Here is a 59,384-nt window from a genome sequence, read left to right on the forward strand (position 1 = left end):
ATGCTCAAAACTTTGAGCATTGAAAATGAGTAGATCTGGTAAAGGGAAGGGCGTCTCCCATTTAAAAACTATGGCATGCCACAATTGCGTGACATTTGATTCTAACATATGGTAAGAAAAATATTATCAAATTTTATTTGTTATGGAAATATTAGTATTCATCTTGAATTTTGTCATCTATAATAATACCATTCGATATTTTGCATTTTCAATGGCTTTTATATGAAGTGATTGATTTATAAAGCCACTTAAAATATAATTATTATTTTTAAAAATTAACTTTTTAAATATGTATAATTAAAACATTATGGACAATTCAAAAAGAACAGAAAAATAAAGACGTGGATTAAACAATGAAAACATAAAAAGGACGACTAAAACAACAAAAGAAAGATGAAAAACAATCATAAAATTAAAAAACTTAAATGAAAAAGAAAAAGAATAAAAGATCCAGGATCATAAGTCATTGGTCAGTGTGATAACTGATAAGGGATAAAATCCAGGATAAAAAGTAACATTATTCTTCCTTACAAGTCTATAACATGAACATAAAATACCACAAAATACCACCTGGTCTAAAATCTTTGGAATGATGATGAACAAACTACAAGAATCTCCAATTAAACTTTGAAAGTTTAATGAATTTGGTAATAAGGAACAAACTCCATTCAAATCAATTCAAGAAAATCCAAAAGTTCTCCCCAAAAATTACAAACTAGGAACTGAAACCGAAAAGGCTATAAATTACAAAGTCATGGGGCAAACCCACCCAATCAGGTATTATTGCAGCTGCTTAAATAACAGATACAAACAATTTACTGTGTGAGAAACTACTGTAAACGGGGGAGCAATATTGATGGTGAAGGCAGAAACTAACTAAAATGCAAATCCCTGCGTCTCCATCTTGTCCCCACCATGCAATGATGTTGAAACTCGTATTCTTAGAACAATTACATACGGTACAATCCTACAGCTAGAAGTGACCCTTTTTTTGTTTCTGAAAAATACAAGGTTGAAGCTGAATGTTAAAGCAGCAAGGAGCCTGCAGAACAAATAAAAAAAAAAAAAAAAAAAAAGCTTACAGACAAGCAATTGAAGCCAGAGGACATCTAATTGAAGTTCATAACATGACATGACAAGTGGAAGTTGGAGACAGAAAAAAAATAAACAGCATCAACTATTAAAGACAAACACTCCTTTTCTAATGTGGACAAGTTGCATTTTTTCAATGTGGATAAGAAATCCACCATCAGTTCAGAAAATATTTTTTTGATAAGTTAAATATAGAGACAATACAATGAAAAGTGTTTTTAGTATATAAAGGATTGGGATAGGTCAATAAAATAAAATGAAATGATGAGAGAACTCGATAGAATGCAAAGAAGATGCTTCAAAAATTATATAGACAATAGATGCATTTGACCACCACCCTTCTCAGTTTTTCAATCCTGGAATTTGCTTCCCTAAGAGAACCTTATGTAGAAGTAGGGCCAACCCTTGAGGCAGGCAACATAGGCGGTTGCCTAATGCCCCCACCCCATAAAACAGATTTTGAAATATTTATATTTAATGTAATTTGTTATTCATTGAAATAAAAATAGAAAGGCCTCGTTTTAAACTTTTGTCTGAGGCCTCAATTTATAGTGGGCCACCTGTGTTGAACCATTAAACAAAGAACAAGAAAGGACTAAAACCCTGAATTTTACAGGTACAACATTTGATTGTGATAAAGCAGATGCTGTGAGGAAAACTACAGATTACAGTCAGTGCTTTAAGAACTTTGAGCATGACATAACTCTGGGTTCTAGAGCTACATAATGGTATATTCATATAGTGGGCAGACATCTCATAATATATTCAGCATTATAATTTTAGTTAAAACATGCAAGTAAGAGCATTACGCACCTCAGTATGATATTCTATATATTCCAGGCAAAGGAGCAGTTGAAGCTCCTATTGAACAAATGAAACTCATGCATGCACTAAGGCATGATAAATTTTTGAAACTCGCCGTCGGAATAATGGTTCCAGCCGAAATGAAGGAATTTCATTCTGCCACTGTTTAGCTTCGTACATCTCATTCCATGCCTGCACTATCTCATCAATTTTGAACCCTAGACCTGTAAAGAGCAGATTATTTCCAATATACTTATAATAATTAATTTCTAGAGCAGAATTTCAAATCAGTACAACATTCTACCTTCTAGTGCATTATCATTTGAACAGTGGTTCTTCACCATGACAGCTACATCTATTGGAGAAGCTCCAGCAAGCTCAAACTTCTCCATAGCAACTTCCAAACACTCATGCCATACTGGCAGTCCTAATTTGAATTCCACAATTGATCGCTCGTAGAGCATGGTGCCCCATAAGACATTTATCTGAGACCTTATATTTGCAGCCTGCTCCACAGCTTCCTGTGGTGATATATCTTTAAGTAATCCATCCAACCCCATTTTCTGGAACTGAGTTTTTGCACCCTTAGGCTCTGAAAGTTCACTTTGGCGTCGCTCTTCCAATTCTTCCCAGATCTGTATACCTTTCTCCATGTTGTCCTCAGCATTGTTATACAGCTGTAGAATTTCTGTAGAAGGGCATGTTTCCAGATCAACATTGCAACTAATTGCATAATACCAATGAAGTTTTGCCAGCTCAAACTGCTGCTGCCCAAGAGCTAGAAAGCCTTCATAGAAATCTGGTTTGATTTTCAGTGCTTCTTCATATCTCTTTCCTGCTTTTATATATTCTTTTTGTGCCCAATCATATGCAGCTTTGATCTGTGCAAGTATATGTTCTTTTGAAGCATCTTCTGTGACATGCACCCTCTTCCTTGCCCTTGACATGTGTACATTTCCCCAGTTGAACAATGCTAAAGCCGCCATCTCTTGGAACCTTGCTCCTGCCATGTCGAAAAGGTGTTGTGCTTCTTCACTTGTAACTGCCTCCTCCATGGCCTCAGAATAGAGCTTCAGCCCAACTACGTGAAGATCCAAGTATGTGTCAGATTCAAATCCAACATGGTTCTTGAACAGCTGTGCAAATTGGATTATCCAGTCTTCAATGCAAGATGACACCTTTAATTCCTTGCTTTTCACCGCGTCACCATTTTCAGCTATATTACTATGTGTTATGCTAGGCTTCTGCACCTCCTCATGCAGTCTCTCAAAGAATGGGTCTTGCTCAGGGTTAACGTCTACCAAGTACAGCCTGAAAAAACCCTGTGATTCTGCTGATGTTTCAGCCCACTGCAGTTCTTCATTACTAGTAATTGTAATCAAATCACCTTCTTGGTCCCTGTATTTGATAAGAACTGCTCTCGAGCTTGGAAACCGATCATGGACAACCTCCCTCAGTTGCAGAAGGCTACAATTAACTGGCAACTGAGCCCACCTTATGTCCTCCCCAAACACTAATTTCACAGTTTTCGTAGGCACTTCTTCCTTTACACTACGAATTTTCTCCTCTACAACCACCTTAACTTCAGCCTTCTTCTCCTCAACCTTTTCCTCAGCCACCTTCTTTTCACTCACAACCTTAGCCTTCTTCTCCTCTACTTTGTTGCTCTTCTTCTTCCGCATCTTTGCTTTAGCTACTTTTGGCTCTGGCAAGGCAAATGAAGGTTCAACATAATCTGGAGGCAACTCAATTACGGTATCATTTACCTTTAATCCTCTCTTCTCAAGTGCCTGCTTAACCCTTTCTGCAATCTCAAATGCCATGAGATTATTTGGCTCTACGTTCAACACAGTACTAACATCTCTCAGAGCCAAATCCAGCCTGTTCAAGGCCTCATAACACCTTGCCCTCTTCAACAGTGCCTTACTGTACCTAGGCGTAACTTCAAGTGCCAAGTTGCACTCATGGATTGCCCTAGGGTACTCACTCAGTCCCATCTGCATATAGCAAGCAGCCATGTTACTACGAAGATAGGAAACGTCTATATGATTTCTCGGAAGCAATTTGAGAGCTTTTTCATATTTCAACATAGCTCCTTCATGGTCCCTCTTCTGAAACAACTTGTTCCCCTCCTCCTTCAATTCTTGAGACATTGAAATAAAAATGGCTGTATCCTTATCATAGCCTTTTGAACTGCTCTCCCCAATTTTGTTTTGCTTTGGACTAGTATCAGATGACGTTTCTCCTAGCTGTTTCTTTTTCTTTCCACTATGCTTCCCCATTGCAAAACCCAAGAATCTGCAGAGTATAACAACCCCAACCTTTCGCAAGGTGGGGAGAGGGGGGTTAATTGTAGGACTTTACTCCCAAAAGGAACACCAAGAGTTCAATCCAATCCAACACACGGAAATTGAAGAATACCTACTTATTGAAACCAAGTTCTTATAAAAGATAAGCAAAAGGCATAGTTTCCATAAATTGTAACTAGGGAAGTCCCCAAAACCGAAAATAGTTCATTCTCATGAGATAATTACAGAATATCGAGGAAGACAGTTCTCCTATGCATTTCGTTTAGCATATTTGAAAGATTTTGATCTATAAAGGATCTGGAAAAACTTGTATTAGGTTTCTAAGTCAAGTTCCTTAATTCGGCAGAAAAAGAACTACTCTAGTAAAGGAAAAACATAAGAGCCATATAGTTAATGGGCTTTGCCTCGTAAAGGTAAAACATATAGGCATAGTTTCTTTTCTAAGTCAAATTCATCTGATTTTTATATATTTTGTTTACGAGAAAATAAAACCATTTCAATGGGCTTTGCCTTCCAATTTCCGTTTCCCTGCATACCAAACAGATTGTTGATCTAAACTCTCACTTTTATTGGAACACATTTCAATCAACTGGGGAACGTCCGAAAAATCCAACAAAATGTAGAAAACACATACCGTAGCAGAGAGGTTTCCCAATCAAAACAATTTATCAACGAGAGCCAAACCAAGTTTCGTTCCCATTAATCACTAAAAAATCCTGGCAATAACAGAAAACAGGAAACCAAAATTTAGAAAGGAAAAAAAAAAAACTTTCCACGAGAATGCTCGAAGATCCTTTCAGTATTAATTCGATAACATCGCAAAAAGAAATTTAGAGATTACCTATTCGCCATAAGCATGCTCCCAGGTAAAATCGTTGCTCAAGGATAATCGAGATCCCTAGACGCAAACGAGGAATCTATTCGTCTTGCCCTAATTCTAGTCGTAGGAAACTCGTGAGTGCTTAGCAGAGCACCATATCTCTAGATTTCACATGCCAAGTACCATATCTCTCAAGGCACCGCCGTACCAATTTGCTTGTCTCTTCGTGGAGAAGTAATCCTGACTCCTGATTGTGCACGCTTCTGTCCAAATTATTAAACAAATGACACGTGTACAACATATATTCCTATCATTTCATTTTTACTAACTAGAAAATAAATCTTATTAATGAAAAATATTTTAAACACAAAAAATTATATAAAAATAAATTAAATTTGACTTATTATAATATGTAAGTAAAATTATTTTTATTATAAAATAAATCTAATAGATTTTATAAAATTATATGAATTTATAGATTTATTTTTATATAATTTATTTATATATATATATCAATTTTTATCAATAATATGGTACAATTAAATTTAAATATATATATTGATGACGTGGGACCATCTCATGGCAGAATCGTTAAGAACTCACCGGACCGAAATTCCCAAAGAACTCATCCGACTGGACGTCACCTCCTTTTTCTTCCATAAGCTATTAATAACTTCTGATTGTCTGGGGATATTGGAACATCCTTGTCCAGTCTCAACTCACGAGATAAGCTATTGATTAATGAAAATTAATTTGTACTTACGTTAACTTTTTATAAAAAAGTGTACTCTTATCTGTAAATAAATTATTATTTTTTAATATAATCTACTTTTTTATAAATATCGGTGTCTATTTTAACTTGTAGTACGTATCATTACTTTTTGATTAATTTCTTATTGTTTGGAACATCCTCGTACGTCCAAATTGCCAAGATACGGCTTCAGCTCCAACGAGTTCAAGTTCAAAACAACAGACCCATGTACGTGTGAAAGTCAAGATCGACATGCAGAACGATTAGATGATAAAGTTGATACTGACAATGATTGTATTTGCTTTGCTTTGAAATAATCCTATTGCTATTGATTTGAAGGACCTTACCTTACTTGTGTTTTAAGAGAATGATGCCTTTACAGGTCCAAGGTGTCTGCAATATTGCTTAATTAGTACTATTGAAGTGTCTACTAAAAAGGGTCAAGTATTACTACTGATTCCTAATGCATTCCTATCAGCTTGGTACGAATTGGGCATTGATCAATAGCTGCTTGATCGCAGGCTGATGGTTGGCATTAATGCCCCCCAAATGTCTAGACAAGGCTGGCTCTAGTTGTGCTTATTAACTAGATGGCTTTTGAAATTATAGAAAGGGCAGCTAGCTTGACAAGGGTGTTATTGAGTAGAATAAACTATCTAGGATCAAAACATAGGTACCGGCAAAAGAAAATCTAGGAACTTCATGGAGTAGTTCTGCTTTAGCCATTGTAGATGCCAACTATGCCAATATCTTCAAGGGCCTAGTAATTCATGTGGGGTAGGTTTGTTGGTTATATCTGTTTTATATTTTCAATGTAACTTTTGGTGAAGATTGTTGGTTAAGCACTCCACTACCCCAAACTTGTTCTAGATGGCTAGGAAAAAAGAAAAAGAAAAAGCCGTGCAGGGTCCGTGTGTTCTCCTCGTCTCAAGTATAATGCCAAGATGCGAATACAAGACAAGGCCCACCGATCACATGCAAACCTTAAAAAGCTAGGCTACGCAATTGTGAAATTGCAAGCACAACTTTCGATAATTGATCACACCCGACACCAGTAGGCATTTATATCTGACAAATTTCAGTGCAAGGGTTGTCTAACGGAGGTTAGGTTCCAACTTGAGCTTTTCTTTCGGGCGTTCTATCTGACAAGTTATTGTATGCCACACTAAAGACAACTAGATAGTTCAGCTCTGTTAGCTAAGGGGGGATAATACTATTCAAGCTATTATGGGATAGATCCAAACAATCTATCTATGTGAGAATATCAAATGTTGAGGGTAGTACTGTTCATACAGGCCGGATATTTTTCTGACCCGATCTAAAATCTGGAAAATTGGATTCCGATTCCAGCCTTCCAGGTTTCGGTCTGGGTAAACCCGGTACCCAAGTCCTTTAAAAAAAACCCGTTGATTAAACCCACCCCTCGGGGCTCACTTCGACTCACTTCTCTCTCTCTCTCTCTCTCTCTCTAGTCTCTCACTCTCTCTCTCGTTGCGCTGCTGAGCAAAAACCCTAGGTCCCTAGCCACTGCCATCGTGACCCCGTCGCCTCATCTCTGTCACCGTCACCTCATCTTTGTCACCGTCGACCTTAGATTGTTATTCCGGTAAATCCCCCCCGACTCACTTCTCTCTCTCTCTCTAGTCTCTCGCTCTCTCTCTCGTTGCGCTGCGATAGAAGCAGAAACCCTAGGTCCCTAGCCGTCGCCATCGTGACCCTGTCGCCGCAGCTCCTTCGCCATCGCCACACCTATTTGTTGTTGAGATGGGTCGTGCAGTGGTGGATAGATGCTTTGACCATCTGTTTTCTGGTGGCCGTGTATTTTTGGAATATTTGGAAGCTTGTTTATTTTTTTAATCTGTATTGGGTATCGACTTATTTATGGATTCATTGATTCTCTATTTTATCTGTTTGGTTGTTGGGAAAGTTGAAGGAAAAAAAAGCCCAAATTTATTTACTTCGTCCTTTTCACTCCATATGTATAAATAATGTACTCATCCATGCTCTATTTGAGTCAAAGAGAAAGTTTCATAAACACCACAGTTTGAGTCCAATGTATCTGGAATTCTTGATGATCAAGTCAATGGCTTTTTGAGCTTAAAAAGCCTTCTTTAATCTTCGTGTTGATCTTTACTAAAGGTTTTTATTAAAAAAAAAAATCCGGATACAATCCAGAACCCAGATCCACCCAGATTTGAAACCCGGGTTCCGGTCCGAGTATACCCGAGTTCCTGAGTAGGAACCCGAATAAACACCCCTAATTTAGGGGATTGATCCGAATTGACTGTTGTACGATAGGTTCAGCATATGAATCGATGTTACTTAATTGGCTATTTAGCTTGCATAACTCAATTGGAATGAGACCTTTAAGCTGACTTTTGGCCAAAGAAATTTCTATCAAAGATGTTACATCTTTGGAAGCATATCTGACAAATAGTTATTACAAAAATCAAATGTTAAGATTCGAATTTTAGATAAACTATATGGGATTTTTCCATTGATATGATTATCAGAGAAATATAAAGTAGTTAAATAGACCAAGTTACCACAAGAATTCTTTATAATAAAAGTAATTTTATAATATGACGTACTATATAGGTCTGCAACCTGATCATGCCAAGTCAAATTTGGACCCAAATCGACCCCATCCGATGAATAGGAAAGTGTCAATCCAACTCAACCCGGCTCGGACCATTCGGGGTCAGTTCAGACCTTATTTATTTATTTAATTTATTTGTTTTTTTAAAAAAAAACAATCAATATTCGAGCTAGTGGTAAACTCAGGTTAGTATGCTGCTGTCTCCGTCATTGGCGAAGAAGAAGAAGTAGACGCTGTCTGGGTTCAAGGCGAGTAGCCAATGAACCCAACTGGTAAACTCAGGTCTGGGATTGGATTTGTCCCTTGGTCCATAACTCAAACAAGGATCCACTAAGGAGTGTTGGAAATCCATATTCGTAGGGGAATTTAGCGTTGTAATTCCGTTGAGAGAGAGAAAGAATGGTAATAAGTGAGGGGAGGTGGAGAAGCAAAGGAACTAGCTAGGGTTTCGCTGTTCGTTGGGGGTCAGAACGGACGCATAGTTTTTGAACTTTTAGAAAGCCTTGAAAGCAGTTATCAACATCCAAACGCAATCTTAGTCTTATCATTGCACAATTACAGAGAGAGAGAGAGGAATAGAAAAGAGATAAGTTAGAAAAATTGTTGTCAAGCTCTAGAATAGTACAGGGGAGGCTAACGGCCTGACATTCATCGGGTTCGATAGAGTCAAAACCGACTTTTGATGTCAATCCGACTTTTTCGGATTAGGTGTAATCAGGTCGCACCTTCGAGCTTCTTGCACAGGTTAGTACTACATCAAGTTACGTTAATTTATAAATTTAGTTTTATAAAATTTTTATGTAACTAAAACATTACATATATATATGTATATATATAAAGTGGAAGAATTCATTCAGTTATTTATTTGAAGTATCTTAGAAGACGTGGATTTAAAGATAAGCCAAAAACTTGGTCAATGGTGAGGACTTTAATGGGCCCTTTCTTCACTAGCATTTGAATGCTTGACTTCCAACTTTGTGTGACCGACTCTTTCTTAATCTATATATGTGGATTTTTTGCACGATTCATTTAGCTTGTCGTGCACAACAAGCATTTTCGGTACTTCCTTTCTTGATAAACAAATATTTTCAGAAACTCTTTCATGGTAATGGGAATACGAAGGGGGGGAAAAAGGCAACTTAACGTGGCAGCAAGCAATGCAAGTTCCCTTTGCACTGAAGGATTGTTCGAAAAAGTTTTAGTATTGGAATGTATTTTAATCTTGCCAATATGGGCCTTCGGCCTGCACAAACTTTCCTCAGTCCCTTGGATAGGGTAGGCCCGGCCTGATCTGAGTTCAATCAATCCTCGACAGCCAGCCAGGGCTATTAAAAATATTAGGTTTATTTATCATTGCCAATGGGCCTTTGGCCTACTTCCACTTTTCTCCCCACTCAGGCATGACCTATTATGTATCTACATATGCATTTACATATTTGTATAATATGACCTTAAATTAAATTGTATTAAATTATATATATTTAAAAATTTACATAGTTATGAATAGTATTTCTACAAATTTAAAGATATACTGTTCACTCTCTAAATATTATTTTATTACTTTTTTCTCTCTCCTCCCCCTCTCTCTCTCCACCAATAGATAGAATTTTAGGAAAAAAATTTTAGTGGGTGCTAAATGATAGAATTTACAGTGGTGCTAATTGTAAAATATATAAAAACTAATAATTTTGGAAAAAAAATAATAATATAATAATATTTTATTATTATTTGGCTCAAATATGCATAATCCAATGTGAGATTTTTTTTTTATATGCAAAATTAATTTCTAAAAAATGTGATTTTACATATACAAATAGAGAAACAAATGCTAAGCTCCTACGAGATCAAATTCTTTTGGTACTACAATTAACATATTGGCAACTCATGAATTTGTCTCTTCCATGTTCCAAGCATCGAACGAATGGACATAATTTTACCTCTTTACCATTTTTTCTAAAATAATATTAACCTCGAAACCCATTGAATCCCTAATACAAGATTAAATTTCGGAAAAACATCTTCTCCATCTCACACTAAATATAAAATATTAGATATTTTAAGTAGTTTACATTATATTACATTAAGGGTAATGTTCATCTATTTCCAAAAGAGAAGCGCTACAATCACAAAGAGATCTCATAAAAGTAAACTCACAAACTGATATAATTTCGTATGGAACATTAACTTACATTAATTTATAAATTTATTTTTATAAAATCTTTTTATCACTTAAGCATTTCTACCCCCATAAGCAAATTAGCACCTTCCATTGATTTTCTTTTTCAAGTTGCTGTTATACTTAAAAGTGGCAGCTGAGATTATTAAATAATTTCCCTAATTTTTATTATTATATGGGGGCAGGTAGATACGAATCAATAGGGGCTTAAAGGCAAAAGGTACCACTTAATTGGACTTCGATTTGAAGATTGTGATTATTTGGTAGAAGTTATTGAATTTTTTGCCTCTCGGATTATTAAATTTAATATCCTTTACCTACTCCTCTTTTCATTTCTTTTTTTTTTTTTCCCCTTTTCTTGTCTCCCTAGACTTCTAATGCTTACAAAATGATTTTACCTGCCCACTGTCCCATTGTAAAAGAAGATAATGGATTCATTTGGAGCAGCAACAATGTCAATCAAAGGGTATTTGGGTTTTGATTCTACACCATATTGATGATAGCATTTATATTTTTTTGGAGTTGTTTTTTATAAAGTTTCATTATTGCATTACTCTCTATATATGTCTATATTGTATTTACTTCTCCCAACTGTCTATAGATTGAATTTGGGGCCACCAAGCCTGACTTTACTTAAATATGCCCGTGATATTGACCTTACTATGATATAACACAAAGGGCTAGTTTGATTACATAAAATTAAACTATCTCATATAATTATTATAATTTTTTTAAACTTTCATATAAAATATAATAAATAATTTAATTTTTTTTAAATTTAAAACAAATATAATATTAAATTTTTAATAATTTTCAATAAAATATTTCTTCTGAAGTGAGTAACCAAACTATGTACGAGAGAAGAGTCGGGTCGTAGATCAATGCAGAGCACAATTTAGCAGTGTAGGCTACACCAACCACCATTATCGTAGTGGCAGCACAAGTTAGCCCACACCACACCATACTTCCATTATTGCCTTAAAAGCATCTCTCTTTGGGTATTATTATTATTTTGCTTGACACCATTTCTCTCATAGTTGTGCAGGATGTTTTGATGGGATTCTTTGTGTGTCTCGCATTTCTAGATATTTTATAATTATCGGATCATGAAGATAATCTCAAGCTTTTACTCAAATTTATGACCCTCAAGTGAGAGAGAAATCTACGCGGACAGCAATAAATATTACATAACTCACTTCGATCGTCGTCAGTGTCTCTCGCTATGTATACAAGAACTTAAAAAGGAGATTTGTTTTGCTTACCCACTTTGCTGTCAATTTCTAATACATGTACCCTTTCTGTCGAGTACTGCTGTTATTTTCACGTGAGCCATTAACTTCATTGCCATTGATCCCAAGAACTTTAACCGAGCCTGATGGCTGATGGCATATAGTTCCGTTCTTCAAATGGAAAACTTAGATTCAAACCTCCAACTCCCTTATTAAAAAACAAAAAAAAAAAAAAAACAAAGAAGAGGAAGAAGAAGAAGAAAGAAAGAAGAAAAAAAACAGAACTTAAACGGAGCAAGTATAGACACACAACACATTTTAGTATTTTAGTAGTGAATCCTTTCATGTGAACGTACAAGCATAGTAAATTTCAGAGAAAAATATATAAGTGGTCAATAAAAAAAAGTGATACACATGGTTGGATCTAAATCTACAAGTTTTAGGCTTTAGATCAACATAAATGGCTCAATGTAATCGTATTTATGGTGGGCAGGTCACCTATATAAAACGCTTTCTAGATCATGCATGCATGTTCACTGCCCCAATAGGACAGAAGTGATAATCTTTCATAGATTGCTCTATATTTATGGGGCCACGAGGTGGGTAGGTTCTAAATCTCATGCTCTGACTTCCACGTACATTTTTTGCTATCGCTCTCAAGTCTGAACAACCATCCAAGTTTCATAAAAGAAACGAAACAACGGGCCATCTAAAAAGCCAACAATTTAACCAATACATTTACTTCCTCTTCACCTCCTCCTTATCTATTTATATATCCCAAACTGCACCTCACATGTGAGCAGCTGAGCATCAACCAACCATGGACTGGTTCTCCTGGCTATCCAAGAGCGGCCTGGAGCCCTCCCTAATCTACGAATATGGCGTCGCTTTTGCTCGCAATGAGCTCCAACTAGAGGATGTAAATGACTTCAACCATGAGTTTCTTCAGAGCATGGGCATTTCAGTGGCCAAACACAGGCTGGAGATTCTCAAGCTTGCTAGGAAGGAGAATAGAGTAGGCCCAGGAACGCTTTCCGGGCTCATTCTGGCAATCAACAAAACCAAGAAGTGCTTGAACAAGTGTATAAACAAGTTGGTTTTCCGGGAAGACGTGTCGTTTAAGGCGGGGCCGGAGATGATACAGTATCGAGAGCATTGGAGAGGACGGTTGTTAAGGAGGCACAAGAGTGAGGATGTCAAGGAAGATGATTATAAGCCAGCACTGAAAAAGAGGAGCATAACGCTATCAGGACCTCTGGATGGAAGGGTGCAAGAGAAGGTTATGGTTAATACCAGAAGCTTGAAATTATCAGGGCCTTTGGATGGGAGGCAGCAAGAGAGAATCATGTACACAGCTAGGAGCCCAAGATTATCAGGGCCTTTGGACAGAAGGGTGCAAGAGAAAATGGTGTATACTGCTAAGAGCCCAAGATTACCAGGGCCTATAGATGGATGGGTCCCAGAGAGATCAATAATTACAACTAAAAGTCCAATGCTATCTGGGAATGTAATGGAGGGAAGAATGCAGGAGAGGCTGATGGTCAGGAGTCCTGGTCCTCTGGATGGAAAGGCTTCAAGTCCAATGGTTTCCAGCCAATATAACCAAGAAAAGGTGGATGTTGATTATGATGATCATTCACTGTGGGCTGCATTGTTTCATGATATGAAACCCACTTGAATTTTCTGCTTTCTTCTGCTTCTTCTTCTTTTTTTGGCATCAGAGGGATATTATTTGTATGGCTTTGAAGGCTTGTTTGCCTGTATGTGATATATATCTGGAGTGAATAAATATTGGGATTTTTGTTTTTTGAGTATTGACTTTAGTAGCTTATCTCATCTTGATCAGGTCATCCATTCACAAACTAAAAACGTTGCAAGGATTCTTAATTTCTAGCAGTCAATATCTATGCATGGATTTCTGGTGTGTGCTTGAATTTTGGGTTTGTCAATCTTTTCTTAATTTCTAATATGTTTATGCACAATTGTGTTTGATGAAAAAACACAACAAAGCCCTTTGTTTACAAGGCTAATTAATGGCTAAATCCCAGCTGCTGAGAGTAACATAATACAAACCTTTGGTTAAAAGTTAAAAGTGGATTGCTCATGCTGTGAATAATTCCTGCCCAAGACATGGTACGGATCTGAAAGACAAGCACATACTGGGAGAGAGATATCTCTAACATCGAACTTATTTTCTAAAACAGATGCTATACTTCATATGATACATTAAGTTGACTCTGTTCACATGCCAAAAATGTTAAGTTCGATGCTATATCGTCCGATCACCGAAGAGATTTCATGCTTATAAATTGCTGGCTTAATGCCATATGGCATGCATGCCCATTGTATGCATCTAATTAAGTTGACTGTGTTCACATGCCAATAATGTTAAGCCTCCAGTCCCTCCTTCCCCAGTTCAATTTATCAAGGAGAAATAAGTTCCAATCGTGGTCATACACAGAAACCCCAGCATTTTATTCATATATAAGAATGAAAAAGTAGATTCATATTACAACAAGAATACGTATACAATAGACTGTTACGGCCTAGAAAAAAGTCGGATTGATGATTCGTGCACAAACATCCACTGCACTACTGACGCCAGTATTATTCAAAACGTGCTCCAGTATTATGTCTAGTGAAAGATATATGCCCCACCATGTTAATCTCAATGATTTGTACTCTGAGGCAGCCTGAAGGATCCCCCTGAATATAGCATTTGGTAAACAGGCTTTATCCTGGTAGTTAGAATAATGCTCAAGATGGTACCCACACCACAGACACCAGCCAGAACCAGAAAGGTGAGTCTAAAGCAATTTGGACCCAAGCAAGAGAGACCCGAACCAATCCGATCGATTCCATGCTGTTTTGCTGCCTCGTGATCATATATATACCCTGCTAGGAGACCAGAGAAAAGGAATGCGCCAATTGGATTCCCTAACGCCATAAAATTGCTGAATAAACCGAAGTTCTTCAGGCCAAATAGCTCAGAGACAGTGGGAATCATGACAGAAAATTGCACTCCAAAGCAAATACCAATCAATGCAGTTGCAATATAAAGTGTGCCGTCCATCGCGGAAGCAAACAGAAGGTATGTAACAATCATGATTATTTGAGTCAATGACATCCAGACTGTCCGAGGAGTTGTCCTAGACCTGCAAAGAATGAAACCCCGCTCCAAATTATGATAACAGCCAATGGAAATAACAAAATATATGGAGGCAACACAGTATTTACGACAACGTGGTAATGCTTTTTTTTTTTTTTATCAGTGACATGGTAATGCTAATTAATAACAGCAAATTATTGGAGAAAATTAGCTGAATCTCCAATCCTATTTGCTTGCATATACCGTTGAAATAATATTATGTACAAAGTATATGCTTTTGCCAGGAGTTGGCAAGGTTCAATTGAGAGTTTGAAGATAAGTTTGTTGCTTATATTCAATAACCACTCTATAACTTATATGTTCAAACTATGCATCTCATAAAAGGAGATCAATTTAGCAGTCAATAAAATGCCATATTTTCTAGAGATGATACACCCTTATGTTTGAAACATCTTTAATCTTCAAAATTCATCTCAGATTAACAACTAACTAAGATCAGAACCATGCAAAGTGGTTGGCAGAAACAATTATAGGAAGCACCCCGCTTCATTTCAACTGCCTGTGGTGAAGAAATGAGAATAGATGGTACTAACCTGACAAAATGTTCAGAAACAACTCCACCTCCAAGACGACCCACAAAATTGCAAAAACTGAAGAGCGACAGCAAGATTTTTGTATCATGCACACCTTGTGCAATCCCAATCTGGGCTAGATTATTAAGAACCGTCACCCCAGAACCAACCCCAACAAAATAAACCAAGAACAGAAGCCAGAAGTCTGCCTTCATTACAACTTCACTAAAGGTAAAATCATCCCCCTTTTGGGCCGCCTCTTCTTCTTCACTGCTCCCTCACCCTCAGCCAGAAGCATAGCCACCTCAGATGCATCATCATTTTCACGAAAGCTTCCAAGGTTTGTTGTTGATGAAGATGGTGTCAGCAGTGGTTCAGTTTTGTCTACATTGCCTTCTTCTTGAGTCAGACGGCCTGAAGACCCAATTGATGGTTCTAATGTCCCCAGCTTACTTGGTTTCATGGGGTACAACGTCATTTTCACAGGGATTGCAAGTGGAGCCATGAGAAGGAGAATCATTATTAAAACAAAAGTATAGGAAATAGAAGTACTTAAAGAAAGCGCATCACTCATTATTGTGGTTGTAAGAAGATATACGCCAAGCACAATACTTGCCACTTGGATGAAAAGAAAGTGGCCCTGTTCAACAGAATCTTCACCAGAAGCCGGAGTACATGGCCTAACAAAATACATCATAATAAAACATAGCATAGGAATCCCAAGTGCGAGGAACAACAGAAGATTAGAGGAGGAACTATGAAGCAGTACACTGTAGATTTCTGTAAATACCGCAGCACTGAGCCCCACGTAACCTTTGAGAATACCTGCAACAGTGCCTCGGCTGAGAGGGAAGTTTCTCATATTGGTTACAAGAACAGCTGTGCTAAACCAAGCATTACTATTGGCCGCAACACAAAGAGCAAGACACAACTGCAATATAATATAGGTACCAAGATGACAATTAGATCTTTTTGGTTGAAAATATCCGGATTTGAGCTATACGTGCCCCAGCAACCACATTTCCAATCATACATATCCACCAATTGATGTTACAAAAGAAGCTGCCTCTATGCTTATAACTAACTGCCTTATAACTAACTGCCTACATATACACTATCACTTACACTTATGACTGATTATTCAAAGTTATCAATGCAGGGATGCTCATTGCAGTTAAAGAAAACGTAAGGAAGTAACCCATATAAAGGGCGACTTATAGATGATGTACATTGAGCAGAAAAATGGCATCTTAGTTGTATGGAACTATGGATACCTCTTGCACACAAACATACAAAGCCAGATATAGAGTTTAACAGTTCAAACACATTGACATGAACCAAAGAATCATGAGATGAACAGAAAAGTTCGAGAACTTGGAATTTAGAAAGAAAAAGTTTGAGAATTGGGCATGAAGATAGGATAAAACCTAGATAATGCAAGTTCAGATGAGTCCGACTTACCCATTAAAGAGGATTCATTCACCACCACCTGAGAAAACTTCGCATTTTTCATACCCACTATTCCATAAGGACAATTACCAAAAATTACCAGGTTAGAAAGTAAACTTAGTACATATGTTGAACCGTACCATTATTAATCAACAAGGAAGAGTGCCAGCTCAAAAATTAACCAGCAAATCCCCGAGAAATGTAAAGTTGAAATCAATAAAATCTATTACGGCCAAATAAAAGGTAACAATTCAGTCTTGATATACAATTGTTATTGGATAACAGTTTAACTCTAAAGTCTAAATATAAGGGGAATACCGAATTGAACAAATATAAATAATCGTCAGTAAATTTAAGAGAATCCCAATATGAGCTATTAATTAAATCGACAAGAAATCAAAATTAAGAGACGGGTATGAAAAATCTAAGGGATAAAAACCTTATATTTAAGACGAACTTACCGACCAGTAAGGAAGGGACTGCACAGTTCTGCTCACAGCGAGCCAGAGAACGCCATAACCAGAGAAGCAAGCCAGAGAACCAATCAAGAGAACAACCCAAGGAGGGAACTTGTCACAGGCTAAGCCTGGAACGAGGCCAACGTTCTCGCCGATATCGTTGAAGACACCGATCATGGTGAGCTGGTGCTGATTCAAACCCATAATTGATTTCAGGGAATGCGAGTAGAGCGGGAAGACGTATGCATTTCCTGATGCTATCTGGACCCAAACTGCAGCACCCAACCCGACCCATGGTGGCCTTGTCCCTGCTTTCAACGCCACCATTGACGGATTCTATTGTGCTCAACAACCAGTCAGCTTATGTTGTGAATTCACAGTTTCAAAGAATTCGAGCAGGCAGAGAGAGAGAGAGAGAGAGAGAGAGAGGAAAGAGAGGCGAAGAAGTGACAGTATATGGCATTTGTGTTTATTTGGTGTAGGTGTGAATCACTGCATATGTGACATTTCTTGGCATTTGATTTTTGGAGGTCCCTGCGGTTGAAGTTTCCTCCATGGCAAATGACATTTTCTTTTTCTCCTTTTAATATTTTCTCCGTTGTAGTTTTTTTTTTTTTGTTTTTTTGAACAATTATCCGTTGTAGACTTGTAGTTGTATCATTGGTACAGTGGCACCTTCTTCTCTAGAAACTACGACACGTCAGTTAACACTAGGATGAGTGTTAATTTCTTTGCTTTTTTATAAGCTTTATGGTACACACAATAGTGCAATGTCGCACAAAAGTCCAATTGAATGTATATAATTATATAATAATACTAAATATAGTCCCAATGTGTTTAAAGGCTGATTTGATTATATAAAATTAAATTATTTTATTTTATCTTATATAATTATTACAATTTTTCTAAATTATTACGTAAAATATAATAAATACTTAAAATTTTTCAAATTTATAAACAAAATTATAAACAAAAATTATATTATAATAATATTTTATTCAACTTTCAACAAAACACTATCTCATTTCATCTTAATTACGTAACCAAACGAGGCCTAACTTTTTTTTAAAAAAAAAAATTATTCTAAATGTATCCTTCTTTTTTTAAAAATATGTGTAAAGTTTACATCCCTTAAAATTGTAAAATAATTACATAGACGATTGATCCATTTATCTCGGCCATGGTGGGACCTTTGTTGCTTTGTATTATTCATTATTATATTTGGGGTAGTGTTCAAAGTCTTAAAATTGTAGAATCTATTTAGCTTGTGAAAAAGAGATTATAAATTATTTTTTTTCCTTAAAATAATATCACAGTTATTTTTGGGGTTGAAGTTACTCAAGGTTGCAACTTGCAAGTCAAGATGTTGCATTTTTAGATAAAAAGAAAGAGGGATGATGAAGGGTAGATATATGTACATGAAATATAAGATTATAGACTAAGCAAAAGCCTATTTGACTGACCAAATCACCAAACCATATTCAAAAACTTAAAAAAAATTAAATAAATAAAAAAAATAAGTAATGTTATATATAATCGTAGAGTGTGCAAGCGTTATGCATTCGTTTTAAAAAAGAGCGATGTCTACTATTAAAAAATTAATTTTTTTTCTTATTAATCTCATATTTATTCACTTTTTTCAAGTGATTGTACAGTACTTGCACACTCATGATTATAACTATAATTTTTCTGAAAACATCTAAAGATTAGAGAAAACGAAAGATATCATTAATGATGTGTTAATGACGATCCAACGAGAGTAGTTTGTAAGAGAAGCATTTGGGATGTTTTGTTTTTCCTTTTGTAAAGAAAAAGATGGGATGTTAAGAATCTAGAGAATGTGCCTTTCTTTTTTGGGAGGCGAAGGGGAGAATTGTGCCGTTCAAACCAACATAAATCCCTGTTTTTTTTTTTAGCCCTGGCTGTAGAAATTTAGAATCCACTACACTTGCCGATATGCTCTCCCCTTTTTTTTTAAAAAAAAAAAAAATTCTTATTAAATTGCAATTATATTCTTAAATGAATTTTGTTGCAGAAAAATGATAGTGGTCCTTGTGAGGGATCTGATTTATCCCATTGCATTTTTTTTTTTTTTTTTACGTAGTGATTAAGAAAATATTATTTAATAATATTATAAATTTTTTTTTTAAATATTTAAAAGTATTTTTTTTCATATTATTTTTTTAACATTTTTAAATATTTAAAAAAAATATAATATTATTAAACAATAAGTTTTTAATCATTATATTAAAAAAAAAGGGAGGGGAACATTATTCGAATGTTGCCACACAACAAGGAGAAAGGACAGAAACGTGTGACGGTAACGTCCTAAATTTGAGGGCCTTGGAGCCACGTGTGTTGATTAATGTAGTCTTACGTTTTCATACGCGTCTCTTCCCTACCATATATTCCGGATTGATGTGCTCCCTGCGATTGATTGTCTTTTTCATATTTTCAGCACTGGAATCCTAATTTTTTATTATAAATTAATCATTTTACTTTCTTATCACAATTATGACAAACTAACTTATAATAATCTCATTTATTTCTGAATAATAAGGTGGGATTTTGAAAGTAAAGTGAAAAGTTAAAAATTAAATAAAATATTATTTTAATATTTAAAAATTATTTATTATATTTTATGTGAGAATTTGTAACAATTATAATGATTAGATTAGATTAAATGGACTGAAATCATTTTTATATCCAAACATAGCCTAAATGAAAACTTAAATAAATTATTAGAGAAAAATCAAAGTTTGCTAATATTTATCTAGAAATGATCCTAATTAAAATATTATTTGCCAAGATCCCTTTATAAAAAAATTTTTAAAAAAAAAGAAAAAAAAATGATTCGAAACATACTTTTAGGATGTACAAATCCACACAATTTCTTTAAAAAAATAGTATCTATTATTATAAAAATATTTTTTATGTAGATTATAAATTTATCTACTATTTTCAAAAGAAGTACAAAAAAATAAAATATTTTAAAACTGTAAATATTATTTCTTTAAAAAAAAAAAAAAAAAGTCTCAAATGTATGTGCGGAGAGCCCGCAAAGCGGATTCAATACAAGTAGAGTCTCGAGACGAACTTAAATCCTAGTCTGACCCAAAGAATAGAATGTTATTAAAACAGAAGTATGAATAATAGAAGCAGAAAATGTACTACTCAGTTTTTGTAGCATTGAAGGAAGACTCATGTAGCACATGTTGTCAGGGGAATTGGGAAAGACGTCTCTATTGTAGCACATGCGGTTCTCTCTCTATTCTCCCAAATCCTTGGTACGTAGACATGTGGGAATTGAGAATGGACGAGAGATATTGACAAATCTGGGGAGCTGGAGCTGGAGCTGCATCATCATGTTAAGATACAAGAGCGTGTAGTTTCTTCCGCTTCCTCTAACCAGCAATAAGGCAGTTTCTTTGAAGGAGCAGAGATCAGTTTGAAGGGGATTTTGTCGTCTTCACCGCATGTTTTGGCGACATACCCAACTTGCAAACGCTTGGATTGAATCGATACCTATTTTTTATATATAGGCTTTAGGGCTTGTTTAAGTCAAGCAAGTTTAAGGGTAATTGTAAAGATTATAGCTTTGTGCTTGGGAAAATACTACCTATACGGCTTGAAAGCCTTGCAACTTACGCAGCTTATGCACTCGTGTCTTTAGCTGTAACTTTCTCCCTCCCTACAACCCAACAATAGCCCATGTGAATTTTATAGAGTACCCCCACATTTTGTGTATTTTCTGCCATCTTAAAGAGATTTTGTCATCTATTGACAAAAGAACTTAATTTCTCGGCCCAAGATGACAGCAATATGAAGTTTGAGCTCAGGTTTTAGAATCTTGGGTCCATGTCACCTCGACGACAGAACATTATTTTAGCAATGGAAGGCCCATTTTATTCATCTTTTACATTGCATTCATTTTCTGAGGTCCAAATAATCGAGGCCCATACAACATGGTGAACCCAACAGAAGGGATTTTAATCAATCCGTTTAAACCAATGTTTTAAATTTAATTTCGGTGATCATTCTGATTTAAACATTGAAATGAGATATTTTAGTGCTGGTGTGTTCCAAGGTATCGTTTCGGGATTAGCTATATATATATATATATATAAACTGATATTTAATCAAATAAATAATTCGGAAACAAATATAGTCCGACATGGAAATAGCGGGAACGGATTAAAACGAACGAAATAAAATAATAAGAGTAGTTTGGTTAAAATGAAAATTTATGAGCATTTAAACGGAATGGAATTCAACTATGTAGGATGTCAAAAAAAAAATTCAAAACTATGGACTGATTTCTCCGCACCAAAGAGACGAGTCATGACTCATGATGTAAGGAATACCTACTCACAACTTTTCACTCTCATTGCCAACTCATACTAAATTATTGTACGCACTGACTTGAATTGATATAAAACTGCAGCTCCGATCTTATCCTTATCCATTCTTGACAAAAAGAAAAGAAAAAGAGAAAGAAAACATAATCCAACATCTCGACGTGGTTTGTACATGCACATGGCTTGTCACACTACAGAACCCAGAAGGGCCAAAACTACAGTCATTGCCCATCCATTGTCTACGCATGCATCTGTGCCACACCTCACCTCAGTCGCTTTCTAGTCTTTTTCCACATATAGGTTAATTTTCTTACCATCCAAACAGGGCCAATACTTTCTGAGTCAGCTATGCAGAATGCTGACTCAAACCCGACTTTGTTTTTTTCTTTTTCATTATTCTGATTGAACGTTGGATTCTCGGCCGCCTCCATGGTTAGAAAATATTTTTAATGGATAGATAGCCACACAAGAATAGTGTGCAATGAATCAACATTATATTTGAGATCGAAGAATTTGAAGATCAGCCAAATACCACCTTAATTAAGATAATTATGTTTCAAAGGTGCTGTCAGTTTAGGTTATTGTTGAGATATTGAGTTGAGTTAAGTTGAGTTAAATTATGAATAATAATATTTTTTAAATCTCATTAAAATGAATTTAACATTTTAAGTGTTGAGATGAGTTTAACTTTCTTATGAGAAGTTAAAAAAGTAGTGGGTCTCATTAATAATTAGTTTGAGATGAATTGAGTTTCGTTCAACAACCAAACATAACCCTAGGACTACGTTTCGATATTGAGATGAGTTGAGTTGAGTTGAAAATAGTAATATTTTGTGAGTCTCATTAAGATGAGTTTAAGAGTGCGTTTGGATGTTGAAGTGAGTTGAATTGAATTAATAAAATATTATTAGAATATTATTTATTATTATTATTATTGTTTTAGGATTTGAAAAAGTTGAATTATTTATTATATTTTGTGTTAGAATTTGAAAAAATTATAATGATGAGTTGAGATGAGTTGTGTTTTCAAACGAAACCTAACTTTTTTAAGTGGAGATGGATTTAACTTTTTAAGTAAAACTGTACGAAGTAGTTAGGTTAAGATGAATTTAAATTTTTTATAAAAAGTGAAAAAAAATAATGAATGACATCAATAATTATTTTAAAATAAATTAAATTTGATTCAAGAACCAAGACAACCGTGGCCTTAAGATCGATATAGTTTGCTATGGTCGTGTGGCTCATCAAAGCTCTTTCCACCTCCCCTCGTTAATGCTGACTGCAGTGGCCAGTGGGGTTCCCTCTTGTGGGGGTGCCCCCCGGTCCCCCAAACTGCTTGCTCTCTTTGAATCGACACGTACATTACCTTTTTGTTTTTTTTTTTAATAAAGAGAAATTATTTATACAATTTTTAAATAAACAAACTCTATGCAAATTTTTGTAAAAAAAAAAATCTCATATTGAAAAAATTAAAAGAACTATTCTTTTCCAGGGAACTTACTATTTTACAAAAAAAAAAAAAAAATTATTTATTTGAAAATTGTATTAAGATTACTCTTTTATAAATTGTACAGAACTTATGACAATCACGATCCCATAATTAAAGTACTATTGGATCAATTGCATTATCTTGAGTCATAATTATTTAATCCTAAAATTCAATTTAGGTCTAGTTTATTTTCACAATTTTTTTTTTAATTTATTTCATTTATTCATTATAATTTTTTTAAATCTCTACATAAAATAAAATAAATAATTCAATTTTTTTAAATTCTAAAATAAAAATAATATTAAAAAAATATATTTCAATAATATTTTATTCAACTTTTAACTTTAATATCAATTTATCTCATTTTATCTGTAAAAACAAACGCCTTAATGATCTTAGATTCTTTGCGTGATAGTTAATGATATTATATATATATATATCCTCAATTATTTCATTACGGGTATAAAATCACCAGTTTTATTAACTTGTCATGCTTGTAAAATGAAAGAAAAAGAGGATGGATGAGACCTGTCTAATTATATCTATCAATCATTCCCCTTCCCTTTATTTTTATTGGATTTTTAATTTTTAACATTTTAATTTTGTGTTTTTATTTTACTTTTATTATTATTCTTTTTAGAAAAAAATATATTACATTCATTAATAACGGACAATATAAATTAGACCTGAAATATACATAATAAGTCAATTACAACATTTTACGTTTTTATGATGAGGTAATAAACTCGGAAAAATTTAGAGTGATTTTGTTTTTCTATAATGAGATATTATTTTCTTGTAAATTGAGAAGATTGTTTTTATAAAGTAATAGATAAATGATATTTACAGTTTTATGATATGTAAATCACGTGAATTATTTTTAAGTAATATCACAACAAGATACAAACAGTTATACTATATTAATTAGCACTAATTAGTTTCCTACTGTATATAGTTTGGGGAAAATCTTCGGACAGGTCGGGTGTTAAATCTCAAATAACACATTCCAATGAGGTGCTGCCACATCATCATCCCATTTGGCTAAGAATGGACCGCACATACACTAAATCTCAGGCTGCATACACAGAAACTCTCTCCCAATACCCTCCCATCTCCGAGACCCTCTCTACCAAGACCTTTAAAGACCCATTCTTCCATTATTGTGACCCTTTCTATGAAGGAGAAATTCCCGAAGCCTCAGCACACCCATGTGTTAAGTTAAAAAAAAAGTATATATATCATGTGTAATGTGTGGAGAGTACAACTGATATATATCGAAGTCACAATAATTTATTATCTTGAACATCGAAGCCGAATCTACAGCGGTCCAAACCCACAATAATTTGTAATGAAAGCTCAAATTTGTAGTGTTCAAATCCATAATAAATATTGAAGAGATTAAATTACAATCCCATTACATTGACAAACCCATTAGCCAAAAACACAATCACACAAAAAAATTGTGTTGTGAAGATTGTCGATGACAACATTTGCAAGGAAACCAGATTTTCAGCATGAGATTCGAAATAGCAGCATTACAAACCAAACACAATGTACAAAAATGTCCAGATCTTGAGATAAATGTCCAGATCTTGAGATAAATGCCCAGATCTCCTTTCGTTAAATGCTCACAGATAAGACCAGAGACAACGTGTAAAAATTCCCAAACACAACGTACATTTTTGTATGCCATTTTTTTACGTTGCGTCAAAAATACCTTGAGACACTGCCTGTTTCCTTCCGTCAAATGCCCAGATCTTAATTTGCAAGGAAATTGATATATCTTTTCAAAAAAAAAAAAGGAAATTGATATATAAAAAGAAAACACTTCTTTACGTACACACATTTGCATTAGAAAGTGCATGAAAAATATAACCATTTTATGTTTTTTCTAGTGGCCGACAGGCTTGAGGAGAGAGAGAGAGAGAGTTTTAAGGAGAGAGAGAGAGAGAGTGCAGGTGGGGGTTAGGGGGTGACGACAATAGGTGTGTCGAACAAAGTGAAAATCGGGTTTGGCCGTTTTGTTTTTTTTGGGGGGGGTGGGGGTACACACTGCATGCACCTCCATTGTTCATTTTCCTAGAGTTTCTATGTGTTATTGTTATTAGTGGGTGTAAAATGAAGTTTTACACTCATCCGACTGGTAGCTTCACCCAGTTAGTCATGGTATTCTCTCTTTACAGTAGTACTTTATTTCCAAATTTATACACGTCATTAGTGCTAACTTAAAGAAAATCTCTCTCTCTCTCTACCATATGTATATATGTATATATATATATATATATATATATATATATTGGTCGAATTTAGTGGCAAGTAGGTCTTCAAAAAGCCTAGCTTTGAAAGCCGCTGCTTTCTCTCCACCCACTGCTTTCACTTTCATAGCCTTATCTTCCTGAAGTTGGCTTCCACGCTGCAAATAAATATGATCGGGCATTGGCATGGGGCCTCCTTCCTTTTGGTTGGATAAGGGAGGATTCCACGATAGCCTTTTGTCTTTGCAAATGTTGTTGTTGTTGGTGCCAGAAATACCCATCATTGTATACCACTTGCCCCCCAATATCTCGAACTACAACGCTAGCTGATTCCATCCATCCACAGCTAGCTTTCATTTTATCTCTCTTAATATCTTCAAATTCAGACAAAAACCCATGAAAATATCATTTTCCCCAATTAATGACATTGTCTTAGTAGTCAAAATGAAATCCAATTAAGCATTGGTGGAACAAACAAATTCAACAAAATCCTTATGTTCTCATGTCCTTATAAAGACTCAACGCATGATCTTTAATGGCATTGTGATCATGATGCTAATTAATACTCTTTTAATATCATAGACTATATAGCTTGTTAAGTTCTCAAAAATTAAATAAAATAAAACATTTGTGATAATAATCCTCGAAAATTTAAATCCTATTATTCGTCAAATTAAAGTAAATTAGTTGACTAGACATATCAACATTATAAGTGTGACCAATCTTTCCATGATCACCTCCAACATCATCGATCGTGGGGAAGATTATACATATCTAACATTACTCTTTTTCTTTAATTAATTTACTATTAATATTTGCATAATTTATTTAAACTATCATTAAATTTTAAATTTTTAGATTTTTGTTTTTGTTGGGTTCAAAAAGTTGAATCTTCCTCATAGATCTAGAAACTTGTTAAATCTCATTAATTTTGTGAAGAATTCCGGTCTTGGGATGGAGTCGGCCAGTTGTATCCCTTAATATATAAGATTTAAGATTCTCATTTATTAATGTGCTCATAATAATTAGTCCGTGTTCCAGTTCCTCCACCCCAATTCCAGCTGTCCATCTTCTCACTTTCCTTCTGATTCTCTGAATTGAAATGTCCGATTAACCGTTTTCCAATTTTTTTCTTCTTTTTTAAGTAAAAAGGGTTGGAGGGAAACCAGAGATGGAGTAGAACGTTCTAGTTTTTATAGTAGCACCCATTCCGATAGAAAAAGTTAGACAGCGAGAACTGCAGAGCCACTCCCTGCAAATCGGACTTGAGCGATCCAATCCCACGGGAACATCAATGTTCCATGAGCAGGACCTAATGCCCACTGTCTAACTCATGGACCCCGGAGCCACCATCCTCGGTGGTCCGTTTCCCAATTTGTGTAATACCAGACCCACCTCAAAATAAATCCTGCAAAAATTATAGAGAAATAAATAAAAGGACGAATATCAAAACTATGGTTTAAAAAATAAAAAAAATAGGAGGAAAGGAAAGGAACCAAAACCTGTTTACACAAATAATACGGCTGGATAACGAACGGACGGACGTAGCTAAAGTCCTTGGCGACAAACCATATCGGAGAGCAAACCAAACGCAACGCAACACAACGCAACGCAATCCTACAGAAAGAAAAGATCAAACAAATAAGCCTGGCGAAGAGAACGAAGACACAATGCTCTGATCTCTGGATGATGACAAACTCAATCCACGTCCAATAATTCCTAGTAGTTTCTCGAATTAACCTCTGGATTTTTTAAGTTAATTTTAATTTCCATTTTAGGAGAAGTTTAGTAAAAAATGATCGAATCGCCTTCAGGGCTTCAATGACTGCCTCGGATATATATAATTTATATTATATCTACACAGAGATGTCTCGAATATCGGTCACCGGATTACACAAAAAATAAATCCAAGTCCGTTCTTCCCAATCGCCTACTTCTCCGAGCAGCTCAGATCACAAGCCGTTTCAACGTGATCTGACTCTTAAAGAATCTGAAGAGCCCAGGACTCCGACGCCGCCTTCATCGTCGGAGAATTGACAGACAGAGAGATTATCGGTCAACATACCCTAGTCACTTCTCGGCTATAGACATGACGGAGAGCCGGCTCGGCCTCGGCAGGAAGTCGGCGCGCCTTTTCTGCTGATGCGAAGAGGGCCGGATCAAGGCCGCCAAGGCTCGTTTCACCAAATCGCCTTCTACTCCACCGATCCTCACCAGCGAGTTCGTCATCGCCGAGCGCCGCGAGTTCAGTCTGTTCGGAGAGTACGGCGCCACCGACTGCGAACCGGACCCCTTGTGCAAACTGCACCTGAATGAACCCGGGTGCGTGGTTGGAGAGCACATACAGGTTCGCTTCTGATCCTGCCGCTTCACGACCTGGTTGCTGCCGCCCCCGTTCCCACGAGGGGAGACGGAGATGGACCGGCTTGGGGAGATTGAGCGGTCGAGCGAGAACCGGACGGAGCTGGCTGAGGGAGAAGTTCTGCACATGTTGACGCGTGTCGGAGAAGCGGAGCGGGTGAAGAAGGTAGTTGATCCAGAGGAGAAGCTGGAGCTGGTGGAAGAGGCGAAGTATGGGGAAGAATACCGAGAAGGAGAGGGAGAATCGTAGAATCTTCCGGAGGGTGCGAGGGAACGGACAACCGGTCCGGCTGACGATCTTCTAGAAGTTGCCGCCATTCTTGTTGCAGTAGAGAGGGAAATTCTAGAGAGAGATAGAGCTAGAGAATAATATTTTAAACTTTTCTAGTGAGCCGCCCTTGGCTGTTTAATTTGGCAAACCTGGCTTCACTCGAGCTATGTATTTATAGGGTTTCAAAGGAGGAAAGGGTCAGGAAATAGTCGAGTTTCGCGGTGATAGTCGAGTTTTCGCGATATTCTGATTCAAGATATTTATTTCGCGGCTTTGCGATGCTGTCCCTACGATTTTCCTATTTATTCTGTGGGTATTTACTATTTAATGCCATTATTTTACCAATAACAAGACAGTATCCTCTTTTTTTTTTTTTTTTTTTGGATATAACAATGTCATATTAAATTTTATTATTTTTTAAGAGCAATGATAGATGTAAATTTAAAATTTATAAATTTTGCATAAATTTGAATAATATTAAATATAATTATGAATTGTGTAAGTACTACACATTCTTTTTTAAAAGAAAAATTCTATTTGCAGTTTCATTGATGAATGGAGTAAAAGGAAAAAAAAATTATCATTTTAGAAAAGATATTATTATAATTTTAAATTTTTTTAAAACATAATTATATAGACTTGTATGAGCAGTTTCTATTTAAGAATTGTATGTAAACTAACTCTTTTGAAAAATAGTAATGTTCATTATTAAAAAAATTAAGTTTTTTCATATGAATATTATATTTACTTATTTTTAACAAAAAAAAACATGATATTTGTGTATTTTTTATGACTATAAATATTATTTTTCAAAAAATAAATGTTAAGACTCAAAGTAGAAGTCTCAAAATCTAACGAGAAAATATATAAATTTAAAATCATTTGTTCTTTTTAAAAGGATTTCTTTATTTCTTAACAGTAATTTAGTAAAAAATATATTATTTTTAGTAATAGTTTATTTATGTAATTATATATATTGACGTGTTAATTATTGATACGTTTAAAATTTTAAAATTATAAATTTAAAATTTAAAAATTGATAAATATATGTAATACTGTTCAATTGATATAATTGGGAGAATGGAAAATATACGGGACGAACAGGGACGTAATTGCAATTAATAAAATTTGCAGTGTGTTTTCAGCGTACCGTTTGGCGTTTGGTATAGTTGGAAGAAAGCATAGGACGGATAAGGACGTAATTGCAATTAGCAAAATTTGCAGTGTGTTTTCAGCGTACCGTTTACGATGTCACTTTAACCAAACCAGAGGAGCGGTTGGGTTAGTTAAGTTGCAGGCGTGGTTTAGGTTTTTGTGATCTAAGGTTTTCTCAGAACTATGGGCAGCCAGCGACCAATGTTTTTTTTTTGGCTGTGTTTGTTGGGATGCTCAAACGCAATCTGCTGCTCTGCCACGTGCACTGGACTGCTTTACAGCTGACGCTGTTTAGATTCCACGTACCAGTGTGCCACCCACTGGAATTCAGCGTTACCAGACGCAACTTTAAGGCCGCGTTTGGCTTTTAGATTTTATTGAACTCAATTCACTTCAGTCAAATTTTAAATAAAATTTAACATTTAAATACGTAATTTAAATCATTAAATTTATTTTAACTCAAAATTTTTTTACACATGAGACTTAAAATTTTTTTTAATTTAACATCTCTTTACACGTGGAACTCATAACTTTTTTTAAAAATTTTATAAATATATAATATTATATATATTTAAACTCATTTTAACATTCAAACACATATTAACTCGTCTTACGTGAGCCATACAAAACTTACTAAACTATCTTAATTCATTATTATTCATAAAAAACTCAACTCATCTCAATTCAACTCAACTCAACATCCAAATGCAGGCTAAAAGAAAATTTGTATTTATTATCTTACATACCACACTTATTTTTTATTTTTCTCTTACTGCAGGTGTGATGTATAGATGATAAGTAGAAAAATTCAATTAGTTTAAAAATAATAAAATCTAAAGAAATTAAAAATAAATATAGTGTGTGGTATGTGAAAATAATAAGTAATAAAACTCATTTTAAAATTAACTAAATAATTAAATCGTGTTTTTCTTGCAATCACTTTCATTTTAATAATGTTAAATTTAAAAAAAAAAAAATAAAAACAAAAATTTTATTGATGAAAAGTCTCGCTTTTGCGGAAGAAAACTATATTGAAACCTTTAAAAATAACAAGGTGTTAAGTAAGATTATAATCTATTATGGACTGATTATCTATACACAACTTTTGAGCCGAATCGATAGACCCAACTTGTTCATTCTCGACTTGCCAACTAAAACTCGTGTTGCCCCTTGACTTGCCAATAAGTCCGCCACTTGATAAAGCTCTCTAAAAACACGGTTTGAAGATATTATCGAGGAGATTAGCATGATACATATCCCTTATCCTTCCACCACATTGAGATTAGCATGGAGTCAATTTACACTTTGAACAATCCCAAGCAACTATAGTCAATGTTTAATTTCACATTGAGAGTAGTAGGAGCTGTTGTGATTCCAAGTTGTTTGGAGATAATAATATTAACAAAAAGTCTACTTGCACTCGGCATGAGAACCCCCGCATACCTGTCCCTCCACATGGAAAAATTGAAATGCCGCATTTTGTATCTAATCTAAACGACAGAACACCAACATTCAAGGGGTTCGTCTTCTTCATCTACTCACGAACACTCGCAATTTTCTTAATATGGCTCGGGTATTTTTCTGATAGGCTCTGAATTTTTCTGCATCATTTTGTCATTGTGCACGTCACTGGTGGGCGCTGGATACACATGAAGCCCTTCCTCTTCGTCTGCAAATAGATATGTTCTTTCCAAAATAAACAATGCTCATATCCAAAATAAACTTCAATAAACAAGTAAATATGCTCCTCACTACTCAAAGACGACACTTTCTCATTTCTCTAATTCAACTGTGTTTCATTTTCCTTTATATTTTTATATTTTTATGTTTTTAAATATATCAATAAATATGGTATTATAACACGTCAGCTGATTCCCTAAAGGTCCCCAATGCTGGGGACTTGTAGCAAAACTGTAATGTTAAACCACAAATCATTATTCTAGCTTTAGTTTTTAAAAACGATGTTGTCTAGAGATATAAATTAGTTTTTTTAATATAGTTTTCTGTTTTTATTTTATCTTTGAATAATTTTAAGATTTTATAATTTTTTAATTTAATTAATTTATTCTTTTATCATTTAATAAGACGTTTTCTCAAATTTCTTATTTTATTTTATTTGCTTCTTATTTAGTTTTGAGGACATTTTAAATAATTCTTGAATTATTAAAATTTTTATATATTTTTTATGAGCTGACATACGTGGCACTTTAGAGCCCTAGGTCCGCTTTTGATTTGTCCATAGGCAAAGCTATAAATTTCTAAAATGTTTTTATGCAGTCAGATAAAATTTCAGTGACTATTTTTATATACAATGTAATATAATGTACACACAATATATATATATATATATAAGTTAAATAAAAATTAAAAATAAAATCAAAATATGAAAAAATTAAAAAAAAAATATTTCCAAGATACTTTTTAGAAGAAAATGAAATAGAAGTGTTTTAAATGATAAACAATAAAAAGAATTTGCTTATATGGTGAAAATCAAAGTAAAAAAAAAAAAAAAAAAAAAAGAGAGTGATGAAACATAAATAATAAAAGATATTTATAAGATGAACAATACCTGCTACATGTAGCAAGTTATTGTAGCAAATTGTATTTTAAATTTTATTTTACATAATCAGATGAAACTCATTTTTTTGAACAATTGTTCAAATAATATACATATCTTATATAATATATAAGCCATTGAAAATGTTCTAAGGTCCTGCTACTTTCAAGTCAATGTGTTACAACATCATTTATTGTACGATCCATTATAATTTTAAAAAAATCAAAATACCAGTCATTTTTTAAGATAATTGACGTGAAAGGTTTTCAAATCAACGGTGAGTAAGGTGTCTAAACAAACGAGGTTTGTAAATATATTTTTTATTGTTAAGAATTAAAAAAACAAAGAAGAGATAAAGCAGAAAGTGATTGATTGATATATAAAGAGGTAAAACGACATAAGTACCATAGGACTCACTAGTTTAAAAAAATAAAAAATAAAGAATAAAATCTCTATAAAAAATGATGAAATCCTCCAAATCTAGACACTCGGGGACTCTTTCTCTCCATAAGGAAAGCATATTTTTCAACTATATGTTCTCAATTATATTTAAGTTATGAGAGTACAATCACCAAATATACATGTCATCTCCAAACCACAAGTGGACATAGATTTCTATGTCTAATTACGCAAGTTATTGTGTCTATTTTTATTTAGATTTTATACGTTTTATTTATATTTTTTTATAGATGAATATTCGAGCACCGTATCAATGCTCGAACCATTGTTACAAGTCTTTCAACCGTATTGTTGGATTATGACCCTATTGAAAAAGAGAAACGTTTCAGACCAGCCCATAAAAAAACAGCCCTCCACTTATGTAAAAGACACATAAGAAATTTGAGGAAATAACAAAAATCCATTATCTATTCATTTTATACTGGTTGTTTGGATTCGCAGATGAGTTAAAATGATTTGAAATAAATTATGAATAGTAGTAAAATGAGTTATGAATAATAGTAAGATTTATAAATTAAAATTAATGAATAATAATAAATAATAATAAGATAAGTTAATATGGATTGCGAATACAAACCGAGCCTAAAAACCTATCTAAACAAAAACCTTATTCCCTGCGAACAAACCCCTTCTACCCCTGCAACTAGCCTTCCCCTACGAAACAATCCAGACACAATCCAGTTCATGGAAATTACAGACGACATAGCATTAAAAGCAGATGCCCACCTTTAGACCAAACCCAACTACGTGAGTTGATCAACAAGGCTTGGAAGAAACAATGGCCCCTACCTCAGAACAATGGTCCCGTCGCTGCCTCGGAACATCTTGTTGACTCCGACCCAAAGACAGATCCTGATACCAGTCTTCATGCCTGATCTTATAACCACATTTTTATCATAACTATAAGTAAAAGAATAGGAAGAAATCGAGACACGGGCTGCTGTTTGAGTATAGGCAAATGCATGGTAATGGTGATAGAATGCTTACGTGGAGGGCTTCTATTGGAGAGATGGTTTTCTTCTAAAAACAGATGGGTTGATCTCCAGGTTTTTCCATTGAAAAAGAAATTGCATCAACAATGGTCAAGAGTTCTTCTACGGATCAGCTGTTCACGGCTGATCCGTAGCACGCCTTAACTGGCTTCTTCTTCTTCTTCTTCCCTTTTTTTTTTTTTTTTTTTTTTTTTTTTTTTTTTTGTCAACACTCGTTTTACCCAAACAAATATCCAAATTTGAAATCCGAAGCACATCCCGCGTCGCCCAGCACCTGCCCCTCCTGCCCAGCGCCACCCCGCGACGGCCATCAGTCGGTCCAGCGCCACCCCGCAACGGCCATCACTCGGTCCAGCGCCACCTCGCGCCGCCCATCCCTCTGTCCTGCGCCGCCCCTTGTGTGTTTCGCTTTTATCTATGTCTGCCTGTCTCTCTCTCGCACGCATGGTTTCGACATCTTCATGTTAAAAGAGAAATTTCCTAATTGAATCCCTTTTCGGTTCCTCAATAAACACTACATCTGATGTGCCGCAACCGTTAATCTAACCTCCACGTTTCCTGTTCTTCCCAGGGTTTATTAATCCGGTCATTTTGCCTGCTCTTCTAGGGTTCCGATACCAAAACTGGAAAGATTTAAATAGGAAAAAAAAATGCAAAAGAGGAAAAAATGGATCTAGGACTCTGAAAGTTTATTTTCTCGTTAGCGTTAATGGTTGTGAAATTTATGCAAATCCATCTCGTATATGCCTCAAGGCCGTGATTTCAAGTGTTGGAGGTGTTTTCTTTTATTTACCATTCGTTTTGTTTGTTTCGGTTGAATGGCGAATAAGATGGGAGTACAATGTGAGATCTCGCTCGGAGTCGTGCTACTCCGCAGTGGTTATATGTTTGATTAGCGAAGACCGAGTTTTGGATGTAATGTTAGATTAATATTTTGCGCTGAGTAGAGCAAGAATCTTGGTCTTCAAAATGCATTCCCAAAGCTCGATGATTGTCCTATGTTTCGCAAGCAGGTCCCCCCTCTCTCTGTTCTTGCATGTTCAGCTGAATTATCTTTAATTGTATAACTGATGAGAGCACGTTCCAATGCTCTATTTGGTGTCTGGGGAAATCTAGGAAAATCAATAGGAACTTTCGAATTTTTACTATTGAAGGTTGCCTCTACGCCTATATTTAAGAGTTTAAAGTTTTAAGGAAATTTGTAATAATTGAACATATCTGAGTACCATGAAAATTATGGTTGTAAGAGTTTGCACTTTTCTTGATTGTCATTGTCCGTAATTGCTTATTTGTTTAATAGTTCGGGAAAATTTTGATTTTTGCTTCCACGGTGCTAAAATGTTTAGGCTAGATAATATTGCTTTGAAGCTTATTAAGAGCCTATGGTATAAGTCGTACAAATTTATCTCTGAAGCTTCAAATATGATACGATTAGAACTTTGATTCCTTCTATAGTTTTGTTTGCCGATAGCTTGGTCTAGGTATTGTGGCTACCCCATGCAGTCATTATTAATGTTTAGTTGAGTTGAGTTGAGTCGAGTCAAGTGGGTGGTCGAAACACTCCTGATTGTGAGAGATTGAAGGTTAAGGCTCTGTATAGCTCTGTATCAACTTCATGACATTCCCGATTTGTATTGTTTGAATACTTGAAGCAAATTATTAATGATTTCTGAAGATACCATCATTGTAATTGAATTTTTATGTTGACATGGTATCCATGTCAGAGATGGATAGCATATTTTTATCAACTGACTTCCTTTTAACATGGTTGAAATAATTTGGTGGAATTTATTGCATTCATGATTTATACACTGCTCTGAAGTATTGTGGCTTGTTGATGATTTCTTGTTAAACAGATACAAAGCTTGGAGGAAAGTGCTGAATCATTAAAGGAGCGAAGTTTAAAGTTTTACAAAGGGTGCCGAAAATACACGTATGTCCTCATTTATTTATATTTTGATTAGTACTTATGTCCACATTTATAAACGTGTTTCTTTATCATTCCTCAATAATTTAATTCAAGCTCTAGTACTTACTAAAAATAAAATTCAAGACATAGATTCATGCTATAAAAAGTTTTCCAAATTGTCAATTGTCTAGCTATTGCTATCATTTTGAATAAAATTGTTGACAATGAAAATTAGAATCTCTACCTAGATCCTGTTTTTGAAAATAAGCTTTGTTTAGCGGTTTCTAAGTCGTTCCTGATGTTTTTGGTTGCATAAGGTAATCTTTGCTATCCTATGGACCTTCAGTTTGTGAGGGGTTTTAATTGCATTTTTTTGTCCTCACACAGTGAAGGACTTGGGGAGGAATATGATGGGGATATTGCTTTTGTGGGTGCACTAGAAACTTTTGGTGGAGGGCATGATGATCCCATTAGTTTGGCTTTTGGAGGTATGTCAATTTGTTCATGCAGGGCTTTATTCTATATTCTTTGGTTGCTAAATGGTAATTAACTCTTTGCCTTGACAGTTTTTAGAGATTACACTTTGAGACTAGAATATCCACGATTCATGGCTCTCAAAATGCAGATTGAGGTGTCTACTAATTTAAATTGAATTTCTCTGCTACTACAGGCCCTGTTATGACCAAATTTACCATTGCGCTGAGAGAAATTGGGACTTACAAAGAACTACATCGATCCCAGGAGAAAATCCTAAATTGTTTCTTAAGAACTTTCAATCCTAGCTCTTGTACATGATTCTGGTTTAGGATGAATTAGCCAGGAAGAAAAATGAATGGAAAAATTTGATGTAGAAGAAAGTATAATTTTTCAAAAAAAAAAAAAAAAAAAAACTATACAAGAAAAACCTTCTTTCCCTCGTGAAAAAAAAAACTAAATGTTGTAGTTGTCAAATATTTGATTTGATTTTTTATTTTATCTGCAGCTAGCAAAGCCTCATAACTTTGTAACTCAAGTGTAGCAGTCAACAATAACAGATGGGAGTGGAAGGGCAGGGGCGATGCTGGAATGGCACGACAATGAGTGGACTATAGCCATTGGATGCTGTAACTCAAATGTAGCAGTCAACAATAGCTGTGTGGACTCAAGTGTAGTAGTCATTAAATTTATTGTAACTCAAGTGTAACTCTCTTAAATTTATTGTAACTCAAGTAGAACTCTTTTAAATTTATTGCACACTTGTAATTGCACACTTCTTAAATTTATTGGTCCTGCATTATTTTGTCTAGTTTACGAAATTTTAGTTTATTTTTGGTGGCTAGTGTATTTGTTGGCAGAATTTGGTTCTAATTTTAGACAGATTACCCTATGATATTGGACAAATTACCATATAATTTTGGACAGGTATTGTTATCATTACAATCACAATCAACAAAGTGCAATGTAAACAATTATATTATAAACATGTTTTTGTAAGTAACATTCAAAGTTACATTCCAAAATGTCTTACAAATATTACAACATTTCTGAACATTACAACTGGCCTAATATCCATATCTTAGCATTGAACGACATACATTATTGTTTTTCGAATATAAAATAATTACAACACAAATCACAATAAAATAATATCCAATCCAACTTCGTCTTGAGTTTCTTTGTCTTTCATATTGCTTGATTCCGGTGCAACTATCCAATCATGCAAATGAGCATACTTTGTAGTTGACCAGTGCAAGTGTCCCATTCCAATTTGTTTGATCTGCATCCGATCTAAAGAGGCCCTGAAAATAGTTCATCAAAATTTATTAGCATAAGCTAGTAGAGCAATTTGCATTCATTGTTATCAACTCTGGGGGAAAATTGCTAAAAGGACAAGATATAATCAATAGAATAGCAAAATGTAGTATTACTTGCAAGCATTCACGAACTAATCACAAATACAGAACATTTCAGATTTCAAAGTCCTTCGATTTCACAAGATTCTGGAAAAGTCTAACTAATTACAAGTAAATGCTCCAAGTTCGTGCAGATGAGACCTTTTCTCCTTTGTCTTTTCTATAAATTCTTCCCATTTGTGGAAGCATAGTTCACTTAAGTGTTTCAATGTTAATTGCCAACCTAAAGTATTTACACATATAGTTACCATAAAATAGATAAATATTAAGTTCTCCATCATCTAGGTATAGTATCATAATCCATAGTGCATCAATAATAAGTAAATAATTGAAATTCACCAGCAACAGATTCTGAAGTATAACATATCCTAAGCATGCAATTTTCAAGATCATAAGAAAAAAATATCCATTTTAGAAGATGATGCTAGAGTGGAATCTAAAAAAAAGAATATGTAGTTTTAAATTACATCTCAAATGGCAGCACTCATAGTCCCTTGTCTATACTAGGAAAAACTGCACACAAAATTACAAAAATACAAGAAGATGCAATTCAAGATCAATTGCAAAGCTTTTTTTGATAGGTAGGCCAGAAATTTTATCAATAGCAATAGGCATAGCCCATGTACATGGGTTGTATACAAGAGAAACACCTAAACAATTGCAAAGATTTCATATCAAAATGTGTGGCCTTGGCACAAGGTGAATGATAAATTGTCAAAAATAATGTGAAAATGTTTTTTTTTGGAAAGTAAAGTTCAAGAGAAAATATGAAAATCAAGAAGATGAAGGTTATGATTTTTCTCTTGCATTTCTTCCAATAATTAGAAAAATTAAACAATGACTTCTAGGAATTACCCTCTTCCAAATTTGACATTATATGAATGAAAAATCAACACCTAGAGGAACCTACAAGAATGCAGACACTTTTTCTCGTTAGGTGAAAGAATGAAGATAATATCATGATCTCATGGTAGAACCCTCTACATACAACACAAACCATGTATACAGTGATCGTGTACAACCAAAAAACCATCAAGGTTCTGGTTTAAAACATCAAAAAGCCTAAAAAAGTAGTATCCAAGCCACTGGAAGTACATTAATTAAACACTATCCAAGCCAAGCCATTGGAAGTACATCAATAAAATGTGCTATGAGCCAATTATCTAACATATAGTAAGTGCATCAATATGGCAGAAGAGCTTCAGTGCAGATGTAGGACTAAATTAGCGAGAAGAGCAGTCTACAATCAACTAAGTGATCTACACTCAAACCAATGTTATTCATTAAAAAGAAATGACTCACACCAAAGTTTGTGAATTTAGTCTTTACATGTGGACGAGAATATGTAAGGTTTATGAGCCTGATAGCTAGCAGGAGGTTCAAAACAAACTGCAGGATTTCTGTGAAAAGCAGCTATTTTTTGGGTTATAATTTAGACTCTAGCATGCTTGAATTTGATTCACTTGCTTATATATGAAAATTTATAATCATTAGATTGCACTTTTAGTACATCAAATAATAAATACCATTCTATATACTAACCCTAGATAGTCGAAATCGCAGGTCATCACAGAGAAGAAATGACAAAGAAAGTCTACGGGAGGAATTAATTTCTGTGGAAAAGCTTCAGTGTGAAATCGAAGTGCGTGCATCGCCGGTGAGAATCTGAGTGTGTGAGTGAAACCATAATAGAGAAGAAGAATGAGGGCTTACCAGCGTCAAAATCGCAGAGAAGCAAAAATGTACGGTGTAACCCTAGAATCACAGAGAAAAAATGAGGTATCCAAAAAAAAATTTGAAGAATATTAATGGGTTTGTCGACACATTACCTGTTTCGCCGCGGATTATTGGGTTTTTTTTTTCAAATCATGGTGTGTTGGATTTCTGGAGATGAAGCACGGGTCTGAGGGCTTGCAGGTCACTTTGAGGTGCAAACTTCATAAGGATGAAGGATGGGGGAGATGAAGAACCGATGAGGATGAAGGGAAGGGGGAGATGAAGGAGATTTCTGCATCGCACCTGAACGAGGGGGCTTCAGGAGGGAAGGAGATTTCGCTAGGGGGGGGTCTGAGGGGGCTTTGGGTGGGAACAAGTGAGGCATACCTGAGGAGGTTTTGAGGCTAGGAACCGGTTCACCGAGCCGTACGCCAACACCCACGGATCCAGGCGCCACCTCGAGCCTCCACCAGCAGCTCCACCGCACCTTTCTCAGCCCTCCATGCTCAGCCATGCCTCTCATTTGGCCTACGGGGGTACGGGTGGGGGAGAGGATGTGATGCGGGTTGCGGGTGGGGGAGAGGATGTCGACGCCAGGTGGGATGGAGGTGGGGGAGAGGATACCGACGCTGGGTGGGAGAGAGGATGCCGACGCGGACGGGTGGTAGGGGTGGGGGGAGAGGATGGGCGAGGGGCAGGGATGGGGGGCCTTGGGCGACACGGGGTAGAGGGAGAAGAAGAAACGTGAAATGAGAGGGAGGTTGATTTTGTTACTGGGTTTTTTGGTCATTTTACTTGGGACACGTAAGGTGTGTCTCGGCTGATCCAAAATGGGGACTGATACGAAGATTATTCTTAGATAAGAAATTCTATTTTACTTTCTTAATTTGACACCTCTATTTAATCTATAGTTAAAATTTATTTTTTATTTTTTATTTAATAGTTAAGGAAGTAATTTTAATTGTATTGATATATTTTTTTTATTTTTTAGATATATTTAAATATATTAAAAAAATATTAAAAAAAAAAAAAAAAAATTTATCCTGAACGATATGCCCGGCGGTCAAAATGGCGCCCCCTTCCTTAGATAAATCATTGTGTCTATTTTTATTTGTAAAGAGATTATGTTTTAAAAGATTTCTCAACTTCATTTCTATCGTCTACTTCTCTAAAATAATTTACATAATCATTTGTCTAAATTTTTGTAAAATGTTCAAACAATTTTAAAAAAACCCAATAGAACAAATTTTTAAATGTGTCGGGAGAATGATATATTTTAGATCGGGATGGTTGAAAAATAAAATGAGATAATAATTTTATGAATAATAATAAAATAATTTGTGATTAATAATAAAATAGTTTGAGTTGAGAGAAAAAGTTGAATAATATTATAAAGTTAAAATATTATTAAAATATATTTTTTTTAATATAATTTTTATTTTAAAATTTAAAAAAATTAAATTATTTTTTATTTGACAGTTTAAAAAAATTGTAACGATTGATTTGAAAAAAATTATAATGATTAATTTGAAAGAATTTATATTTAAGAGATTAAAAATAAAATAAGACGAGATAAAATGAGAATTATTATAAACATTATGAGTATTACAGTCTCTAAATGGGGACTGCGATGTAAGTTTAGGTAATTTTAGTTTTAAAATTTTTTAAAATTATAAAAATATTTATTTTAAAATGATATTTTTTCTCACTTAATAAAATGCTTGTATATGCAGTCTCTAAATAAGTATTGTAAATAGAATTTTTCTTTTAATAAATGATTGGAGGAGGTTTTACTTGAAAGACAGCTAGATTTGGAGAGTGAGAATATTTAAAAAGTATTGAAAATGTTTATGAATAATAATAAAAAAATAATGAAAAAATAATAATAAAATATTAAATAATAATAAAAAATAAGTAAAAAATAATGAATAGTAAAAATTTACGTGAATAGCAGCGAAAGTACTTGCCAGCGACCAGAGTTTGAAGGTTGTGAATTCTGGGTGAGTTGCAGCAGCTTCAGCAGCCTCTCAGACGATCCAGTCGTCCCGTTGTCTTGTTTCTTGATTACAAGCTATCCGCAAAGCCGCATCTCTCCTCCGGCTTTCATTGTTTCCGTGAATCCTCCCCTGCGATTGGGTTTAAATCTGGATTTGAGTTGGCTCTTGGATCGTTATTGGGGTAAAAAGTTTCAGTTTAGACCCGAGAAGATAATACCAACGCTGGATTTATTTTCGTAACCGATCTATGATTTTTATTGTTGGGTGTTGATATGTTGTCTGGCACGAATAGAAAATGTCTCTCGTAAGGTTTTTTTTCGTCTCTGGATAAAAATTATTAAATGTAGGCTCCCTATGTCGAGAAACGAAGGAATTGCAATCCAGTAGGTTGAATTTGGGATGCATTCCCTGAGGGCACAATTAAATCAGACTGGGTTAAAAGAGGATATGCGACTCTAAATTAATTTTGTCGGATGGTTCTATAAGAATCATTAATAAATCAGGATTGTTCAAAGCATCGTCTGCTGTTACTCGAAACAATTTAATTGGATGCTAAATCTTGAATAATATTGATGACTTACGCATCAAGAATCCTATATACTGTTTTCGGAGTATCAATCTAGTGATGTAATCTGCATATCTTGTCTCACTCTTATCCCCCGTGGCCATAATTTCATCTTTTACTCTGTCTAAACTTCTAGAGGCCAATTATAAACCTAACCAAACTTATATGCTATAAAAGTAATATCCTTTAAACATTCAAATTGTAACTAGTGTAACATTTTAGCCTCGTGATGAAGACACCATTACTATCAACTGTGGAAGTGAAATTATTTCTGGCCCTGATGGAGAAGGTCAGTATCTATCCTTTTTAACTTTTTATCTACTTCTCAGGAGCTGATTTTGGTTTTGGCAAAGTGTTTTCATTTCAAACTTTTGTAATAATATAGGAGATTGTGTTAAACTTCAGTTTGCACTTCTCTACTTTTTTTTTACTTTGTTAAAGTATTGTTCCATTTGCTGATACTGATACTTGTCCTGTTCTAAAGCATACGAATAGAAAAAGTTTTTACAAAAAATCACATACTATACATTTGAATCCATACATTTGAAAAGTGGATAGAATTGTTGCAGAAGGGATTATCTGTCTTTCAGAGTTTGAAACATATATTCTATTGTAATTTTTAGGCTTGGGTTAAACTTTGAATCTTTTAAAAACTGGGTTGACTGTTAAGCTATTTATTTTGTCCAAGAGATGACTTGTCTCACCCTTTTCCCCATTTTCATTATTCCATCTTTATCTCTGTTTAAACTGTTTTAGGCCATTAAAAAACCTGAACCCAACTTTGATGCTCTGAGAAATTACCTCCCTTGATTCATAAATGTAAAAAATTAAAAATTATTGCAGCCTTGTCAGTTCACGATTTCTCTAGTTCAAATGGTTACTTGTCAAATAGCTTTTGAACTTAAATCCCATTTCTTTAGATTTGGGACGTGATATCACGTTGACCAACACAAACATGTATCTTGTCTTCAAAATCATAAAGGCATTCATTTATATTTAGCAATTGTTATATAAAGATTACCGAAAGGTGAAGAGTACCGTTTGTGTCATTGGTTGTATTTGCCTACGTTTTGAAGGGTTGATTAAAAAAATCTCACAGCAGTACACCACCTTGATTTCATTGATGCTAGCCAATGCACTGGTAGAAGAAACTAATATGTGAATATTATCGTAAATGTATTAGTTGTTGCTGTAATCTCTTTTTAAGTTTTATATTAGAAGTTTAGAATCTGTACTTTGTGTACTTGCTGCCAAACAAAATAAGCCCTTGCACCTTGTGGGTTGCTGAAATCAGGCAGCTCATGAATTGCTTGCTTTTTGGTTGGGATCAGGTAGATTTGAATAACCAGTGACCCACCAAACTAGACTTTGATTTATTATTTTGGGATCTTTTCTTGGGTCTAGTACTATCTTTTTAAGATTAGGAGTATTAGCCTATGCCTTTTGAAATCTTACCGATTTATACTTAATGTTTACTCAGATTGCATCCAATTGGCTGCTTCTTTTAGTGTAACTAATACTTATCATGGAGGGTAAAACGTGAAAACTTTATTAGTTTTTTGTAATTCTGGTTGCTGGCCCCAATAGATGCATCGATGAAGTGTGGGTTAAGTTCAAATGGTAGAAATATTGTCGTCAATGCAGGTTAAATATGAGTACAGATCTCCATGGAATTTATTTTTGAATTTTTCATTATCTAAATACATATTTAAACTTATTTTTGTACTAAAATACTTTTAAGTTAAGGATCTCCTACTCAAAGTCATAGAGGAATTTAATTTTTTGCTACTTTTTATTAGTCATTTTCTTCTTAATTACATTTATTCATTGAAGAGTGTTGATTGTAAAATGCTGTATCCATATCTCTTAAGTGATTTTATAATCTTTTAAATTGAAGCTTAAATTAATTGTTTAAGAATGCATGTTATGGTTTTTACATTGTCCTATGGTAGTTTTAAATTCTTCTCTTGGGTGCAAAGAATTTTTAGGGGTTGTGTCCCATCGGTGTTGAGGCGCATTGCATAGGTTGCGGTTTAACCGGGTAAACTACATGTTGATTTTGCTTGGTCTCTAGAGTTCCTCGTTATCAAAAAGTTATCTGTTACCAAAGTTTCCTTATTAAAAGTTACTTATATAAAAAAAGTGTTAATAAGGTTATGTTAGATAACCCAAGATAGCTGCCTTCAGTTTTTGATCCGGGCATCCCGCCATTCCAAATTTTTGTCTTTGACTCATACCCATCTCAATTCTAGTAAAACAAGCTTTGGTATTTTTTGAAGGCCTATTCCTTGCGATCCATTAACTTCATTTGAACTCCATGCACCTTGAGAGCTACCATTTTTTCACATTGGCCACCATCCTCTGAAACCACTTTCTCAGCTGCATAACATCAAAAGCATTTGCCAAAGAGATATGCTAGACTGCATTAAGGTGCGGACCCCAAACCCTTCCATGCAGACTTGACGAACACCTTACACCACCTTGTTAAATGAAATTGAACTCCTCCTCCACACCACTACATAGGAAATTTCGTTGCAACTTATCTAGTAAATTACCCATTCCAACAGGAAGCGGGACAAGGGCAGATCAGTAGGCAGTTTTGACAAAATGCTCTTAAATCAAAGTAATCCTACCAACCCTCGACAAATACAATCCTTTCCCCTTGGTCAATCGATGCTTCATTTTCTTTATGATGTCATCCCACATTAAGTATGCCTTGAAAGTTGTTGTCAGAAAGAGACCGAAGTGGGCAATTGGCAATGAAATCACCATACATCCAGAAATGGTCTCCGGAGTGTCAATATTCTCCATTTTACCTGCAGAGCAGTTCAGATTTAGCCAAGGTGAACTTTAAACTGAAAATTGCTTTATAGCATAAGGTAGACATTGCAGATCTCGGGTGTGGTCAGGGATTTTCTCGCAGAAAACCAGCGTCATATGTATCAACAATTGAGAGATCAAAATGAGGAGACTGTATTTCTTGAGCCCATGAATGAGGAGAATGGATCACCATCACAAAAACCCGAGACTGTTAAAAATTTGTTTAGAAGTGTCATTCGTTAAGATAGAAAAAAACATTGTGGATATTCAGTGGACTACTTGATTACACCAATTTTCCCTAAAACCACATTGCTTCAGCATATTCAACAAAAAATACCGTTTCACATGATCGCATGCGTTTTTGATATCCTACTTACAAAGCACTTTGGTTTCTCTTGACCGAATTCAATAGTGACGAGAACAAAATCAGAGACTTGTCTTCTCACGATAAAAGCATTTTGAGACTTCAATACATCTCATAATGCCTTGTTTGAGTTTGACATATCTTTGACGATGTACTGATTACTAATGAATGTCCCAATAGCAGACAAAGGTCGGTAGAACCAGGAATATTTTGTGAGCCAGATTTAAAGAAGGCATATGATCACACTAGTTGGGATTTTTTGCTACTTGCTGAGGAGATGCAATTTTGGGGCAAAATGGTGGAATTGAATAGCACTATTGTATTTCAGTAGTGCGCTTTTCTATTTTGATGAATGGTTCTTCTTTGAGATTTTCTAATAGTTATTGTGGCTTGAGATAATGGGATTCATTGCCTCCTTTGCTCCATGTCATTGTTATATTCATGGGTTAATGGAATGAAGAAGTGGTTATGTCTCACATTTTGCTTGTAGATGATATGTTGATTTTCTACGAGTCAAATCTTGACCAACTCCTTCCCTTACGGTGTCTATTCTTATCCTTTGAAGTAGTGTTAGGTTGGAAAGTGGTGGTTAGGTCTCCTTTGTTGTCAAAATTTCTTTCTGTTCTGTTGGGATCTCCTTTCAAGGTCAAACTTGTTTTTAATGGCCTTATGAAACAATGGAGTGTCGGTCTGCGGCTGGAAGCTGATGTAGTTGTCCAATTGTTGCTGGACTCATGTTGATTAGAAGTACATTGTCCAATATACTGACTTATTTTATGTCTCTTTCTTCAATTCCTGTTGGCGTTGCAAATCGTATAGATAATCTACAAAGAGATTTCTTGTACAGTAGTGCGAGGGACGAACTTTAGTCTCTCTCGGTACGTTGGTCAAAGTTTTGTTCGATGTCTGTTGGAGGTTTGGGGGTTCTGAAGCCTGAAGCTGGTGTTGTTTAATTGAGCATTGTTGGAAAAGTTGTTGTGGTGTTATGCAAGTGAACCTTCGTTTAGGAAGGGTGGCTGTGGATGCTAAATATGTTGATAGGGTGGACAGATTTCTAATTAGGTGACTTGTTTGTCTCGAGTTGGTCTTTGGAAGAGTACGAGGACAATGTTGATGGACAATGTTGGAGTGGAAAAAAGGAAATCCTGTGGCATATTATTTATTTCTTTTGTTTTGAAATATATGTTATCCTTTGTGTATGGTGTGAAACAATGGGCCAAAAGTTTGATATTAAGGGTTGGAATTAGGTGTGGGGGCAGTAGCGCACTCAAGCTTCTCCTGTTGTTTTGTTTTCTGATTTTTAAATGTTTTTTGGCCTATTTGCTATTTGGAAACTATCTCTGCTCTTTAATTTTTTTTGAAAGCAAAGTTAACATCCTTTCCTCAGGTGGATTGTGCTTTGCTCATTTCTTGTTTGGTATTTTTTGTCTTTCCAGTTTTACTGGGTCAGTGTTCTCAGGATATACTTTTTTCAAGTCTGCGGTTGTTCATCTGCGGTTTGGAGGAAGGTCTCTATGTTCTATTCTTACAAGGCCCTTTTTGTGTTTTCTTATCTTCTCTTGGTTTCTTTTTGCATAATTCTTTCGTTTTTATTATCTGTTTGGAGGTCAAGTGGAGAGCAAATCTTGAGTGCCCTTTTTACTAAGGTTCTTCGTCTAAGGTCAGGAGAGGATCTCTGTGTGTTTTTTTTAAATTTTTTTTCAACTCTTTGCTTGTGTGCGCTTTTTTCTCTACAGTTTTGGGCCTTATTTTATGTTCTCTCTGATCTAGTATTCTTTGTAGTGGTTGCCATGTGCTTGTTTTGTCTAGAGAAGTTGAAAATAGGGGATTGACCGAGCTGAGTAAATAGGACTGCAGGAGATGAGATGATTTGTTTCTTTCTCTTCATATGGTTCGAGCTTCAGTTTGGAGGAAGCCTGACGGATATTTTTGCCAGGCTGCTCATATGCGGTTTGGGGGAAGGTCTCTATCTTCTATTCTAACTAGGCTCAATTATGTTTTCTTTGTCTTCTATTTGGTTTTTAGCCTTATTATTTTGTTTTTTTTTTTTTTTTAAATCTGTTTGGAGGTCAAGTGGAGAGCAAATTTGAGTGCTTTTTTCACTAAGGTTCTTCGTCTACGGTTGGGAGAGTATCTCTGTGTGTGTGTGTTTTTTTTTCTTTCTTTCGACTCTTTTCTTGTGTGTACTTTTTTCTCTTCAGTTTTGGGCCTTAGTTTATGTTGTCACTGATCTAGTATTCTCTGTTGTGGTTTCCATGTGCTTGTTTTGTCTGGAGAAGTTGAACATTGGGGATTTACCGAGCTGAGTAAATAGTACTGCAGGAAATGAGATTATATGTTTATTTCACTTCATATGGTTTGTGCTTCAGTCTAGAGGAAACGTGACAGTTCTTTTTGCAAGGTTGTTCATCTGCGGTTTGGACGAAGGTCTCTATGTTCTATTCTTATCTTCTCTTGGGTTCTTTTTGCCTAATTCTTTCATTTTTTATTATCTATTTGGAGGTCAAGTGGAGAGCAAATTTTGAGTGTTTTTTTAACTAAGGTTCCCCGTCTATGGTCGGGGGACGATCTCTGTGTGTCTGTTTTTTGTTTAATTTTTTTTTTTTCAACTCTTTGCTTGTGTGTGCTTTTTTCTCTTCAGTTTTGGGCCTTATTTTATGTTCTCTCTGATCTAGTATTCTCTGTAGTAGTTGCCATCTGCTTGTTTTGTCTGGAGAAGAAAATAGGGGATTGACTGAGCTGAGTAAATAGGACTGCAGGAGATGAGATGATATGTTTCCTTCTATTCATATGATTCGAGCTTCAATCTAGAGCAAATATGATGATTCTCTTTGCAAAGGTTTTCATCTGCTGTAATGAAGGGTAAATGCAGGTAATAGTTATTACTGTGCTTTATTGATACTTTCATTAAATCGAATACGATTATTACTGACAGAAAAGATTGTCTACAATCAATGTCCGCAAAAATTTGTTCCAGAGTTGGAGTTTCTTATTATGATTTCAGCATCCGCCAACTTCATCTGCTTGAAGTTTGAGAAGGTGGTAGTGCAGAATTCCCCTTGATTGATATATGGATGAATTTTAAGTTGCTTTGTTAGGAATGGATTCTATTTCTTTCAGTCCCAAATCAGATACATATGCTGTAGTTTGATCTACATATGTTAAGTCTCTGTTTATTGTGTCCAAGAGAGGTGCTTCTCTCACTCATATCCCCTTTGTCATGGTTTCATATTTTTCCATGCCTAAACTGTTAGATAACAATTACAAACCTTGCCAAACTTAGATGCTATAATAATAATCTCCGTCTCATGTTCCAATTTGCAAGTCGTTGAACATTGCAGTCCCTTGAAGATACCATCGCTATCGAGTGTGAAACTGAAATTATTTTTGGCCCTGATGGAGAAGGTCAGTATTATATACTTCTTAAGAGCTGATTTTGTGTATCCTAAGGACTTACCAATTTATACTATTGCAATCTATACTGGAGAGTGTGTCAAAACTTCAGTCTTTTCTTGGTTATTACTTGCTTAAAGTATTGTCCCATTGGTTGGTACTTAAACTGGTTTCGTGATAATGCATACGAATAGAATAAAGGAAGTGTGGGGTACGAGTCTATTCTATCCATACGGTATGTGGATAGAATTGTGGTAAGATGGCTGCAGGAAGGGTTATTTGCCTTACTATAGTGTTTGAAAACATATTTTCTATACAATTGTTAGGTTTTGTTGAACTTTACATTTTTTTATGTTTGGATTAAGTGGCTATTTATTCTGTCCAAGAAATGGCCTTATCTCTTGCTTATCCCTATCCTCTCTGTTCCAACTTTACCTCTGTCTAAATTGTTTTAGGCCATGTAAAAACCCGAACCCAACTTTGATGCTATGAAAAATTATCTCCCTAGCTTCAAAAATAAAAAGTAAAAATTTATCCCCCTTTACAAATTCAGATTTGCAAGTAGTTGAACATTGCTGCCTTGTCAGTCATGATTTTAGTTTGGATAGTTACTTTTCAAATAGCTTCTGAACTTAAATACCATTTCTATGGTACATTATTTATTTTTGTTAAATAATCTTTTGGTTTGAACAATATGATATATTTCTGAACTCTTGTATTTTGAAAGTCTTTACACTGGTCATTACTGAGAGAACAGATCGCGTTGTGAACAGAACAAGTTTTTTAAGGCGAAATTTCCATCCTGTCCTCATGGGGATTGTGCTTTGCTTACTTGTTTGGCATTTTCCTCTTTCCACTTCTAATGGATCTGCATTCTTGGGATATGATTTTATCTTCTGCAGAGAGACTAAACAGCATATGAGTCGTGTCTTGAGAAGTTTAAAGTAGGGGATTGACCAATAAATTGGCCTGCATGAGATGAGATGATACGTTTCTGTCTCTTTGTATGGTTTTAGCATCAGTCTAGAGCAAGCATGAAGGTTCTTTTTGCAAGGCTGTTCATCTGTGTTTAGGAGGAAGGTCTCGATGTTCTATTATTACGACGTGCAGTATATGCTTTCTTCCTCTTCTCTTGGTTTTCCTTGCCTAATTTTATTGTTTCTTTTATCTGTTTGGGGGTCCTGTGTGGAGCAGAGCAAATTTGAGTGTTCTGTTTTGATGGGTCTGTATCTATGATTGAGAGAGGAGCTGTGTCTATGATTGTGCTTTACTGATACTTTGATGAAATTGAATAGAATTATAACTCCTAAAAAAATAGATTTTGTCAAGAATCAATATCTGCAAAACTTTTGTTCCTGAGTTGGAGTTTCTTATTATAATTCCAGTATCCGCCAACTTCTCAGCTTTAAGTTTGAGAGGGTGGTAGCACAATTTCCGTTGATTGATCTAGGTATGCGTTTCAGTTTCCTAACAAAGCAACAGATTCCATTTCTTTTAGTCCCATTTTTTCGGTATTCTGTTTCATGATAATTGAAGGGCTTTGTTTTGTCTCTTGTCGCTCTCACTATTTCTTTGCATCCTTGTAATCTTTAGTCCCATTTCTTTGGTATTCTTTGCTTTATTTTATTATTGTTTTTTATCTATTAAATCTCTGTTAATGTTGCCCTGTACATGTTTACATGACTTTTTCTTTGTTTGGGGATTTATTTTTTGATAGTTTTTGCTTATCTGAGATGATGTGTGGGTATATGCTGAACCAGAAAGAGTCTTGTTATAACTGTACATTTCCTATTAAGTGCTCTTTCACCTTTATTTTTGGTTATCTGCCAAGGATGTTATCCATGCTTGAGGGAGACATGAACTGGAAGCAAGAAAAGGAAACCATCGATAGGGGGTTTGCCGAAGCCAAGGCTCTGCACGGATCTGCACTCAAATCTGATTTTCTTGATTCTTTTTTGGACAAAAAAAAAAAAAAAAAAAAAATAAGAAAATCAGATTTGCTGCTGTTCTTCAGTCAGGAGAGAGATTCAGTGCAGAGGAAGCCAGACGTACGATATATAATGTCAAAACGAGAGAGAGAGAGTTAGTGACAGAGCATTTTCACCTTGTATGTACTTTCTTTCCAATTTTTCTGCTTCTATGTGCATCTCTGTGCTGCTGACCTCAGCTTGGACCACCATGGGGACATTGTCGCCTTTTACAAGAAGGGCCTCGAGCATGACCTGGTCAACAGTGATGCCTTCAAATCAAGCTTGCTCTGTGCCCAGTCCACCGCTGTCACCTAGGACATTGTTTCCTTTTTCTTATTTTTATTGGCAAGCTTCATGTTTATGGTTGACGCCTGATGGTGGGAGTTGTTGCTTGCTTATTGTTGTTCTTGTGGGTTTATTATTGGTGTTTAATTTCTTCTTATTTTCATTTTGCTATTAAATTGGTCGACCTCTGATCTTGGTCTCTATGTTTCGTTTCATGAATAGTAAGTGAAGCTAGATTAGATAATTTGTTTATTGCCAAGCTGGGTCTATTTGAGTGAATCTCAAAATGTGAGATCTTTTCCTATGTGGACATTGTGGCCTTTTTATCTCCTCTTCCACAGCCCCTCTCGCTGATCCTAATTTTCCCAACATTTGATACTTTCATTTTGCAGGAAAATTACGATCAGATCCTCTTCTTCAAACAGAACCTTGTGTGAATGTGGGAACTATTGGGCATGTCGATCATGAGAAGACTGCATTTGTTGCTTCTGTGGATGCTTTAGTTTCCCCAATTGTTACCTGTCATACTTCATGGTTTTCTGAAGTATTAGAATTTGGACTAGTGATCATTTAAGCATGGAATACAAATTGCTTAACTAGCCTAGATTCTGAAATTTTCATGTGATGCTTTTCAAGGTGCTAGCAGAAGAAGGGAGACCTAAGGCTGTTGCCTTTGATGGAATTGACAGGGCTCCAGAAGAGAAAAGGAGAGGAATTACAATTGCAACGGTTGGAATACAGTTTTCGAATCTTGTTCATGCATTTTGTTTTGGTTTTGCTATGCCATTCTATCTTGCTTCTTTGAAGAGATTCATCGATCTTCTCAGAGACCTTTTTGGCTTACATCAGTGCACAATGATTTTGCAGTCACACGTGGAGTATGAAAGTGACACTATGCACGTGTTGACCGTTGACCATCCAGGACATGCAGATTTTGATAAGTTATGCTGTGCAATTTATACTCCAATTTGTAGAATGCAGATAAATCAAGTAAAATTCCTCGGAGTCTCTATTACCCCTTTGGAATTACATTTGAAGAATTTATTAACATCCATGGAAATTTAGTGCAAATCCTCCCATGCCATCTAGACGCGTTTCAATCCAGTGTTGAAATGCAGTGTAGCTTGGAGTGCTACTTGGCTGCTGATCTCCGACACCCACAAAGAATGGATAAAATCTTGTTTTTTTTTTTTTCTTGCCAGTTTTATTTTGATAGCTTCTTTGAATGGTTGGTTTACAGAATTAAGATGTTTATTTTTATTTTTTGACTTGCTGCCATACAAGATATATGCCCCTTCTCAGACCTTTTGGGTAACTGAAATCACATAGCTCCTATTTACTTGCCCCATTGGTTGAGAGTTGATACTCACTCATACGGTGATGTTGTGATGCATATGAATGAAAAGTCTTACTCTATTCAAAGGTTAAAAGGTATGAGACTGTCTACATTCGAAAGTGATTTTGTGGAAATATGGTTGCAACCAACGTGTTGTGACCACATAGTTTTATAATATTATTGATCTTTTCTTGATGCCTCTTTGGTGGCTTAGCTACAGATTCAAAGTAATGCCTAGCCTGTAAATATGCGATTAAGTATTTATGTGAGTAAATTATTTGATGCATTTCTCGTTTATAAATATTCCCTTTTGGGCTATTCCCATCTGTAGTGCTGACGGATCTATGTTCATGTTGACCAAGTAAACTGCTTAATTTGCTTAAAGTTATTGCATGATGTTTGATAGGTGTCTTTTTTTTTTTTTTTTTTATTAAATATATGTGCTGATGGTTTTTTTAAATATTTTTTTACCTATAAAAATGATGTTACTATCTTAGTATAGATAATTATCTATTGAGTGTTGTTTATGTTGTCAGTTGGTATTTAATTCTCGATATAGCTTAAACTGCTTGCCCTTTGCCTTCAAAGGATTGCTGTACTATATTATTTGTTTATTTTAGTTGAATGAATTTTTTGTCTTGCACTGTATAATATACTTTGTATATAATGTGAAAAAATGCACCCAAGGGTTGATTTTAATGGTTGGTTTTGGGGAGGATGGTGGTGGGGCGATGAAGACTCTTCTTTTCCTAATTTTTAATAATTTTGAAATCATGCATCTTTGAAAATGTTATGTACTACATCCATATCTCGCTCTCATTGTACTGTGTTGATGTGGTATCATCTATCAAGTATCGAATTTGTTATTTTAAATAATAATAGCTGATCTAATGGTCGTTTGGTAATAACACATTCGCATTGTCTATGGGAATAAGACGAGAGTATATTATAAAGCAGAACTCTTTTTTGTTTCTAAAAAAAAAAAATCTGAGCTTCATGTGGGCATTAAATGATCTCATCATCGATTTTCTTTCAATGTTTGTGTCGAGTGACAGAGATGGGCTTCATTAGACGAAACTGAGGGGCTAACATGTTGTTGAAATCCATAAATAAATGGGTGTGGTCCTCAGCTGCGGGTCTTAGAACTCTTACAAAGAATGATAGCAATCTTATTTTTGTTTCTGTCACTTGTTTGTTGATATCATCTCTTTTGATCCTAGAGAAGTTTAAACTTCTTAATTTGTTCACTTGTTGCCAAACAAAACATGCCCCTTAGACCGGTGGTTGTGGATCTTACATATATCGTTTAGATGTGTGTGTATATATAATTAAGTATCATGTGAGTGATATCTATATAGATCGAATCACTCTAAGGCCCTGTTTGGATAGTCAGATGAGATGAGATGGTTTTAGATGAAAGTTAAATAAAAAATTATTAGAATATTATTTATTAATATTATTATTGTTTTGGGATTTGAAAAAGTTAAATTTTTTATTATATTTTGTGTAGAAATTTGAGAAAGTTGTAATGATATAAGATGAGACGAGACGAGATGAAACCGTTTCTGTATCTAAACGGGGCCTAAGAGTCTAGTAGGAGGAACCGGTGAACAACGCGAGCTGGTTAGATATTTGGGGTAGAGGACTTAGATGTTCAAATCTTCTTAATCACAACTCAAAAGCATTTGCGGTTGTTCATTTGCGGTTTGGAGGAAGGTCTCTATGTTATGTTCGTACCATGTCCAATTTTGTGTTTTCTTTGTTCTCTTGTTTCTTTTTTTGCCTAATTGTTTTGTTTCTTTAATTTGTTTGGAGGTCAAGTTTGGTGCAAATTTGAGGTTTCTTTTGCTAAGGATCTATGTCTACAATTGGGACAGCATCTCTCTGTTTATTTTTTTTCCAACTCATTTTATGTGTGTGGTTTTCTCTCGTCAGTTTTGGGCCTTATTCTATGTCATCTTTGATCTAGTATTCTCTGTTGTGGCCTTACACTCGTTTTGTCTGGAGAAGTTGAACACACGGGATTGACCGAGATGAGTGGAAACGTGGCGGTTCTTTTTGTAATGCTGTTCATCTGCGTTTTGGTGGAAGGTGTGTATACTCTATTCTTACGAGGCCCAGTCATGCTTTATGTCGTCTTTTTGTTTTTTTCCCTAATTGTTTTGTTTCTTGAGTCTGTTTTGAGGTCAAGTTAGGAGCAAATTCGAGGGTTCTTTTTGCAAGGTTGTTCATTTGTGGTTTGGAGGAAGGTCTCTATATTCTGTTCTTACTAGGCCCACTGGCCCAGTTTTGTGTTTTCTATCTTCTCTTGGATTTTTTTTTGCCCAACTGTTTTGTTTCTTTAATCCTTTTGGAAGTCAAGTTTGGTGCAAATTTGTGGTTTATTTACTAAGGATCTTTGTCTATAATCGAGAGAGTATCTCTGTGTATTTTTTTTCGTCTGACTCATTTCGTGGTTGTAGTTTTCTCTCTTCAATTTCGAGCCTGAAGAGATGAGATGATTTGTTTCTTTCTTTTCTTATGGTTTGAGCTTCAGTCCAGAGGAAACATGATGATTCTTTTTGCAAGGTTGTTCATCTATGATATTGTGGAAGGTCTTAATGTTCTGTTCTTACAAGCCCCAGTCTTGTGTTTTCTGTCTTCTCTTGATTTTTTTGCTAATTATTTTGTTTCTTTAATCTGTTTGGAGGAAATTTAAGGGTTCTTTTTGTAGGGTTGTTCATTTGTGGTTTGGACGAAGGTCTCTATGTTTTGTTCTTAGTTGGCCCAGTTTTCTGTTTTCTGTATTCTCTTGGCTTTTTTGCCTAATTTTTTGTATCTTTAATCTGTTTCAAGTTCGGAGCAAATTTTAGTGTTCTTTTACTAAGGATCTTCGTCTACGGCCGAGAGTATCCATGTGCGTTTTTTTTTTCTTCTGACTCATTTCGTGTTTGCGGTTTTGTCTCTCAGTTTTGGGCCTTATTGTATGTCATCTCTGATCTAGCATTCTCTGTTGTGGTTGCCTTGTGCTTGATTTTTCTAGAGATGTTTATTATGGACCTTCTTGAAATCTAATGTAACTTACAGGATTCTATTGTAATGTAGTGAAAGTTGGGAATTGTTTGTAATGGAATGGGGGTTGTTGTAGATAAAACAGAGTGATTGCGGAAGAATGTAATTGTAGGAAAGGTGTTTGATAAAGAGTCTCATAGACTCATATTCATTGATAGTGGAAAGCTTCGAGGGTTTCCAACCTCCATACCCAGATCAATTCATACAAGGTCCCAGAATGATTCTCACTTCCTTTCGTCTGTCCCTTATGCTACTACATAATAACAACCCACTCCAATACAAGAGTGACACGTAGACAACTAACAACTAACAAATAAAAGATACCAAATACAATTTCAAACGGTAAATTCATCATGATGCAAAACGGTGCGTTAAGCATTGGTTCATTAAAACTGTGCGTTTAACTAAACTCCAAAACGGTGCATTGAGACCACCTTCTTCCATGCCACGGCTCCCCTTTACTTCACTTCATTTCTTCATTTACTTCAGAATTCTTCAGACATCTCTCTACTCCCGACCGCAAGCTTCCCTTCCTATGACACTTCCATCCCATATCTCAAGAGGCCATAACAATCTCTCCCCTTAAAAAACATTGCCCACAAAGTGTGGGTAAAGATCTTGGCATTTTTTTCAACCCCTCCGAACTATTATTTTCAACCGCTGCCCAACCCATTTAATGAGCACCTCCATGATGGCTCGGTGACCTAACTTCCTCACACAGTGGTCTAAGATGACTTCTGGTTTAGGCTATATATCTCCTTGGGTGTTGACGGGTGGCAAAGACAGTAGTGCACTGATCTAGGTTCCAATTCCTCTTGAGACAGGAAACATGGAACACTGGATGAATACGGGCGTCGGCTGGCAAATCAAGGCGATAAGCCACCTTATCCAAGCGCTGGACCACCCTAAAAGGCCCATAGAACCTCAGTGACAGCTTCAAGTTGTGGCGGGTTGCGACGGATTTCTACCTATAGGCTATAAACGGAGGTAAACCCAATCACGTTCCTCAAATTCCCTTTCTATCATCTTTTTATCTGCGTAAAGTTTCATCCTTTGTTGTGCAAACTCTAGATTAGCCTTGGGTAGTGTAGTGATCTGTTCCCTGGTTCTGAGTTGTTGGTCCACTGCATCTATGTTGGCTGTCCCTGGCACGTAGGTAGGTAGTTTTGGAGGGGGGGTACCCGTACAATGCCTCAAATGGGGACATTTTGGCTGAGGTGTACTTGTTTCGTCTTGAGAAGTTGAAAATACAGAATTGACCGAGCTGAGTAAATAGGAATGCAGAAGCTGAGATGATTTATTTGTTTCTCTTCATATGGTTCGAGCTTCAGTCTAGAGGAAACGTTACATTTCTTTTTACTAGGTTGTTCATCTGCCGTTTGGAGGATGGTCTTTATGTTTTGTTCTTATAAGGCCCAATCTTGTGTTTTATGCCTTCTCTTTGTTTTTTTTTTTTTTTTTTTTTTTGCTAATTCTTTTGTTTCTTTAATCTGATTGGAAGTCAAATTTTGGTTCAAGGGTTCTTGTTGCAAGGCTGTTCATTTGCGGTTTGGAGGAAGGTCTCAATGTTCTGTTCTTACTAGGCCCAGTTTTGTGTTTTCTTTGTCTACTCTTGGTTTTTTTGCCTAAATATTTTGGACATTAAGTTCGGAACAAATTTGAAGGTTCTTTTTGCAAGGCTGTTCATCTGCGATTTAGAGGAAGGTCTCTATGTTCTGTTATTTGTAAGCCCAGTTTTATATTTTCTTGGATTTTTTTTAATCAGTTTGGAGGTCAAGTTCAGAGCAAATTTGCGTGTTCATTTACTAAGGGTCCTCGTCAACAATCGGGAGAGCATCTCTCTGTGTTTTTTTTTTTTTCCTTCCGACTCATTTCGTGTGTGTGGTTTTGTCTTTTATGTTTTGGGCCATATTGTTTCTCGTCTCTGATCCAGTATTTGAGAAGTTGAAAACTCTGGATTAACCGAGCTGAGTAAATAGGACTGCAAGAGATGGGATGATTTATTTGTTTCTCTTCGTATGGTTCGACTTCCAGTCTGAGGAAACATGGCGATTCTATTTGTTAGACTGTTCATCTGCATTTTGGTGGAAGGTCTCTATGTTCTATTCTTAAGAGGCCCAAGTCTTGTGCTTTCTATCTTCTCTGGGTTGTTTTTGCCTAATTCTTTTGTTTCTTTAATCTATGTGGAGGTCAAGTTTGGAACAAATTTTAGGGTTCTTTTTGCAAGGCTGTTGATTTGCGGTTTAGAGCAAGGTCTCTATGTTCTGTTCCTACTAGGCCCAATTTTTTACTTTCTTTGTCTTCTCTTGGTTTATTTTTGCCAAGTTGAGGGTTCTTTTTGCTGGGCAGTTCATTTGCGGTTTCGAGGAAGGTCTCTATGTTTTGTTCTTACTAGTCGCAGTTTTGTGTTTTCTGTCTTCTCTTAGTTTTTTTGCCTAATTCCTTTGGTCTCTTTAATCTGTTTGGAGGTCAAGTTCGAAGCAAATTGGAGTCTTAATTTACTATGGGCTTTTGCTTACGGTCATGATGGTATCTCTGTGTGTTTGTTTTCTCCGTCTCACTTCATGTGTGTGGTTTTCTCTCTTCAATTTTGGGCCTTATTTTTTGTTGTCTCTAATCTAGTATTCCCTGTTGTGGTTGCCTTGCGCTCATTTTGTCTGGAGAAGTTGAAAAGACGGTACTGACCGAGCTGAGTAAATAGGAATGCCGGGGCTGAGATGATTTATTTGTTTCTCTTCGTATGATTTGAACTTCAGTCTAGAGGAAACGTTGTGTTTCCTTTTGCAAGGGCGTTCATCTGCGGTTTGGAGGAAGGTCTCTATGTTCTGTTCTTTCGAGGCCCAGTCTTGTGTTTTGTGTCTTCTCTTTGTTTTTTTTTTTTTATGCTAATTCTTTTATTTCTTTAATCTGTTTGCAGGTCAAATTTGGAGGAAGTTTGAGGGTTGTTTTTGCAAGGCTGTTCATTTGCCGTTTAGAGAAGGTATTTATGTTTTGATCTTACTCGGCACAGTTTTATGCTTTCTTTGTCTTTTCTTGATCTTTTTTGCCTAATTATTTTGCATCTTTTATTTGTTTGGAGGTCAAGTTTGGTGCAAATTTGAGGGTTCTTTTTCTAAAGGTCTTTGTCTACAGTCAGGAGAGTATCTCTCTTTGTTTTTTTTCTTCCGACTCATTTCATGTGTGGTTTTTTTCTTCAGTTTTGGGCCTTATTTTTTGTCGTCTTTGATCTAGGATTCTCTGTTTTTTTTTTCTTTTGACTCATTTCGTGTGTGTGGTTTGGAGGAAGGTCTTTATGTCCTGTTTTTACTAGGCCCATTTATGTGTTTCTTTGTGTTCTCTTGGCTTTTTTTGCCTAAATGTTTAGTTTCTTTAATCTGTTTGGAGGTCAACTTCGGTGCAAATTCGAGGGTTCTTTCACTACGGGCCTTCGTCTACGGTTTGGAGAGTATCTTTCTGTGTTTTTTTATTTTGACTCATTTTGCTTGTGGTTTTCTCTCTTCAGTTTGGGGCCTTATTTTTTGTTGTCACTGATCTAATATTCGTTGTTGTGGTTGCCTTGCTCTTGTTTCGTCTTGAGAAGTTGAAAATACAATATTGGCCAAGCTGAGTAAATAGGCATGCTGGTGCTGAGATGATTTATTTGTTTCTGTTCGTATGGTTCGAGCTTCAGTCTAGAGGAAATGTTACGTTTCTTTTTGCTAGGTTGTTCATCTGTCGTTTGGAGGATGGTTTTTATGTTCTGTTCTTATAAGGCCTAGTCTTGTGTTTTATGCCTTCTCTTTGTTTTTTTTTTTTTTTTTTTTGTTTCTTTAATCTGATTGGATGTCAAATTTTGGTTTGAGGGTTCTTGTTGCAAGGCTATTCATTTGCAGTTTGGAGGAAGGTCTCAATGTTTTGTTCTTACTAGGCCCAGTTTTGTGATTTCTGTCTACTTTTGGTTTTTTTTGCCTAAATATTTTGTTTCTTCAATCTGTTTGGAGGTCAACTTCAGTGTGAATTTTAGGGTTCTTTTACTATGGGTCTTCGTCTATGGTCAGGAGAGTATCCCCCTGTGTTTTATTCTTCCAACTCATTTCGTGTGTGTGGTTTTTCTCTTAAGTTTTGGGCCTTATTTTTTGTTGTCTCTGATCTAGTATTCTCTGTTGTGCTTGCCTTGTGCTTGTTTCGTCTTGAGAAATTGAAAATACAGGATTGACCGTGCTGAGTAAATCAGAATGCAGGAGCTGTGATGATTTATTTGTTTCTCTTCATATGGTTCGAGCTTCAGTCTAGAGGAAACGTTACATTTCTTTTTGCAAGGTTGTTCATCTGCAGTTTGGAGGATGATATTTATGTTCTATTCTTACGAGGCCCAGTCTTGTGTTTTGTGCGTTCTCTTTGTTTTTTTTTTTTTTTTTTTTTTACTAATTCTTTTGTTTCTTTAATCTGTTTGGAGTCAAATTTGGTGGAAGTTTGAGGGTTCTTTTTGCAAAGCTGTTCATTTGCAGTTTGGAGGAAGGTCTCTGTTCTTACTAGGCCCAGTTTTGTGTTTCTTTGTCTTCTCTTGGTTTTTTTTTTTTGGCTAATTTTTTTTTCTTTAATCTGTTTGGAGGTCAGGCTTGGTACAAATTTGAGGGTTCTTTTACTAGGGGTCTCCGTCTACGGTCCGGAGAGTATCTCCATGTGTTTTTTTTTTTCCTGACTCATTTCGTGTGGGGTTTTCTCTCCACTTTTGGGCCTTATTTTTTGTCGTCTCTAATCTAGCATTTCTTGTTGTGGTTGCCTTGCGCTTGTTTTGTCTGGAGAAGTTGAAAACACGGGACTGACATGGTTGAGTAAATA

The 59,384-nt window shown here is 35.4% G+C and overlaps 3 protein-coding genes, 4 long non-coding RNA genes and 1 pseudogene across 9 annotated transcripts; 3 read left to right on the forward strand and 5 right to left on the reverse strand.

The window, feature by feature from the left end:
• Positions 1-643: 643 nt before the first annotated feature.
• LOC121248911 (protein PHOX1-like) lies at positions 644-5,260 on the reverse strand. 2 transcript variants are annotated; one of them, XM_041147525.1, is made up of 5 exons: positions 5,047-5,260; positions 4,840-4,921; positions 2,201-4,194; positions 1,906-2,120; positions 644-1,042 (listed from the first exon to the last, which is right to left on the reverse strand). In XM_041147525.1, the coding sequence occupies exons 3-4, from the start codon at positions 4,176-4,178 to the stop codon at positions 1,972-1,974; spliced, it is 2,127 nt and encodes a 708-aa protein (XP_041003459.1). In that variant the 5' UTR covers positions 4,179-4,194; positions 4,840-4,921; positions 5,047-5,260; the 3' UTR covers positions 644-1,042; positions 1,906-1,971. The 2 variants fall into 2 exon arrangements, with proteins under 2 accessions (XP_041003459.1, XP_041003458.1); XM_041147524.1 differs by having other exon boundaries at positions 2,201-4,217; positions 5,047-5,259.
• Positions 5,261-12,394: 7,134 nt separating this feature from the next.
• On the forward strand, positions 12,395-13,603 carry LOC121248913. The gene has a single exon (XM_041147527.1). It carries the CDS (start codon positions 12,601-12,603, stop codon positions 13,456-13,458), a length of 858 nt encoding a protein of 285 aa, XP_041003461.1. The 5' UTR covers positions 12,395-12,600; the 3' UTR covers positions 13,459-13,603.
• Positions 13,604-14,234: 631 nt separating this feature from the next.
• Positions 14,235-17,949, reverse strand: LOC121248912 (annotated as a pseudogene).
• A 4,779-nt stretch (positions 17,950-22,728) lies between these two features.
• On the reverse strand, positions 22,729-46,811 carry LOC121248918. The gene is made up of 3 exons (XR_005937543.1): positions 46,632-46,811; positions 41,757-41,758; positions 22,729-22,763 (listed from the first exon to the last, which is right to left on the reverse strand). It is a non-coding gene; the product is annotated as an uncharacterized LOC121248918 (long non-coding RNA).
• Positions 27,285-28,253, reverse strand: LOC121248914. The gene has a single exon (XM_041147528.1). It carries the CDS (start codon positions 28,147-28,149, stop codon positions 27,541-27,543), a length of 609 nt encoding a protein of 202 aa, XP_041003462.1. The 5' UTR covers positions 28,150-28,253; the 3' UTR covers positions 27,285-27,540.
• LOC121248916 lies at positions 35,040-35,918 on the forward strand. The gene is made up of 3 exons (XR_005937541.1): positions 35,040-35,198; positions 35,562-35,662; positions 35,845-35,918. It is a non-coding gene; the product is annotated as an uncharacterized LOC121248916 (long non-coding RNA).
• Positions 36,563-39,582, reverse strand: LOC121248917. The gene is made up of 3 exons (XR_005937542.1): positions 38,896-39,582; positions 38,780-38,821; positions 36,563-36,952 (listed from the first exon to the last, which is right to left on the reverse strand). It is a non-coding gene; the product is annotated as an uncharacterized LOC121248917 (long non-coding RNA).
• LOC121248915 lies at positions 45,649-47,714 on the forward strand. Of its 2 annotated transcripts, none has more exons than XR_005937539.1 (2): positions 45,649-46,490; positions 46,764-47,714. It is a non-coding gene; the product is annotated as an uncharacterized LOC121248915 (long non-coding RNA). The 2 variants fall into 2 exon arrangements; XR_005937540.1 differs by having other exon boundaries at positions 47,204-47,714.
• Positions 47,715-59,384: the final 11,670 nt, after the last annotated feature.

Source organism: Juglans microcarpa x Juglans regia, chromosome 2D (assembly GCF_004785595.1).
Source record: "Juglans microcarpa x Juglans regia isolate MS1-56 chromosome 2D, Jm3101_v1.0, whole genome shotgun sequence".
Classification (NCBI taxonomy): Eukaryota; Viridiplantae; Streptophyta; class Magnoliopsida; order Fagales; family Juglandaceae; genus Juglans; species Juglans microcarpa x Juglans regia.

What these genes read in the sequence shown, in the direction of transcription:
- LOC121248911 (XM_041147525.1), bottom strand. Translation starts at nt 4,178, where the DNA reads ATGGGGAAGCATAGTGGAAAGAAAAAGAAACAGCTAGGAGAAACGTCA. An exon ending in AAATGATAATGCACTAGAAG is followed by an intron (nt 2,121 to 2,200) that starts GTAGAATGTTGT and finishes TGCTCTTTACAG; the next exon opens with GTCTAGGGTTCAAAATTGAT.
- LOC121248913 (XM_041147527.1), top strand. Translation starts at nt 12,601, where the DNA reads ATGGACTGGTTCTCCTGGCTATCCAAGAGCGGCCTGGAGCCCTCCCTA.
- LOC121248914 (XM_041147528.1), bottom strand. Translation starts at nt 28,149, where the DNA reads ATGGCGGCAACTTCTAGAAGATCGTCAGCCGGACCGGTTGTCCGTTCC.